We start from the raw sequence: 72,089 nt of genomic DNA on the forward strand, positions 1-72,089 counted from the left end.
GTCGAGTAGCAAATCGTCTGTTTCCTCTTTGAAGCTGTAAAGAGGTTGGCTTCCGTTTTTCGTTGCCTTGATTTGACTAGCCTTTAAATATCCCGCTCGTCTTCGGGCGTACCAAATTTCACCTGCATACCGGTGTGCTCTTGCTATGGCAATAACCTCCTTCACATTACTTTTGGCTGCTTTGTAGGCATTCCAATGAGTAAGAACCGCGTGGTACAGCTGTTCCTTCAACCGTACTGCATCCTTAACATCGTCATTCCGAAGCCACGTGTCATAGATAAACCTTCGTCGTCGTCGCCCTGACTTAGTTGTTCCAAGAACAGAGCATGCGGTGTCTTTCAGTTTAGTCCGGCTCACTTCAACTATGGTCATTTGTGGCACTGTAACTTTCGCAACAACATCCACCTCCTCCTTCAGGCGCCACTATTTGATTGTTTGGTCCATTTCCTGCGAATTTTTGGGCTCTTGGTGACTTTACCCGCAGCTTACAGGTGACTGGTCGATGTTGCATTATAACGGTTTCGTAAGGAACATCTAGAACATCTTTGAGATTCCTTCTGTCTAACAAGGATGTATCGTTTTTTTTGTACTATTTTTGTACTATTTGTTCGCGATGATTAGTTTTTGGCCGTCGTCGTTCTTCTGTCCATACCCAACTATTCCATGGGCTGTGTGGTATTCCTTTATCCATCCGACGTGTCCATCAGGTTTCCGTGCTCAGCCCAGTTTATGCAGCGTTGCACTGAAAAATTGGAATTTCCTTCTGTCCCCAACGTAGACGAGTTACATCAAGCGATTGTCACACTTCTTCGTGTTCTTTTGCACATAAGTGATAAACTCGTCCCCACTCCAACTTTTCTTCTGCACCTTACAGATGCCTACATGCCTTCTCTCAAGGGCTGTGGCTAATTCGCTACTTCGTCCAGACTTAGTAAAGTGATGCGATACAGGATGGGATAATTCGCTTGTTTAGCCGTCACAGCCCGTGCGATGGTAACCCTTGCATCCCTTTCACGCTGACTGGGCCCTGCCAACGCGCGCCCCTTCCAGGGGACGCCCTAACCTTTGTTTCCGATTCCATGAGTCTTTGCCATAATGATGTGATGGTGTTATTTTACGGGCAGCTTGTTAGGAAACATTTTAGAGCTCATGACAGCAGGTAGTTACGCCGCTCCGCAGATGGAGAACAGACGTCTTTTGCATCCGCTCCTCTGGAGGAGGAATGCTACGCTACTTTCTGCATCAACTTCCATAAAGGTAGAGTACCTCTTCTGCCAACTGTTCCGTATCGAAAGTGGTCCCTTTGATGTTAGTCAGACTTCTGGTCGGTGAAAAGGCTTCCGGAGCGCCAAATAGTTCCCTAGATTTGTTACTTGTTCCTGAAGTCAGGAGCTTTCTTCAGTTTGGTTAGATATTCTTGTGAACTGACTTGATGAATAAAAATATTTGCCCTGTATAAATATGGAAAATATATCACAGGTTGTATGTTATTCGGGTTCGTTACCAACTCTAGATGGCTATGAATAGTTATTGTTCTCAGTGGTGTATGTAGCTAAATAATAATTATTTAATATGATATTGATATCTTATTGCACTGTGTACTTAGTAATTTTGTTCGAGTTCATTCCACTGCTGATAAGTTTGAATAATATGTGTGATGTTGAAGACGGATCCAAGAAAACTGTTGGCAATACTGGCTGCAACAGCGTGTTCACTGTTCAGTATTCATAATGGCTGCCAGCTATGAGCAAGGCGTGTGTGATGCTGTGACGCTTGAGTCCCCTGTGAAATACTTTAAAGCTAACAAAAGTGGAGAAAAATAATGTAGAAAATCTAAACCAAATTGTTTTAAACGTTTGCAGTAGCCTACGAGATTAGAATCCACTGTGGAATGTGGAAGACGTGAAGAAGACCGCGCAGCTGATCGGCGTTTTTGTGTACAGTGTTTACGCCGCTCGCTTGGAATTTAAACTCCACGGAAAATCCAAGTCTCCAGCGAAAGATCGATGTGTCAGCTCAGCACTCGCCGTAAATAAAACAGGAAGGGCCTTAACACGGTATGGGAATATGATCCTTGCCGTATTCGATGATAATAATAGTAATAATAATAATAATAATAATAATAATAATGTGTACTTTATATTCGTAATCGCCCTCTACCTGCAGAAATGTTGTCATGAGAGGATCATGGGTTCCGAATCACGAGACTACAATATTTCAAACATTCCTGGAAGCATTGTATTTTGCAATCCCACTCACGGGTCGGTTTTTCAGCTTTTTAACTGTGAGAAACTGACACTGACCGTCGTTGCACGAGAGCGGAATCGTATACTTATGTTGTAAGTCTCCATTGCCTCACACAAATTGCATTATAAAATAAAAATAAACCTTGCTTCTCTTGCCTCGGTATTCGTCAGTAATCTGTAGATTTTACATGGTCAGTAAAGGAATAAATAGGTATGGGACGTAATCAAAGGACAGCTGTGTGAAAGGAAGTGATTTCGTTTGATGCTTCACTATTTGAGAATGAAGTACTGTACTTGTCAGATGGACGCACGGAGTTAATGATAACCTGATTGTGGCGGAGATGGAGAACGGAGACGAGACGGGAAGGGGGAACAGAGGACGTGCTCACATGCGGAAGGATACTTTTCCTAAGCTCGTGACTTGAATTTCAGTATAGTTCTTGGAGTATATTCATCAGTACAGAATGAAAAACTAATTGAGAACCTGATAATTCACTTGTCACAAAAATCACATAATCACGTAAAGAAGAATTGCCACAGAATATTGTACCTTTTGCTTGGTATGATATGCAACAATATGTATGACATTCAAACCACTGTCGTATTCTCTGCCCCCTGTTGCCTTGTGGTGGCAATATTAATATTTTGTGTGGTGTTCAAGTGGTCTAGTCTGTCGTATCTGGAATCAATGACCCCGTTTCATTTGTCCACGTGGTCGAGCCTCCTACTACTTTACTTGTGAGGAAGTCATGCTTTCCACCGGCCCATGTGAATTGGGAAATATCACTTCATCTTACGATGTATTTTGGCCTGCGTGATCGCCTTTTCCTACGTGCCTGCTTAAGGGAATCTCACCCTTAACCAAGAAATTTGTATTTCTGGCTATTCTTTCCTAGAATATCTCGAACTACTCTGCGGTGGGGAGACATGCACAAACTAGGATGCTGCCCAACGATGTTATCATTCCACTAAAAATAATCACTTTGTCCTTGAAGTTTTTGAAATAAAAGGAATCTCTTTCCTTCCTTTACAAAGTAGGAATATCCACTGCGGTGCAGTTCAATGTCCTGTAATCTTTAATTTTAGCTCAAGCCTTGATTTTTGTGCTACTTTTGGCTGTAGTGTTAGAGGAACTCTTGTCAAGAGCGTGACAGCCAGCATTTGGGTTCAAATATTTCATTATATCAGAAAATTATTATAAAACGCTGCTACCAAAGCCATATTCCTTGTCGCCATCATAATATCTAACACAGCAGTATCTGGAGGTGAAACTGAAAGCTGTAATCTGCACGTTATCTTTCAGCTTTTCGAGGATTTTATCTGGATTAGTGGTTTCCATGCTGCTGTTAAAGGCAGTAACTAAGACGCAGAATGATATAGTACATGGTAGTAAGTATGAACTTCCTTGTTCTTACTACCGTCCGTCTATATGTATGTCGACTGTGTTTGGTTGCACATCCAAGCTATGTGTTTAGAGGTAACTACACTCTGACGTAGTAGAACGCGGCAATGATATGGTAACAATGTACAAATACAATGCGTATGTTTTCGCGACTGTAATTAATATTTATAAATGATTTCCCATTGTTCAGTAGATCTTGCTGACAGTCGGAAAACCATGTTCTCAACTTTATTAATATCTCCAACATTGAGATTCTCTCTCGAACAACCTCAAGGTCAAGGGCTCTTTTACAAAAATTATTACTCGCCTGCCACAAACCGCAGAGTACTTTTTGAACAAGATGAAATCCCCAAAGCATACTCTGTCCTTCGTGTTCGAGAACAGACATATACGAATTTCAATAGGTAAATGTTTGGCGGATTACAGAGTTTGTGTTTCTCCTTTCAGGCTGTACCACTTATTCTCATGCATTCTGTCAATGGAATTGTCTATGAGATTACACGTTCCTAAATCGTCAGATGTTTCTTGCGCGTGATATCGTGATTCGAGACAAAAGACTCAACACATTCTCGTAAAAAGTGAGACCTTTTCGAATTTACGACTACACTCTGAATTTGACCTCATGGGATGTGATGTTCATGAGTAACAAGCTCTCTGTATGTGATATCTGTCAGTGGAATCTTCAGTAGGAGCATTTCGCCAGTGTAAGAGTTGTAGTGGAGTTGACTGTTGATCTATTGGCAACATCTTTTTAATTTTTTCACTGTAGATCGAGACCCGAGGTGAGCTACGCAGATCATCAACCTCCGGATGGTGGAGCACCTTGTTTCAGGAGCAGTCCTCGTGGCATATCCTTCAGCCAGAAGCCACACAGTTGCAATGTCTGTGGAAAATCCTTCAGCCAGAAAGTGAATCTAACAGCCCAGATGTGGACTTGCACAGGCGAGAAGCCATACTGTTGCAATGTCTGTAGCAAGTCCTTCAGCCAGGAAGACAGTCTAACAGCCCAAATGTGGACTCATACAGGCAAGAAGCCATACTCCTGCTATATCTGTTGCAAGACATTCAGCAAGAAAAGCAGTCTAACATCCCACATGCGGACTCACACAGGCGAGAAGCCAAACTGTTGTAATATCTGTAGCAAGTCCTTCAGCGAGAAAAGCAACCTGACAACCCACATCCGGACTCACACAAGAGAGACGCCATATTCTTGCTATATCTGTGGCAAGACATTCCGCCAGAAAAGCAGTGTAACAACCCACATGCGGACTCACACAGGCGAGAAGCTACTCTGGTGCAATATCTGCAGCAAGCCCTTCAGCAAGGAAAGCAGTCTAACAGAACATATGCGTACTCACACAGGCGAGAAGCCATACTGCTGCAATGTCTGTAGAAAGACCTTCAGTCGGAAGTCCAGTCTAACAGCCCACATGTGGACTCACAAAGGAGAGAAGCCATACTGCTGCAATGTCTGTAGGAAGACCTTTATTCAGAAGGGCAGTCTAACGGCCCACATGCGGACTCACACAGGCGAGAAGCCATACTGCTGCAATGTCTGTAGGAAGACCTTCAGTCGGAAGGGCAATCTAACAGCCCACATGTGGACTCACAAAGGCGAAAAGCCATACTGATGCAATGTCCGTGGCCAGTCCTTCAGCCAGAAAGCCTGTCTAACAGGTCACCTGGGGACTCATAGTTGAGACCGTTGCAGTATCTGCAGTCAAGTCTTCATTTGTAGAAGTACACTCTGGACACACATGCAGACTCACACATACGAGAATGCAACCTGTTGTAATGTTTAGGGCAAATCCTTCAGCCAGAAAGTGAATATAACAGCCCACATACGAACTCACGCAGGCGAGAAGCTACACTGCTGCAATGTCTGTGGAAAATCATTCAGCATGAAAGCGTACTTAGCAGCTCACGTGCGGACTCACACAGACTAGAAGCCACACTTGTAGAGTGTCTGTGTCAAATCTATTAAAGCGTCCTAGCAGTGCACGTGCGGACTCACACAGGCGAGAAGCCATACTAATGCAATTTTTATGGTAAATCCTTCAGCCTGAAAGGCAGTCGTACAGTTCACCAGTTCACACAGAAGAGGAAATACTTCAGCATTAAAGCGTATCTAGCAGCTCACGTGCGGAATCACGCAGGCAAAGTTCCTAATGCTGCAATGCCTGTCGCAAATTCCTTAGACAGGAAGGCAGTCGAACAGATTACTTTAAGAATCTCACAGGTGAGAAGCCACACTGTTGCAGTTTCTGTATTCAAGTTTTCACTGATAGAAATGCACTCTCGAAACACATGCGAACTCACACTGACGAGAATCCTCACAGATTCCGTGACAAATCCTTCAGCGTCAAACTCAATCTAATAGTACTCATGTGGTCTCAAACCGGCGAGAAGCCACTCTGCTGCAATATTTACGGCAAATACTTCAGCAGAAAGGCGATCTAACATTTCATATTCGAACGTTTTGAGACGAGAAGCCATGCTGCTGCAATATCTGTGGCAAATCCTTCTTGCATAAAGGAGTTTAACAGACCTCATGCGGACCTTCACAGGCGAGAAACAGCACTGCTTCAATGTCTGTGGCAAATTCTGCATCATTAAAGCCAACCTAGCATATCTCTAGTGCACTTATGCATGCAAGAAGCCATACTGCTGCAATGTTTCCGGCAAATCCTGCAGCCAGAAATACAGTCATACAGAGCAAATTTGGATTCACACAGGCGAAAAGCCACCCTGCTGCAATATCTGCGCAAATCCTTCTGGCAGAATGTCGATCTAACCATTCACATGCCAACTCACACAGGCAAGGGCCATACCTACCTAATGTCTGTGACAAACTCTACAGCCAGAATGTCAGTTTAACAGCTCACTTGCGAACGAATATGGGTTTGAAGGCAAACGCGTGCTCAGTAATGCTATAAATTGTTCAGAGTATCATGTAACTTAACCCGTTGATTTGGCGATGCGTCGAGATCCGTGGCTACAAGTCTCTTGCTCGGAGATTATAATTATCTTCAAAAATACTTGCCTGCAGAGGTTTATTTCTTTTTCAGCAGCGTATTCTGAATGAGTCTGCCCTGTGATGGGATTTTTTTCAACCATGCTCTCACAATTCCAATGTGTGATCAACGATTTTGCATCATAAAGAACGCCACATACGTCCGGGCAAGAACGACCTAAAGCCCAATAACCACGCGGTGAAGCTTGGATGAAATAATGTTGCTGTAGAAGGTATTTCTGTAATAGACCTCTCGCATCACACTTAAGAACTGTGACATTGAGTTCCTGGGTTCTTCCTTGACGACTGGCCTGTGTGTTTACTGCGAGTTACACAACATCTACTATCGCTCGCATGTGTTCCATAATACAGACGTATTTGATTATGTTCTTCCAAACTACAGAGACCAGCGTTCTATTTAATTCTTTTCCGCTAGAATATTTTAAAGGAATCACTGGTACCCACCTTCAGAGGAATGCCATTTACGGGTCAAGATAAACGAAATTGTTGAAATTTAGTGGGGAGGATAGTGATCTTTATGAAGTAAGGTTTGCCGAAGTATAATTCCCAGGTGACAGGAATTTACCTGGAACAAGTACTGCAGGCTCGAATATACAGGGTTCGAGCCAAGCCGATGCGATTGTTTAGCAGTCGCGGAAGAGATAACACGTGTTCGGTCCATTTCAAGTAGGAACCATGACAGGGACAGCTGTGACGATAATACTGATAATAGTCCAACCAGTGTACATTCATCAACCTTGACCAAAAGTGGCCTAAAGAAAATCCTGCTTAGATCCAAAATTCCATCGTGATGTAGTGGGAGAGACATTAGGGAAAATAAAACCGAGCGCAATATTTCAATTTTTTGATGAAGAGGAATGACAGAACATAACTGTACAGACAAAAGATGCCCAGCAGAAAATCACACATAAAACTCAGTTTAGTAAAAAAACGAAGGAGATATTAAGACCGGTTCCGGACAAATAACACCGAAATAAAGATTCTTATGGCCATACAGTTGTCACAGGGGATTGTACTGAAAACTAAATTAGGACATTATATTTCTCGCAAACGCTTATTGGCTACTCCTATTTTCTATGAGCTGATGACACAGAAGATATTTTTCCTCGCCAGGCTGAGTGGCTCAGACGGTTGAGACGCTGGCCACCCTTCTGGTCCGAACTTGTCACGTTCGTTCCTTGCTCAGTCGGGTGGTATTTGACGGTGGTCTAATATATCAGTCTCGTGTCGGTAGATTCACTGGCATGCAAAGGAACTCCTGCGGAACTAGATTCTGGCACCTCGGCGTCTCCGAAAACTTGTAGTGTAGCGCAATTAGTGACAATTATGAATTGCAGGTCTATAAACTGGCTGCCTCAGAAGCGCTAACGATCATAACAGAAACTTACCTGAGTATTATTTATTCCATTTTAAATCTTTTAATTAATTGAAAACCTTGTTAGTCCAGAATTTACATACATATGAAAGTTTATTTCCAGGCAGAGATTGTTAGAAAACTACGTAAAATATGTAGGTATAAGTTACTGTATAACCGAATAATAACATAATACATAATCGAAAGTCAGAGCTTTGCTATTGGGAAGAAACGAACTTGGTATCACAGTGTGAAAGCACTTTGTACCTTCTTGCCCAGAGTATTGAAAAATAGAAGGATTATTCAAAAGCTAAATACACTGTATTCAATTAAATATTTCTCTTGTGGCCCGTATATTGTTCATTTTAGTCTAAGATTGTTTAAAAGCAAGTACTTTAATAATTTCTTCTATCAGGGAATTCATTCCCGACCTGGGAGTGAGCCGGTGTGTACCGAGGTCCCCACATAAGTTACATGATTCTCTGAACATGTTGTAGCATTACTGAGTACGCGTTTGCCTTCACGACCGTCTTCGGTCGCATGTTATAGTGGTGCATTCGACCACCGGACTGAGCGAGGATAGATCCTGCCAAGATAGGATCAGCTTGTGCAAGATAACGGCTGTTATAACGTCCTACGCCGCTTCCGCTCGGTTAATGCATACCTCTATCGAACATTCAACGCGATCTTATACATAAGGTGTCTTTTAAGAGGAGCATCCATATTTTGGAAGCACCCTTAGGCCGTCCCATAAGAAGCTGTGTATAGTCGCCATCTTGTAGAATTAGATAGCCGCCATATTGCGCAATAATTTCTAGGGCGTCTCATAAGAGCAACAGCTATCTTGTGCAAGCGCCCTTAAGCCGTCTCATAAGAAGCTATCTATAGCGCCATCTTGTGGAATTAGATAGCCGCCGTCTTGCGCAAGCGTCCCTAGGGCGTCTCAAGGAGCCGTGTATAGCAGCCATCTTGCAACCACCATCTTGTGCAAGAACCCTTAAGGCGTCTCATAAGGAGACATGTATAACCGCCACCTTATGCAATTGGCGTCGGGAAGGACATCCGGCCTAAAACTGAGGTTAGGCTCTTCCTTAAGGTTAGGCTTGCAGTCTTGTGAGTGAAAAGTTTGGTTAAGCCCCTCCAATATAGCGGATATAAGATTAAGCTCGCACTCTTAAGCGTCAGGAAGGGCATCCGATCGTCAAACTGATGTTAGGCCCCTCCATGAGGTTAGGCTAGCTCTGTTACGCGCAAACAGTTAGGTTAAGCCCCTCCGAGATGGCGGATGTGAGGTTAGGCTCGCGCTCTTAGCAAGCACAATCAATTCGGCGGAGGCCTCTCCCGGGAGAGTGTGGAGGTGGAAGTGGCGGAGGCCTCTGTGGAGGTGGAGGATCCCTCTGCGGTGGCGGTGGTGCCCGAACCATCCACTTATACTACTGATGTGACAGGAGAAGCGAATGTAGGTTGTTAAACATTCCGGTAGATCCTCTTTATCCGAGATTTACTGGGAAACCTTTCATTACTGAGCTCGATAGCTGCAGTCGCTTAAGTGCGGCCCGTATCCAGTATTCGGGAGATAGTAGGTTCGAACCCCACTGTCGGCAGCCCTGAAAATGGTTTTCCGTGGTTTCCCATTTTCACACCAGGCAAATGCTGGGGTTGTACCTTAATTAAGGCCACCGCCGCTTCCTTCCCACTCCTAGCCTTTCCTGTCCCATCGTCGCCGTAAGACCTATCTGTGTCGGGGCGACGTAAAACAACTAGCAAAAAAAACCTTTCATTTCACACTTCACTTTCTCCAAGACTCAATCCACTTGCTTTTAGCTTCTTGACTGATTCTGGTATGATTTGAAAGTGTTTCTTGATAGGTGCCTGTTCCCTTTCAACTGTTTCTTTGACGAAAGTGTTCACGGTATTAACTATTCAATCTTATTTTAAGATTGCTTTAAAACAGATTAAAATATGCATAATAGAAAAGGAAAACATGCACAATAAATACGAAATTTGAAATGTACGCATGATCTCGAATATATTCCAGTATGTATATACATGCATTATTGATCTCATTAATTGGTCGCACTTCGCCTTCAAGTGCACTTCCTGATCGGTTTTGGATTTCTACATATCGGCATTTGCATACAAATAGGATGTCTACTCATCATAAACTGTAACTGTGCAAATTACACACATTAGTGAGGCCTTGGTGTGAGGCTAGTAATATGAATCTACTTTGATGTTAGTGAGCACTTGATGTGGGGCTAGTAATATGAATCTGCGATGATGTTTGTGAGGCTAGTAATATGAATCCACTTTGATGTTTGTGAGTCCTTGATGTGAGGCTAGTAAAATGAATCTACTTTGATGTTTGTGAGTCCTTGATGTGAGGCTAGTAATATGTATCTGCGATGTTGTTAGTGAGTTCTTGATGTGGGGCTTGTAATATGAATCTGCGATGATGTTAGTGAGCACTTGATGTGGGGCTAGTAATATGAATCTACTTTGATGTTTGTGAGTCCTTGATGTGAGGCTAGTAATATGAATCTACTTTGATGTTTGTGAGTCCTTGATGTGAGGCTAGTAATATGTATCTGCGATGTTGTTAGTGAGTTCTTGATGTGGGGCTAGTAGTATGAATCTGGGATGATGTTAGTGAGTCCTTGATGTGAGGCTAGTAGTACAAATCTGCGATGTTGTTAGTGAGTCGTTGATGTGCGGCTAGTAGTATGAATCTGCGATGATGTTAGTGAGTCCTTGATGTGAGGCTAGTAATATGAATCTGCGATGATGTTAGTGAGTCCTTGATGTGAGGCTAGTAATATGAATCTGGGATGATGCTAGTGGGTCCTTGATGTGAGGCTAGTAATATGAATCTGGGATGATGTTAGTGAGTCCTTGATGTGAGGCTAGTAATATGAATCTGCGATGTTGTTAGTGAGTCCTTGATGTGCGGCTAGTAGTATGAATCTGCGATGATGTTAGTGAGTCCTTGATGTGAGGCTAGTAATATGAATCTGCGATGATGTTAGTGAGTCCTTGATGTGAGGCTAGTAATATGAATCTGGGATGATGCTAGTGGGTCCTTGATGTGAGGCTAGTAATATGAATCTGGGATGATGTTAGTGAGTCTTTGATGTGAGGCTAGTAATATGAATCGGGGATGATGCTAGTGGGTCCTTGATGTGAGGCTAGTAATATGAATCTGGGATGATGTTAGGGAGTCTTTGATGTGAGGCTAGTAATATGAATCTGGGATGATGTATTGAAGCATGTTGAGGTTAGTAATGATGATAAATGAATAATTCACCATATGTAGCGCACTCTAACGAGGTTTATAGGATTGTTCACAGACACCAGTGATGATGACCAGTATGCCCTTGTAAGGTATAAGTCCAAGCACATCGTCCTGATGTTTATTATTTTAACCCCAGGGCAGGTTTTTATGTGTTCTTGAGTATTATCATTTGTCATTACTGAGAGGTAGCGTGTGGCTAGTGCGGGACATGTCCGCAGACCACTTTCTACCAGGATTCAGTCTGGCTTGGATGTTTTAACAACATTCATGCAATGTTTTATCTGTTAATAAATGCAATATGTTACACATTTTTACCATTCCTGTGATATTGAATGGTGTCCATTAGGCCATTAGCCTCTGTGTAAATAAGTTATCGTTCTTGCAATAATGGAATAAATTGATTAAAAGTAAATAAATATTTTTGTATTTCCAATGAGGGTGTAGTACTTAAACATGTCCCAGGCTTGACAAAGGAATCAGAGCTGGAAGTATGAAGCATTCAGGTGTGTTCAATGATGAGAGTAATTGTTAACTAATATTAGATGACCATATCAGCAACAAAAATAACAATATTTTTATTGTGATTAACTTGGTGCCATTAAACCAATTTTAACTTTTATTCTCTTTTATTTCTAAATTTGAGTTTTTTACCCATTCCTTCGCCCTTATTAATCTTCATCATTTCGATATAGACGTATGCCATGCTACCCAGTAAGTATCGTAAAAAATGCGCAGTATATATCTGAATTAGATTACTCGGAAAAACTCCAACGTCGTATTTTCTACGGCATTTTGCCTTAATTTCTACAACGTTGTATATTACTTTCACCAGTCCACTACTGGAAAATTGAAGTGTGAACACAAAAATGTACCGATGCGCTATTGCTGCAAAGAAAGTTACGTTCAAAATGCCGAGTCCAAATCTTGACACGGTATTCTCTATTTCATTGACAATAGGATCCGACTGTTCTTGTAAGAATATATACATTTTCAATTATTATTTTGCTACTATTATCATATCAATCTAACAATCACCACTGATCTGCAGTCGCCTATGTGGCAGATACCCTATCTGTCCTTTACGTAGTCCCTCCTTTAAGTTCTTACTACAACCCTCTAAATACCCTCATAAACATGTGCAGAGTTCTGTATCCTTTAATTAAAATCCCTACACATAGCATTCTATTATTTATTAGAATGTGGTATGACTGTCTGTTATGCTTGGCATCATGTTGTCCTTAGCTGAGTTCTTCGCTAGATTCAACTTTCCAATAAATTCCCTCAATTTCTCCTTACTCCGCAACCATGTCTAACTCCATTGCTTTCCAACCTGCACCTTCTTCTCAGTCTCTTTATGTCTCTGTTATATTATAGCGGGTCTTTACCATTCCTTGCCACATCTTAAAGTACAACCTGTGTCTGAAAAGTTCGGTGAATGGTCTCATGAAATAAAGACAACATAAGTTACACACAAAACTCCTTTACTGGCTTTCAAAGTAATCTCCGTTAGCTACAACACACTTTTTACATCGAGTATAAAGCTGCTGGAAGCTGGCAGCATACTCTTCTTTTGGAATCTCCCGGAGAACCCTTGTTACGCGTTGTTGGATACCTGCTACATTGTCGAACCGGTGGCCTTTCAGGGCTAATTTAAGAGGGGAAACAAAAAATCTGCCGACGCCAAAAGTGAAGAATACGGAGGGTGAGGAAGAAGTCACCTGGCGTTCAGCGAGAAACTGGGTCTCGCGGGGTGTGGACTGGCATTGTCGTGGAGGAGCTTCCACTGTCCACTCCGGTACAGTTCAGGCTGAACCCGTCTGATGCGTTTCAGTAGCCGTTTCAAAGCTCGCTGTGGAATTCCGCGTTGACAGGTGTACCCTGGGGTGAAAATTCATGAAGAATGCCACCATTGCTGTCGACAAAGGCGATTAGCATTGTCTTAATTTTGGATTTCGTGCGCCGACTTTTGTTGCGAGGCGGAGAAGACGCTGAACACCACGCCATTGGCTGTCTCTTGGTGGCATCACAACCCGTCTCCTGTAATGATGGTTTTCAACACCTCCGGATTTTGGTTACAAAACGTCAAGGAAATCTCCCGACGTTTCCATCCGAGTTTGCTTCTGCTCGTCTGTCAGGTTGTGCGGTGAAAACCGGGCACAAATCTTCCGCGTTTTCAAATTGTTCGTGAGCACACAATTCATTTGCTATAAGTCGTAAGGACAGTCGCCGATCATTCGCAAGCATCTGTCGCCCTCGTTCGATGTTGTCTGGACGACTCGAAGGCGCCTCATCCTCAACACCTTTCTTTCCATCTCGAAAGCGTATAAATCAGTCAGAAACGCACTTTTTATTCACTGCTTGAGCGTGGTATACTTGTACTAACATTGCGTGTGTTTCCGTTGGGATTTTGCCTGGGTCGAAGAAAAAAATTCATGTTAACGCGTTGCTCCTTTTTGCACTCCATTGTGCAATGACACGAGTCCTCACACTGACTCCGTGCGATGTGTTGCAGCCTTCATCTCCTTTTAATTGTGTTGAGTGACCGATAGGGGACACTTGGTGTCGTGTCTCGCAATGCGTATGCATGAGCGCATCGTCCGAACTAGCACGGTGTGCAAACTAGGCGACCATTCACCGAACGTTTAAGACAGGTTGTGTATAGCTGTTTTCAATTTCGTTGATAATTGCTTTGAACACTTCCCACAATCTGTTATATGTTTATTTACCGTTTTCCGCTGATCATACTTACTTTTTTTAAACTCCCTCATACCTGTCTTATCAACTATATGGTACTGCCTTTACGACTGTCCTTTCTATCACTTTTCGTTTTAACAACGAGAAGAATAACTTCGTGATTGCTGATTCCACCGTTCGACCCCATTTCTAAATGGCTAGCGTGCTGGCCTTTGGTCACAGTGGTGCCGGGTTCGATTCCCAGCAGGGTCAAGAATTTTAACCTTAATTGGTTAGTTGGCCTGGCACGGGGGCTGGGTTGTTGTGCCGTCATCATCACCATTTCACTCTTATCACGACGCGCAGGTCGCCTAAGTGCGTCAAGTCCGAAGACCTGCACCAGGCCTCTCCGGAGGCCACACGGCATTTCATGCTAATACCATCTATTACTTCAGTTTCTCTATAGACCTCACCTGGTTTTCCAGCACCACATCCAGAATAGTCCTCCCTCTAGTTGGTTCCATCATTTTCTGAATCAGCTCTCCTTCCCATAGTTACCTATTTTCCATTTCTTGGTCATGCTTCCAGTCCTCCGCATCACCTTCCCAAGTGGCACCTGCTACAATCACGTTCCTTTCCATATCGTTTCCCACTTAGCTGATTATCTTATGAAATAGTTCCGAATCAGCGTCTACGCTACCATTTCTAGGTTTATACACTCCAAGAACATCACGTTGCCTGTTACCTTTAGAGATAAGCCTTACACTTACAATTTTATGTTTGTCATCTTTAACATTTTAGTAGCTTAAAAATTCTTCTTTCACCAGAATGAATACTCTCCCTTATGCCATGCCTATACTATCTATGATAAGCACTTCAGTAATGTGAGGCATTTTCTGCGTCTATTATATCATTTCTAAGCCATGATTCAACTCCTGTTACAATGTATGGTAAGTAAATTCTATTAAACTGCTTAAGTGTATTCCTTTCTTTACAATACATCCTCAGTGCAATACTAACACTTTTACGTCATCTCTACTTGACGTCCTGATCCCTGTACCTTTATCACCGCTCTCTGGCCCTCTCCGTTTCCCTGAATGTACCTCCCATTAACGCTTCTAAACAAACTTCCTAATTTATAAGTACGATTGAGGTTCAAGGGACGTCCATCTGAGCGTAGATCCCTATCTCCTATCCAGCCATTAGCATCCACAAATATCACTTGCAACTCCCCAAGTACCCATTCCATAGTCTCATTTAAATCCCAAATTACCCTCCAGTCAGTTTCTCTCCTGCACAGTATCCCATTGACAACAATCTCTGCTTCCTTAAACTTCTTCCGTGCTGCAGTAACTAGATCCCACATGTCCCCAAATATGTTAGTACCTATTCCTGCTTGCCTTACATTATTGGTACCAACGTGCAAGATCTCCTTCTGTTTTCGTCAACATCTGCCTTAACCTGATTGAAGGGTAACACTCTACTCCGGCTCCCTTTCCTCCTCACACTTTCCCCACATGCCTGATAATTGAGTCACCAATGACCAGTTCCTCAACCCCACCCTCCTGCAACCTGCGCTTCATGATGAGGATGAAATGATGATGAAGACGTCACATACACTCAGCTCCCTTGTCAGAAAAATTATCCAATTATAGTTAAAATTCCCGAACCTGCCGGGAACAGAACGCGGGGCGCTGTAACCAAAGCCCAGCACGCTAACCATTTAGCAGTCTAGCCGGGTGCAAAACTCACTTCCTCCTCCCTTTGTTCCGTAACCTTAACCTTTTCCACCTCTCTCTTCCTATCCTCTACTCTACGTTTCTCTTTTCTACCGGTCACTTTGCTCTTCCCCCATCCGTCCTTTGTAACACCTCCCTGATGTCCATCTCCCATTTGCTGATCTACCTTCATTGACTCACACTGGTTCCTCACCGATACCTCTCCTGGGCCCACTGCCTGAGGAAAACTCTTAGCCCTCGTTTTCCTTGAACTTAAAACATGAGCCCACCTGTCTTCCCCTCCCTCTTGCCTACCTATCGAATTCTGAACATTAATTGAGAGAGACTTTTCTTCATTCCTGTCCTCTGTTACAAGTCTAATTTTCTCCCTCAAACTCGCTATCTCTTCTTCAGTTCCCGTTGCAACTGTCAAAATAGTTTTATTTTCCGTGTTCCATTCATCACACGAAACGTAAAACGGGGGTGTATTGGATTGTCGACAAGAACGGTGAGAAAATCTTCACCAGATACTTGTTAAAATAGTTACACACATTATTAAGTCTCAGTGTACTCTGTACAGAAGCATGAACCCTTGCAAATTGAAGATATTAATTTTTTTGTTACAACGGTATATTTGTGGCTGTGGTGAAGAAATATTCTCCGATATAACTGTGAAAATTCTATCACATATCATTTTCCTCTACGGACATTCCCTTCTACACATTTTCTTCCAATTTTCGTGTTGTTTAGTATTAATTCCGGTCTAGGATTCGTCGCGCTGACCACACGGCACCTCGTAATCTGCAGGCCTTCGGGCTGAGCAGCGGTCGCTTGGTAGGCCAAGGCCCTTCAAGGGCTGTAGTGCGATGGGGTTTTTGTTGGTATTAATTATTGTGACCCAAATTCGGATAAGTTCAAGAAAGTAATAGTGTTCAACTCACTGTATTAAAGGAGTGGAACCCGAGACTAACCTGCACATAAATGTAACTTTATAGCTTTTCAGTCTGTCTAGCACACATTTTAAATATAAATCTTATACTGTATCATACCTGTAAGAGTACACAAGCAATAAAATACACAATATAAAACAACAAATTACATCTTTACTTCTTAAAAGAACATCATCATCAGAAGGAGATATACAGTACTGTGCAGTATATTTCTCTCTTTCTATTCTGAGATCTTCTTTAACTTGGAGATCAAGTCGTAGAGGACGGAGAAGGAACGTCTTCCATCTAGTGATTGGGGGTTGCAATTGGTCCCCGTGAAAGAGGAATTCCTAGGAAGCGCGAGTCATAAGTTCGCATTGATTGCATCTCTCCCCTTTGTACGCACCGCCCTTCCCCACTGCCGATTGAGATCTTCGGACAGTTGTGCGGGATCTATTTGTCGTAGTTTCCGATGTGTATGGAAAGATGCCCAAACTTGATTACTTAGAGGGAAAAAAAGTCGCTCAAATATTTCCGCAGGTGAACCTGCGGAAGGATCATTACCAAGATTGATTCGTCAGAAACATTTCGAGAAGGAAAAGTCGGATCCCCGGCGGTTCTGTCCTTCTGCGTGGCTCCCTGTCGAGCCCGCTCTTGAGAACTCCAGCGGTTCTGTCCTTCTGCGTGGCTCCCTATCGCGCCTGCTCTTGAGAACTCCAGCGGTTCTATCCTTCTGCGTGGCTCCCTGTCGAGCCCGCTTTTGAGAACCCCAGCGGTTCTGTCCTTCTGCGTGGCTCCCTGTCGAGCCCGCTCTTGAGAACTCCAGCGGTTCTGTTCTTCTGCGTGGCTCCCTGTCGAGCCCGCTTTTGAGAACTCCAGCGGTTCTGTCCTTCTGCGTGGCTCCCTGTCGAGCCCGCTTTTGAGAACTCCAGCGGTTCTGTCCTTCTGCGTGGCTCCCTATCGCGCCCGCTCTTGAGAACTCCAGCGGCTCTGTCCTTCTGCGTGGCTCCCTATCGCGCCCGCTCTTGAGAACTCCAGCGGTTCTGTCCTTCTGCGTGGCTCCCTATCGCGCCCGCTCTTGAGAACTCCAGCGGTTCTGTCCTTCTGCGTGGCTCCCTGTCGAGCCCACTTTTGAGAACTCCAGCGGTTCTGTCCTTCTGCGTGGCTCCCTGTTGAGAACTCCAGCGGTTCTGTCCTTCTGCGTGGCTCCCTGTCGAGCCCGCTCTTGAGAACTCCAGTGGTTCTGTCCTTTTGCGTGGCTCCCTGTCGCGCCCGCTTTTGAGAACTCCAGCGGTTCTGTCCTTCTGCGTGGCTCCCTGTCGCGCCCGCTTTTGAGAACTCCAGCGGTTCTGTCCTTCTGCGTGGCTCCCTGTCGCGCCCGCTTTTGAGAACTCCAGCGGTTCTGTCCTTCTGCGTGGCTCCCTGTTGAGAACTCCAGCGGTTCTGTCCTTCTGCGTGGCTCCCTGTCGAGCCCGCTCTTGAGAACTCCAGCGGTTCTGTCCTTCTGCGTGGCTCCCTGTCGTGCCCGCTTTTGAGAATTCCAGCGGTTCTGTCCTTCTGCGTGGCTCCCTGTTGAGAACTCCAGCGGTTCTGTCCTTCTGCGTGGCTCCCTGTCGAGCCCGCTCTTGAGAACTCCAGCGGTTCTGTCCTTCTGCGTGGCTCCCTGTCGCGCCCTCTTTTGAGAACTCCAGCTGTTCTGTCCTTCTGCGTGGCTTCCTGTTGAGAACTCCAGCGGTTCTGTCCTTCTGCGTGGCTCCCTGTCGAGCCCACTTTTGAGAACTCCAGCGGTTCTGTCCTTCTGCGTGGCTCCCTGTCGAGCCCGCTCTTGAGAACTCCAGCGGTTCTGTCCTTCTGCGTGGCTCCCTGTCGAGCCCGCTTTGGAGAACTCCAGCGGTTCTGTCCTTCTGCGTGGCTCCCTGTCGCGCCCGCTGTTGAGAACTCCGGCGGGTCCCACACTCTGTAAGCGTGGCTCCCTGTCGCGCCCGCTGTTGAGAACTCCGGCGGGTCCCACACTCTGTAAGCGTGGCTCCCTGTCGCGCCCCCTGTTGAGAACTCCGGCGGGTCCCACACTCTGTAAGCGTGGCTCCCTGTCGCGCCCGCTGTTGAGAACTCCGGCGGGTCCCACACTCTGTAAGCGTGGCTCCCTGCCGCGCCGCCTGTTGAGAACTCCAGCGGTTCTGTCCTTCTGTGTGGCTCCCTGTCGAGCCCGCTCTTGAGAACTCCGGCGGGTCCCACACTCTGTAAGCGTGGCTCCCTGTCGCGCCCCCTGTTGAGAACTCCGGCGGGTCCCACACTCTGTAAGCGTGGCTGTGTCTCCTTTGCGACCGCTGGATTTCAGCCGCAGACTACACTTGTCTGAGATGCTGTTGATAAAACTGAACGCGACATAGCGTTCCATGGAAGGGAGTTTCGCGCGACCGCATCTCCTGACAAGAACTGGACCTGTCAACAACACAACAGAGAATGTGACGGGAGGTTTGTGTGTCTGCAGGCGCCGGTTCACCGCCCTTGCCTTGGAATGTGTATATGGCGAATGATCATTGAAACAAATCACGCACTGTGGGACTACTCGATAAATATAAGCGTTTTATTAAGTGGAGAGGCATTGGATACCTATCTCCATCGCTCATATGAGGGAACCGTCGTGGCTTTGTGACGAGAAAAACTGTACAATGATTGTTTTTCTCCACTCACCGAACAGAAAACAAACCTGAACGGTGAATCACTCGGCTCGTGGGTCAATGAAGAACGTGGACTAATGAACTGCAGGGTACATGAACACACATTCCGTTCCCGGACGAGCTGGACCAGTTGACAGCACCACTGAGAGTGTGTCCGCGCAACGTCTGTGTGCCTACAGGCGCCGGTTCAACGCCCTCTCGCTATGAAAATCCTGAAAGTGTGTGTATGAAACCAGGCGACACTACCCGATGAAGTAAAGCATCTTATTAAGCGGAGTAAAAGAAACTAACAAGGATTCCCTTAGAAGCGGCCAGCGATCAGGAATGAGCCCAGCACCGAAACCCTGAAATGAGAGGGTCAAATTATCCCGGGAATCTGCGGCGAGTTCAAGTTCGTGTTGAATGGGGCATCGCTCCGCAGAGGGTACCAGGCCCGTAGAGACCACAGCGGCTTCCGAAGGAGTGCAGCCCTAAGTGGGCTAAATGTGACAACGCGGCCGATAGCACGGAGAGTACATCGGAACATCCTTCCTGGATGAGAGATCAAGTCGGAATCGGAGCTTCGCCTTACGCCGTCAGAGTGAAAGGACAATTGAATTTGTCGTCGTGTAACGTCCATTAGGAAATTACGCTAATTAGGTAATGACAACCAACGAAGAGCAATTTAAATATCCGATATCTGATTAAGAATCCAATGGCAATTATTTCGTAACAAGTTTAAAGGGGCCGAGCGTATCGGAACATTTAATAATAATAATAATAATAATAATAATAATAATATTTTGTTCAAATTATTGTAACGCCACGGTTATTAAACAAGCCCGGGGAATATCCTTATTATATCAAGTCCTACTTTTTCTATATTCAAGTTGACAAGGGTTAATATCGACGGCGACTCTCTGCCTAATAGAGGACAGGTTGTGTTCCAAGGTCGGCCTATCGTTATACCTGTGTAAGACACTGGTACATGTTCCTATCACTTCACACGAGCTTCAGATAGATAAGTGAGTGACGTCAGTGCCGGTATCCAGCATAAAGATTTCTTATGGGTAACTTCCAAGGCTCCAAGTTCAGTTCCAGTACTGTCCATTGTACTGCTCTGTTCCCCAAAACTGACTTGCTTTTCGCTTACAACAGTTTATAAAATGGCCTACTTTTCCACAATATTGACATACAGCCCTAGCAGGTGGGCAAATCATGTGACTGCTTTTATATCGACAATTAGGTCGTGTATTTACTGTACAATTGGTGTATTTACCATACAACCTACTGTATTCCTAGTTCATTATTTTCTATACAATATTGCAACGGGTCAAGGACACTAAAGACGTACACGGTCCAAACAACCAAATACAAGAACAAGGAACAAAAGCTACGTACCTTGGGTGCAGTAAGCTACATAAATCAAATGTCAGGACCTGTCAATATGGCAGCAGTGAGGTTAGCCATGTTCACTTGCTCAAAATCCTCGCCATGGTGCGCACGTGGTCAGGACCTGTCAGGATGGCAGCTGTCACCTTGACAGCTGTTTAAATTCCGCGCCCCACGTGGTTAAGATGGTAGCAGTGGGTTTAGGGTTTCTCAAGACGGCAGCAGTGAGGTTAGCCACGTTCACTTCTTCAAAATCCGCACCATACAAGTGCACGTGGTTTATGACCTGTCGAGATGGCAGCTGTCACCTTGACAGCTGTTTAAATTCCGCGCCCCACGTGGTTAAGATGGCAGCAGTGGGTATAGGGTCTGTCATGATGACAGCAGTGCGGTTAGCGACGTTCTCTTGTCCAAAAAGGTGTTGTTAGGTTCCGTCAAGACGACAGCTGTCATCTTAGCAGCTGTTCAATATCCGCGCACACATGGTCATCATAGCAGCAGTGAGGATAGGACCTGTTGCGCACTGAGGTTAGGCACGTTCAAAATTCCGCGCCGATCAAGTGCACGTGGTTAGGACCTGTCAAGTTCGTAGCTGTCATCTTGGCAGCTGTTTAAATTCCGCGCCCCACGTAGTTAGGATGGCAACAGTGTGCTTAGGACCTGTCAATATGGCAGCAGTGGGCTTAGCCACGTTCACTTGTTCAAAAAAAATAAGGTTAGGAGCTGTCAAGATGGCAGCAGTGAATTAGCGACCTTCTCTTCTCCAAAAATAGTGGGGTTAGGGTATGTCAAGATGACAGCTATCAAAAGTACGTGCTTTTGTTTACAAACAAGCCCGCGTGATCGTGACGTCACGGTCACGTGGTCATGGCTTCATAGGGTTAATGGCTACGGGTGCTGACTCAGCAGGAAGAATGATGACGCCAGTGAGTTAGAACATACCTGCATTGCCCTACAACTACTGCATTCGTTAAGTGAACGATGGAGATATAGATGATGCCATCACATCACTGGGCCCAGCAATGGACACGAATTGAGGAGTGTCACATAAATGTAACATACAGGCTTCCGATACGCAAGTATGCGATACCGCTACCTATTGTTTGTAAGTCTGGTATCAGATGGAAGGAAGATAAGGTTCTTCTTAGAAATAAGTTTTTCAAAGGCCATCAATTATAATATCGATATGATGTAGACTTTTGAGGTTATGACGTGACAAGAAAATAAGGCATAAGCCCAATAGCCTATATCATGTTTATGAGTACAGGCCGTGAATGCAACAATTGGCAAAATCATAATATCATTCATAATATACAATGTTGCAAAGTTTGGTCTGGGAAGACTCGGGAGAAAGGAGACAAGCTGCTCGATTATGTGGTATGTTCCGAAGTGTCAATGGACTGATGGCGTGGAATGACATTAGTAAACTTCAATTTTGAGTGGTGTCTTTAAAAGTAGGAAAGATAAAGCACATAAACGACAAGAGAAAATCAGCAAATCAAGTAGGTACCTATAAAGTTAACATATATATTACATATCCTTAGTGACCATAAACCGATAGTCCCATTCTTTTCTGGGTCGCTGTGACGGGAGTGCGACTGAATTCAGTCGACTGTTTTTTTCTTTTAAAGTAGTCGACTGTTACGATAGTTTAAACTATCGACAAGTTCCATAGTTATCACTCGAAAGTGCTCATCTCTAGCTTCTAATCATTCGCAGGGTTGCCACCTTTAGTACTTTAGTGCTAGATCTAGTACTTCATGATCATTTTAGTACGTTCTTATGGGAATCTTGTAACTTTTACGGGGGTAGAGTATAAACTCTTCTACTGCAGCAAAAGAACAAGAATAAGTTTCAGAGCCATGTTGAAGTTTGCGAACAGATATTTAAGATGGTGGAATTTCGTAATCCTATTTTAAGAAATCTGTCCATGGCGAACCTGGAAAATCACTAATGAGATGGCAGTTTCATCAGTATAATCCCATTAGCTATATATTTCCCTATTGTAATTACAGAAAGTGTTAATGAAATTAGATAGGAAATAGTGGTTAGCTAAGTCCACAGAAACTTAAAAGCTTTTTAGCCTGGTGTGAAAATGGGAAACCACGGAAAACCATCTTCAGGGCTGCCGACAATGGGGTTCGAACCCACTATCTCCCGGATGAAAGCTCTCAGCTGCGCGCCACTAACCACACGGCCAACTCGCCCGGGGTGTTTGAAATTAAAAATCCTGTAGGCGACTACACCTTTCCAAATTTGACGAATTTTGTGAAGGCAGTGTTCTGTTTACTACATTCTTCTGCTGCAACAGAATGGTTTTTTTTTCTGCTGTTACTACCAATAAGACCAAATTGAGAAACAAACTCCAAACCTGTATGTTGAATTGGTTGCTTCTGACGGAGGAGAAACTAAAACATACTTTTCATATTTCAAAACAGTTTATTGCTTTGGCAATGTTTTCCAAGGATTAAGAGAAGAGCAAAATATGAAGACCAAAACCGGTAAGTTCTGTTCTCATTTAATAAATATTTTTGATAAGTATACTTTGCTTTCAGTAACTTACTTACCGTACCTTATGAATAACCCTATCCCATTGTGAATAAATTCTTTAGCACATTTTTTTCCAAAAACTATTTTTAATAGTACCTTTTTAGGGGAAAATTTAGTACGAAAATATTATATGATCATTCGTCTCCCGTTTGTGTTTGTGTAACCTACTTGCAAGATCAAACATATATTCTTGAACGGAAGTGTTCGTTAGTACGGTACTCGTTCTGTCATAAGTAAGGGAGTATTGACTGAGTGAAATGTCGTAGACACAGCCCATATGCATCAGCAAGCAAGCAAGCAAGTCTCCCGTCTCTCAGTAGGTACGCACGCCATGTATTTTCTGGCTTGTAGTCTGAGTGTAATGTTCGGTCTTGGTTGTCCCAGATGTGTTTTTACTTCTATCCATGTGCAGTAGTTAGCTGGAGATAGTGAATTATACGGGGTGTGTATGTATACGGTCGAGGAACGACGCACTGGTTGTAAATTTGTGAAGAGACCATTCTTTCTTTCGGGTTTACTTTCGAAGTGGCTGACTTGTCGTTATTTAATATGTACTGTGCATCTCGGACATATTGCGGCTGCAGGTTTATTGTGTAGATTGTTCTGTTTCATTTAAGATTTTCTACATCAGGTAATTACAGTTTCTTACGTTGTACACTCTGTCCAAAGGAGTCTCAGACTTGTACATCTCCATAACGAACTTTATACCGTACTTTACGTGATATAAAATAAGGTAAGCTTTATTGATCAGTTCGTATTTAAACATAAAAGATCAGCGGCAGATAATTCTGTTTTTCAGCCGACTGTAGGCTGTCTACATTAAATGTATCTCAGCTACCATTCTTAGTGACAATACATGCAAATTTGTTCCAACCTGGTACCGAATAGATTCTGAGTAGCCTGCTCATGCGCAGTTGTATACACTGACACCAAAAAGTATTGGCACACAAATAAATGCTTTTTGAGGTCTGAATTTGTGCTCTTCTAACTGCATTCAGAACCATTTCAAGAGCCCATGCCAGTAGTGCGCATTCAATATCAGGGACTGCATGTTGTATACATGCACATTTGATTTGATCAGTAAATGGTGTGACTACATACAGTACTTCTCATTGGAATATGCGATCTTCCATCATCCATTGTTTAATATTTTGTAACAGTTCGAAGATGGCGTTGATACAGTTCACAAATGCTATTTACTAACTCACTCAAACCATTATTAACAATCAGCTCTGGAAGCATTCTGATTCATGCATGCTCATTAAGATTATTTTGAAGGAGTTCATAGCCAGTTCGGAACTGTTTGTTGTAATGAAGTAGTTTATAGCCAGTTCAGAACCGTTTGTTGTAACAATAGTTTATAGCCAGTACGGAAGTGTTGTAACGAAGGAGTTCATAACCAGTTTGGATCTCTTTCTTGGAACAAAGTAGTTCATAGCCAGTTCGACACTGTTTGTTGTAATGGACATACAGTATACATTGTAGCATAATCAGTATTGGTTGCAACTTTTTAGACCGAGCTCGATAGCTGCAGTCGCTTAAGTGCGGCTAGTATCTAGTAATCGGGAGATAGTGGGTTCGAACCCCACTGTCCGCAGTCCTGAAGATGGTTTTCCGTGGCTTCCCATTTTCACACCAGGCAAATGCTGGGGCTGTACCTTAAATAAGGCCACAGCCGCTTCCTTCAAATTCCTAGGCCTTTCCCATCCCATCGTCGCAATAAGACATATCTGTGTCGGTGCGACGTAAAGCAAATAGCAAAAATAGCTATCGTCTATCAAATAATTTGTTTGGTCAATAAGGAATCTGGCTAAACTGCTACTGAATTCAACATATTATATGGTAGAACGTAAAGAGGCTGCTAGCCCTGGTAAGTACTGTGCGTCGAGAGAAGAACTATGGCTGTATCTGTGTAAGAAACTGGCTTATTAAAATACATAAGGCACAGGGCTTACCCACAAATGTCATTAACATCCAGGATTATTTACATAATTTGTAAGTTTCATGAATTAGACTGGGCTCACCACTTACTATCTGAAGGTTTGTAGATTGAAAACAAAACTTGAACTTACACTATCAGATCATTCCTAATAGTGACTTTCAGATTTGATATTGTATCTGAATCACCGCTGGACTCTATTGTAAAGAGAGTGAGGTTTATATTGGGTGGTGCAAAATGTACACAACCAATGGAGCTAGCGGAGGGAAAGGGCACGGGGAATGTGTCTTAACAGTGGCTTAATGCGGATCATTTGACCTGCAAGTTGAGGAAGAAATTAATAGTTTTGAATGTTTGTCTGTAGAATTTCTTTTTTCTTTTGTTACAATTGGCTTTAAATTGCACTGACACAGATAGGACTTATGGTAATGTTGGGATAGGAAAGGGCTAAGAGTGGGAAGGAAGTTGCAGCCCTGGAGACAGTTTTCTGTGTTTTCCCATTTTCACATCAAATAAATGTTGGGACTCTATTTTACTCAAGGCCACAGACACTTGCTTCCCACCCCTAGCCATAATGCCATAAATCCTATCTGTGTCAGTGTGATGTAAACAAGTCTTAAAAGAAAAACAAAAGGTACATCAAACCACTCTAGACTCTTGAGTGTAGTGGGCGATATATGTAAGTTGCATAGTCACAGGCTTTTCAGAAGTACTGTGCAAATTAATCCCATTCTGTGGGTGTGGGATGTTCTTTAATTGAAAATGTTTATCCCTAAAGTTCAGTCTCCAGGTAAAACTGGAGGTCCTATAGCTATGAGCACAATATCAACAGTCATCTAAAAATACAGACTCGACGAGAAAACAGCAATTATAATGTTTGTTGCTCATGTTTCAGTGCAAGATCTGTGGAAGCAATCTACATCCTAGAACCATCTATACCTTCACACGCTATTTAAAATGGACTTTGAAGTAAAGATCAAAGAGGAACAAATCTGCTTTGGGGAAATTTCAAATACTTCATGTGTAAGTATCATTCCAGGTAACTTTGTAGTGATTACATTTAAACTTTTAGCAGTCATGTGAGTTTGACTGGTTACATAACTCTACTTTTATCTGTTCAGGAGATGTATGAGTATCTTGCTGTCTATTCTTGAGGCACATATATGTTTGTAATACTTATCTCAAAATTGACTAAGTATATTTTTTATGATTACACAATTGCAGAATTTTATTTGGTACATCATGTCTGAAAGCTGATGAAGAAGTGGGTTTCTCTTTATCTCTCTTTGCTTTGTAGCTTTTGTCAGGAAAAATGGCAGTCTCAGAAGCTCAGATTGTGGAGGGCTTGACTTCTGTTTTCAAGTTGGCATATTAAATCCTTTTTCACCCTGATGGAGTTAAAGTGCTCAAATATATTAGCCTCTTGCGGGAATGATTTCCGTCATCTTAGTGTTTTAAAAACATTTAAAGCTAGTTTGCATGACATTGAATCAATAAGTGTTAGGCTGGTGAGCGGGTAGTCTTCCTCCACTTCGATAATTTACAATAAGAAGAGTAAATATAGCCACGAATTCAAGGACATGACGGGAGGTTTGATCGCCTCTGTCGAAATTCCAGCCCAACACCAACATAGACGGGTTCCATCTAAAATGATATAATGAATTACATGTTTAGATCTAAGGAGTCAAATAATTCAGTGGTAAACCTGTTGATTCTAGAAGGTGTTCGAAGAATCACAAGGCAAAAATGTTAACTTTGGTACTATAATAGTTAATTTTTAATAGGCCTACGGTTAAGTGGGCTACAACAGAACAAACAGTAGCAAGAAACATTTTATCACTGAATAATTTTTCTAATGAAACAATCTGGTGTTTTAAAACACATTGAAAAGTGTTACATAACATAAGAATTACCAGCTAAATTTTTCATAAATGTTTTAAAGTGGTCCATTACAACAAACATGATCAAGAAATGGTCATTATGTGTGCATTATAAATAGTGGTATATATTGATGATGTCTTATGTATAGATGAATAAAGGTTAGACCTTAAGATATGGTGAATATTGTTTTATGATGTAGAAATCACTGATGAAGTGAGTTGTGGCTCCCAAAGCATGTACCAGTGAAATAATTGTACAAAAATTCAAAACTGATAATATATTCTCAGGGCAGACCAAACCATCACCCGTAGTATATTATGTGTTGGATGTCATTCATTGTTATTGGAAATAGTGGATAGTTGTTGGCATTGGAACCTTGTATTCATTACTTTCCCCCGAAGATAATTTCATGATTGGTTACATAACACTAATTATTGTCAGTGTAAATTAACTGAGCAGTTCCTATTCTGTAAGGTATGAGCACCTTTATCCTACCTACAAGGCCCCAGTAAGATTTCCAATGAATTTGATATATCAGTACCTGAAACTTAGTTCTGATTATGGATCCTATCCATACTATGGATGTTTTTTTCATTAGGTAAAACTACTGCAGTGGCTTTTAGGTTACTGTTCATGATAAAATTACTGATTGTGACTGGTCACATCCTTTTTGCCTAAAATCATGAGGGGATCAAATCCATTAATGCTGTATTGATAATTCTATATTATCCTCTTTGGCATGAACAGATCTACATTAATGTTTATATGGGGAGCTTGCTCATTATTGATTTCTCATCTTTTCTCCTGATTGAAAAGGTTTTATAACACTGATGGTTAACACTGATAATTGGACTTTCCACTGTCACAATACTCTTAAGGCTTCCTGAAGTGTTGTTTTTGATATTAGACAGAGGGATTAATCTAGGAGAGTACTATACTTATTCCCTGTTAGTGTGAGGGATTAACAGGCCCTTACTTGCAACATGTAACATGAACCTGTATGTAATTGGAATGGGGGAAGTGTAGAGTGTTGAATATGAAGAAAGGAACGTTAAGGACGACACAAACTCCCAGTCCCCAGGTCAGGGATATAAATCAATTACAATTAAAAAAACCTGACCCAGCCAGGAATCAAACCCAGGACCGTCAGGTGACATGCAAGCAAGTTGCCCCCAAAACTGTGGGGCCAGCTTCATTAATGTTCTATGAAATCTAGCACAACTCGAGAAATGTTATAACAACCTTATTATTGTTATCTTTTTAGGAACAAATTCCTGCAGGATTTCATTAATTTAGTTTAGGAGCAAGTTTAATGGTTCAGAGTGATACGGCAGGCCATGATTTTAGTGTGATAAAAGAGTTGTAGCAAATATTAGTTCAAATACAGTGCTATCCCTAAGACCTCTTAATGGGTGAGGTGCCCTGCCATGTTTACAGACTGCCCAGCTAGCATAACCTAGATATGCACTAATGTCATACTGTAAAACTCCTTAGTTAAATGATCAATCATTATTTTCATCATAAATACATCAGAGTTTAAATATTTAGAGGTTTTGAATGATGCCACAAACCCGTATGGTAATCCACAGCAATGGAATGGTAAACCCCAGTATTGAATGGTTATGAATGAGCAGTAGAACTCTAGAAGTTCAAAATCCTCTGTTGTCTTGTTCAGGGTAAATATACTAAAATAGTTCAATTCTGCAGTTACTGTTACCCGTCTGTTAATATGAATGCCATGAGGGAATAAATTGACATTTTTTTTTCATCATATCTGTTTTTGTACATAGTATTCCTCACCTAGCCGCTCATTTCTGATACCCGGCTGACAAAATTTCTGGGGAAAACACTGCACTAGTTAGAGAAGAAGCTGGTAGAACAGGATAAATTGACATGGAACCCTGCATCATTCTAGTCCATGGACTAATGAGCCATGCATATTAGTAATGACTGTAATCTATATTTATAAACTCTAACAATTATATTGATTATTTTGGCAGCATTTTCTTTTAATTATCCATTTCAGGTGTAATAATGATACCTAAATATTTTTTAGCTTAGGAATCTTGCCTTTCTTTTTGTTGTTGAGTTCTTGTAACTGAAAAATACTGGATGTATTTGAACCCACATTTAGAATCCTCTTATCCATGGATAGTTTTTAGGTTCAATATCATTTCAACATCCATGAAGTGACTGGGGATTTATGTGAAGACTGAAACACTGATTTTACTCTCCCAAAAAATATATACATGGCCAACCTTATTTGAAATCTACCAACCTCACTGGAAATCTATTTGTAAAACTTCCTGCTCAGGTACACTATTTTGATATGAGGATTAATGAGGGAGATGTCTTTTCAGGCTGCCTTACAGTCTTAATTCCTAAAGCACATAGCCTGTGAGAAACTCTCTTTCTACCTGAGAGGAACTTCATATTTATTGTAAATCACTTGGATTTAATCAGTTTTTATATTAACATGAAATAGTAAACATACTGTCATACCACTTTGAGTCAGACTGTTCATTAGAGTGAAAGCTATTGGGACAATTGTCAGCATCCTCTTTTGCAGTTTCAGAAGTCACTGATGTGTACTACTCATCTCATGTGACAATGTTTTCAACCTCACAAATCTTCCAACTCTTTCCCACAATACACTTCTCTAGTTAATGGCCATTCGATCCAGTTCTTCCCATTAGCTGCAACCAGTACCACATCGCCTTCTCCAGTGTTTATATACCTCGTATTCTCTTTCTGGTTCAACTGTCGTAGGTACTCTTCTCAAGAGCTTGTTACAACTGTATTAGAAATCAAAATCTCCTTTAAGTTCACAGAATCCAGTTGATCTAAATCTAGTATTACCATGCAGACATCATCTTGCAAAATACTTGAAGGCGAAAGTTGGTTGACATCTTCAGGCTTCTCAGGCAAGAAGACTGCATCACACTCCCACAGTAGTGTCGTCATGGAACACAGTCTTTCTTCTGCAACATCACAGTGTCATATATTACTTGCACTCCCTATTTTTTCTCAACTCTTTTGTCAAGAGGGCAATGATGTTGGTGAAATTACACTTGAAGAATTGGAAAGGATGGTAGATAAACTGCATTATAATAAAGCAGCAGGGATAAATTAAATTAGACCTGAAATGGTGAAGTATAGTGGGAAGGAAGGGTTGAAATGGCTTCATAAAATAAGATTATCATGGAGTGTTATTAAGGTACCTTTAGATTGGATGAATGCTGTAATTGCACCTACCTATAAGCAGGCAAGGAGGAAGGATTGCACCTATTAAGAAGGTATCTTAATAATCAGTATATCTGGCAAGTTTTTCACTGCCATCTTGGAAGGGAGATTGAGATCAGTGGTTCATAGGAAGTAGGATGAAGAGCAGTGTGGTTTCAGGCCACAAAGGGCTGTCAGGATCGTATTTTCTCTCTTCACCAGAATCTTGGAATATGTTGTTTGTAGTTTACATAGATCATCTGCTAAAAAGTATAAATTAGCAGGAAGGTGAAAATTTAGTAAGCAATCTGGCGTATGCTGACAACTTTATCTTAACGTCAGATTTTTTATTAAATTCTGCAGTCTGCTGTCTTGTAACTTGAAAATAGCTGCAATGAGTATGGTATGAAAATTAGCCTTTCCAAGTCAGTAGGTAAGACATCTATATATATAAAAGCAAGTCGGGCTGGAGCAATGTATATATAAATATTTTAAAATGAAAAAAGACGTGAATTAATGAGGCACTTCCAGAAATCTCAGAAATTTGAAACTTGGTACGAGGGAAACTGATGACCCCAGGATCCCTAGAAAAATCGGAAATTCTCAAAATTCCCTGAAGGGGGCATGCTGGGGGGGCTCAAATTTTGGGCTCAGCATAAGAACACAGTCATATAGTATATCCAAAACGATAACCTATAGGTTTCGTGGGCTTAAAATTTTTCGGGAATTTCCTCATTTTTATCCCCTATCCCCCCAAATCAAGATGGCGGCACAACCTGCCAGACGAGGTAGACAATTGAAATTTGGTGAAATTATAGCTTTTGGTCCCTAACAGACGGAAAAATTCCAAGATGTTCAAATTTTTCACTTTTTACCCCCAAAGATATCGAAATATGGAGGCAATTTTAATGACTGTGCAGACATTCCTTTTGAGCTATTTTTTGGCTAAGCGGTAAGTCGTATCACAAAACGGATGGCACAATGTCTCTTCAATTCGGAGTGATCTACAACTTTGGTCCTGTGACATTTTGTCGTATCTCTCTCCCTTATACGTTAAATTTGGCCGTATTTCTGGATTGTTCGTAAATTTGGTGATTTTTACAAGTATATTTCATTGTTTGACACATTTATAAGAATGATAGGATCATCACGTTAGGTGCGCACATTGGCATGATTAAGGGACATATGTGTACCAAATTTCATAATTCTAGCTTATACATAAGTAGGCAAAACGTAATGTAAAATGTTAAAAATTCACCCAAATTTCACCCTATTCAAAATTTGAACTCAATTTACCCCCTTAATATGGGAGATACGAGGATATGGTTTAGAAACAAACATTTAGAGCGATAAATGAGGCATCTGATGACCCAAACCGTTTCTTAATATCATAAATCGTTTAGGAGATATGAATCTCGAAGTGGAAGTCTGCACTTTTCAACGTGCTCATGCTTATCCGTCATCTATATAAATAAAATCGTAACGACCGTGTGTCTGTACATTGATTATTTTGGCGAAATTTCCGTACAGTTATCCGTTTCAGGTGTAATAATGACCATCTGCATCATTTTTAGCTTTGGTGTCTGTCTGTTTGTTTGTCTGTTGTCTGTTTGTCTGTCCTTCTATAACTTGAAAACTACTAAATATATATTTCCACCAAACTTCATATTTAGAATCCACCTGTCCTTGGGTAGGTTTTAGCGCAAATATCGTTTCTAAATCCCTGAACTGAGTGGGGATTTTTACGAAACCGAAACTGTGATTTTGCACTCCCTCAATGTATACACAACCAAACTTAATGGAAATCAACCTGCCTTAATGAAAATTAATTTCTAAACCTTTTTTTCTCATGTGCATCATTTCGATAACAGGATTTAGTAAGGGAGATATCATTAACGGACCGTTTATTGGTACAAATCCCAGCGGACTTAACGCAAGAGCGGGTGCGTGTAAAGCGTACTTCTTACAACTTGAAAACTAACAAGATATTTGAACCAAACTTTATATATAGCATCCATCTGTCCGAGGGTAGGTTTCCTTGGTGTCTGTTAGTTAGTTAGTTTGTTTGTTTGTTTGTTTCTTTGTTTGTTTGTTGGTCTGTTTGTCTTTCTCTAACTTGAAAACTACTGGATATATTTCCACCAAACTTCATATTTAGAATCCACCTGTCCTTTGGGGAGGTTTTAGGGCAAATATTGTTTCTAAATCCCTGAACTAATTGGGGGTTTATACGAAACCGAAACCGTGATTTTGCACTCCCTCAAAATACACACAACCAAACTTAATGGAAATCTACCTGCCTTAATGGAAATTAATTTCTAAACCTTTTCTTCTCATGTGCATCATTTCAACCGTGATTTTGCACTCCCTCAAAATACACACAACCAAACTTAATGGAAATCTACCTGCCTTAATGGAAATTAATTTCTAAACCTTTTCTTCTCATGTGCATCATTTCAATCACTTACAGGAAAGATAGTATGATCAAACTCTACACGAAAATTGCCCCATCCAGTACCCATATGTGAGTCAAATGCTATGTCACATAATTATCCGAAAAGTAATGCAATGTAAGATATTCTTACACAAATTTCAACCTATTCAACGTTTCTGATTCAATGTGACCCATGAATAGATTAGATGCGAAAAAATATCATAGGACCAGCCATTTAGATCGCTAAATACTGCGCCTTACGGTACAATCCTTTGTCGATATGACGTACCGTTTAGCAGCAGTTAATCTGTAAATGAAGGTCTGCAATATTGTAAACATTTATATACTTTCGTATGTCCATCTGCATATATTCATTGATGTCGATTTGTAGCGATCAAGAAAGGGTGTGTCTGCTATTGTAATCAGTACTCCCTACACCTACTTTGACTGCTGGCAGTAAGAATGGGGTCCTTCTCCAACTCCTGTGTAACTGGCATTAGTAAGGAGGGCCTACCATTTTAACGAATAATTCACTTTTCGATTTGTCTTGCAGAAGGCAAGGGATCATGCAGTTTTGTTCGAAAGTCCCCTACTCTATTGTGTGTGGCTCTAGGCCAGGGTGCCCCCCATTATAAACAAATGTTCCAATCTAAAATTTGACTAGCATTAGGCATAGTGGCCTGCTATTTTCATGGAAACTCACTAATTCTGTGTGACTGGCAGTAAGCTGGCTAGCAGCAGTAAAAAGGGACTGTCATTATAATGATAACTGCACAACTCAATTTTGACTGGTGGTAGGGAAGTTGCCTGGTATTATAATAAAAACTCCTCAACTGTAACCTGTCTGAAAGTAGGAAATGGGTCTGCCATTGTAACTAAAACTCCCCAAATCGATTGTGACCGCGCAGTAGGCATTGGGGCCTGCAATTATAATGTAAACTTGCCAACTCGATTGTGAATGGCAGTAGGCAAGTGAGCCTGCCGTTATCATCACAACTCCGCAACCCTCACTTTACATTGGAAACAACGTATGTGGACCTCCCCATGCTATTTCTCGGATAAGGCTAAGAGACATGCAATTTTAAAACAATCTCATTTGCTGCACGCACAGTCTTTACGTCGATATCCGTGTACAATGTAGAATACAGTAGCGAAGCACGGGTACATTTGCTAGTCCAAGATAACTGAATGTCAGATTGGGGATATGAAGTAGGAACATGTAGAAAATTTCAAATATTTAGGATGTATACTCCCAGGCTGGTAATATAGTAAGTGAACTTGAATCAAACTAATGCAGTCTGCTCACAGTTGCAATCAACAGTATTCTGGAAGAATGAATGCAGCTCCTGGATGAAACTATCTTTACATAGGTGTGTTTTCAGACCAACTTTGCCTTACGTGAGTGAAAGCTCGGTGGACTCAGGATAACATATTCACAACTTAGAAGTAACAGACATGAAAGTAGCAAGAATGGTTGTTGGTAAAAACAGGTGGGAACAATGGCTGGAGGGTACTTGTTATGAAGAAATAAAGGCTAAGTTAGGATTGAATTCAATAGATGGAGCTGTAGTCATGAACGAATCATGAGGCAAATGGAGCAGGATAGGTTGCCTAGGCCAATGGTGGAGTCAGTCGTGGAGGGTAAGAGGAATACAGGGAGACCGAGGCGAAGATGATTAGATTCAGTTTCTAATGATTTAAAGATAAGAGATATAGAACTACTTTTAAATAGGGTATTGTTGTGATGATTAGTAAATTTATAGAGACTTGCAGACTGAACACAAAAGGAATAACAGTCTATATTGAGTATGTATGTATCTATTACTTTAACAGGACATTTCTTGATGTGCTCATTGATAACAATTGCATTAGCACAGTGTCTGCGTTTGCCACTATTGGCAGCATGGTCTGAAGTTGCCCGGAAGATTCCTGTATTCTTTATGCAGTACAAAATACTGAATGCATTCTTACACACGGTCATCAGTTTATTGCCTTATTACATGATATACAAAATTGCTATTTGATCTGAGTGTTGGTTCACTCTTAGTTCACCTCCTTGATGTGATTTTTGATCAATCAGCCCCATAAAAGAAGAGTTTTGTTATCAGAATAAGAATGAAACAATGTTTTCAAGGAATGGTCCTTCTCATCTTAATTTAGCCTTTCAGAATATTGATGATAATAATAATAATAATAATAATAATAATAATAGTAATAATAATAATGATAATAATAGTCCCAACGGCGGATAAAGCGGATGAACTATCCTCATTCAGCAGCGTCTGTTCTTCAGTGAAGCGGCTGCAAAAGGCGTCTGACTCCAGAGGAGTGGCCTATTGTTGAGCTCCAGGGCTTACAACCTTGGTTCTACTACCGGGAAGGAGTTTTCCGACCCATACTGGTTTGAACAACCAAGCATCATGGAATGTCATCACAAAAAAGGACACTACCCCAGGTATTACCTCGTTGAGGGAATCTACCACTCCTAAGAGCGCAATCAGGCCTGTGGATTCTGGGGAGCCTGAACCAAGATGCTTTGAGGACATTACTACACGTACAAAATTCAAGACGAAACAGAAATACTACTTTGGGACGCTGAATGTCAATTCACTACTGAAAGTGGGAAAACACAAAGAATTGACGATGATGATGGACAAGCACAACATAACCATCTTAGCCATCCAAGAAACAAGATACCTAGATGAAGACATAATGGACATTGAGGGGTATAGGATTTATAAAGGCAAAAGGGCTATGAAAATAGGAAAGAACATGCCTTTACTTGGCACAGCTTTTGTTGTTCATAAGAAGATTGTTAGTTCAATCGTGGACTTCTTCAGCCCCTCTGAGAGACTTTCCATTCTAACTCTCAGCTGCAGTAACAAAGGATACACACTGATCAATGTGCATGCACCGATCAATGAGGACAACAGACGTAATCCTGAGAAAGTCGAACAGTTTTGGGACCTTCTTGAAGAACAGTTGGAGAAAATACCATCTAAGAACGTCAAGATCTTATTAGGCGACTTTAATGCTCAGCTGGGAATAGAACCACAATTCAGGTCAACAATTGGAAACTATCCTGCTCACAAAATGACTAATAGAAATGGTATAAGTCTTGTCAATCTATGTCGTGCCTTCAATCTTCAGATAATGTCAACATTCTACAAACACAAGCCAAGCAAACAAAAAACTTGGCAATCACCAGGAAATGTGTGTGGAGAGAAACAGATTGATCATGTAGCAATATCCAGGAGAGTGATTAAGGAAATAATGAACGTTAAAGTGCAGAGAGGTGCCCAGTTTGATTCAGATCATTACCTCTCCAAGATCAAAATTAACTTCATTCCTCTCAATAAGGCCCTGAAACCAAGAAACAGAATTTATAAATACAACATTGGAAAGTTAAAAATCAATCAAAATGTCTTTGAACAATACCACCAGCAACTGACATTTGAATCTCATGAATGGAAGAACATCGCCTCCAAGATCCAACAAGCAGCTAATATTGCAATCCTGACAGGTAAGAAGAGAAAGCATAGGTGGTGGAATGAGGCGTGTGATGAAGTGCTGTTCCAAAGAACAAATGCCTGGAAAAAGTGGAACTCGACCCGAAGATCTGAAGATTTCAATGTGTTCCATGAAGCTCGAAAAGAAGCAGCCAGAACCTTCCGAAGGGTCAAGCGACTATATGAGAAACAGCAGTTAGAACAGATCGATCAGGATTTCCGGAAAAACAATTCCAGAGGCTTCTATCAAACATTCAAGACTAATTTGAGAGGGTACCAAGCCCCCAGCCTCTGTTTTAGAGATGAAAATGGAAAGCTAGGCTTGACCAACAAAGAAAACTGTACGATCATATCTCGGTACTTTGAAAACCTTCTTAATTGTGATGAACCAAAAGAAAGATTCCCTGTGTACGACCCGATCCACAAATTACCCAACTCAACCCCTCCTTGTAAAGAGGAGATCAAACAGATTATAAACAGCTTAAAGAATAATAAGGCAGCTGGTGAAGATTCGATAGTGGCAGAACATCTGAAGCTGGCAAATGATGAAACTCTAGATGTACTAGTCAAGCTTTTTGAAGATATCTGTAGAACTGGGGTGATACCAACTGAATGGCTGTCAGCACTAATCCACCCTTTGCACAAGAAAGGTGATAAAAAGAATGTCAACAACTATAGGGGCATCTCATTAGTATCTGTTCCCTATAAGATTTTCTCCAAAGCAGTTCAGAACCGAATTGTAGCTCACCTTGACCAACAGATTGGGGAATATCAGGCTGGCTTCAGAAAAAGCCGTTCATGCCCAGAACAGATATTTAACCTGAAGAGCATCATAAGGTACAAGAAGACAGGAGGACACAGTTACGTGGTTGTGTTTGTTGACTTTCAGAAAGCATATGACTCCATTGACCGCGAGTCATTAATGAATATTTTGGAAGAGTTTGGAGTGGACGATACGTCAAGAAATTTGATCAAACAAACTCTAACCAACACAGTGTCGAAAGTAAAATTTATGGGTGAGATCTCAGAACCGTTTACAGTCAGAACGGGTGTCAGACAGGGAGATGGACTATCGCCACTCCTCTTCAACTGTGTTTAGGAAAAAGTCATTCGAGAGTGGAGGAAGTTGTTAGACCAAGAAGAAACAAAGGAAGATCAATTCAGACTTGGTCCTAAGCACAAAGGGGTGTACGTTGACTGCCTGGCCTTTGCGGATGATCTGGCCATTTTTGCTAACAACATAGATTCAGCAGTCAACAAGATCAATAGGCTGTCAGAAGTTGCTGAAAAGGTAGGACTCCAGATTTCTATTTCAAAGACAAAATATATGACAAACATCTGTGATGGACCAGAATGGATGATCACTAATCTTGGAAAAATCGGTCGAGTCAAGAATTTCAGATATCTTGGTGAAGTCATCCAGCAGAATGGATTAGAAGAGGAAGCAATCAATGTCAGGATGAGGAAGTTAGACCAGGCATACCAAATGACAAAGAATATCTATAATAAAAAGTCTATGAGTATAGGGGCCAAGTTCTGACACTATAACACAGTTGTAAAACCTGAGGGATTATATGCATCTGAAACTTTGACCTTAAGTTGTAAAGGTCAAGCTGACCGGCTGGAAAAAAGAGAGCGCAGGATACTAAGAAAAATCCTAGGTAATAGGTGGGTTGATGGACAGCGGCGAATGAGACCAAATGAGGATTTGTACAGCAAGACAGAACCTCTCACAGCGTCAATTAAGAAGAGACGGCTATTATTTTACGGTCATCTCTTGAGGATGACTGATGATCGGATAACAAAAAGAATATGGAATTTTATTCAATCTAAGGCAACAAGGCCAAGATGGTTCCAGGAATGCGAAAAAGATCTGATGCAGATTGGTATTTCAGACCAAGAAATTCATGACAGGAGCACATTCAGAAGATTGGTGAACAACTATCAAGGTTTCCAAATGGCATCAACTTCCAGAAAACGGAAAGGACCTTTGTCTGATGAGCATAAACAGGCACTCGTCGCTGAGCTCAGAAGATACTGGCAGGAAGTCAAAGCTGGAACAAGAACAAGACCTAGACACTGAAATGAAGTTGGTTGTTACCACGCAGTCCATAGAGGCTCAACTCGATGTATTAAAAAAATGATAATAATAATAATAACAATAACAATAATAGTGGCCTGTTGCAGATTTGTTAACTGACACCTATAGAATAACAGGAATGTCTAAGCACTGAGGCAATGAACAATAAATGTGTCATATCTTCCATACTGCGGATCTCAACCATGATAATAAGAAGAGGATGTGTTTCATATAGTCGCATTACACTGCACCTATCCACATGTGTCAGTGCTTGTGCACTACAAAGGAATTATACCTTTATAGGTCTCTATTAGATCCTCATATACAATACAAGATATAAACTGCATTAGTGCAGTGTCCATGTGTCGCTATTGGCAGCATGGCCGGAAGTTATCAGTGAAATTACCCGGAAGTTTGTGTTGGTTAGGAGGATGTCATAAAGTCTTGTAAATGTGTAATTCAGTACTGCCAGTACGGATATAAAACTGATATTATGTAACACTGTGAAACATGCAAATACTGCACATATTTAATTGATTTAGAGGTATATTTTACACACTATTCAGTTAAGAGAAGATATATGATGGTTCAACCTTTCAGTACTATTAAATAAGGAATGTAATTTTTACATTCCTACTTAATTATAATTATTACCAGTTTTTTAGCATTATTCTTGGTCATAATCAGCCGATCACAAATAAGTATAAAATACTACAGTACACTACACTACACTCACTACTGATCTGCATTTAGGGCAGTCGCCCAGGTGGCAGATTCCCTATCTGTTGTTTTCCTAGACTTTTCTTAAATGATCGCAAAGAAATTGGAAAATTATTGAACATTTCCCTTGGTAACTTATTCCAATCCCTAACTCCCCTTCCTGTAAACAAATATTTGCCCCAATTTGTCGTCTTGAATTCTAACTTTATCTTCATATTGTGATCTTTCCTAGTTTTAAAGACACCACTCAAACTTATTCGTCTACTGATGTCCTCCCATGCCATCTCTCCTCTGACAGCTCGGAACATAACATTTAATCGAGCAGCTCGTCTCCTTTCTCCCAAATTTTCCCAGCCCAAACTTTGCAACATTTTTGTAATGCTACTCTTTTGTCGGAAATCACCCAGAGCAAATCGAGCTGCTTTTCTTTGGATTTTTTCCAGTTCTTGAATCAAGTAATCCTGGTGAGGGTTCCATACACTGGAACCATACTCTAGTTGGGGGTCTTACCAGAGATGTATATGACCTCTGCTTTACATCCTTTCTACAACCCCTAAATACCCGCATAACAATGTGCAGAGATCTGTACCCTTTATTAACAATCATATTTATGTGATTACCCCAGTGAAGGTTTTCTTTTAGATTAACACCTAGGTACTTACAATGATCCACAAAAGGAACTTTCACCCCATCAACGCAGTAATTAAAACTGAGAGGACTTTTCCTATTTGTGAATCTCACAACGTGATTTTAACCCTGTTTATCATCATACCATTGTCCACCGTCCATCTCACAACACTGTCGAGGTCACCCTGCAGCCGCTTACAATCTTGTAACTTATTTATTACTCTGTACAGAATAACATCATCTGCATACAGCCTTATCTCTGATTCCACTTCTTTACACATATCATTGATATATATAAGAAAACATAAAGGACCAATAAAACTGCCTTGAGGAATTCCCCTCTTAATTATTACAGGGTCAGATAAAACTTCGCCTACTCTAATTCTCTGAGTTCTATTTTTTGTTTCTTTTTTTTTTGCTAGAGGCTTTACATTGCACCGACACAGATAGGTCTTATGGCGACGATGGGGTAGGAAAGACCTAGGAGTTGGAAGGAAGCGGCCGTGGCCTTAATTAAGGTTCAGGGCTGCCGATAGTGGGATTCAAACCTACTATCTCCCGGATGCAAGCTCACAGCTGCGCGCCTCTACGCGCATGGCCAATTCACCCGGTGTTTTATTTTCTAGAAATATAGCCACTCATTCAATCACTCTTTTTTCTAGTCCAATTGCACTCATTTTTGCCAGTAGTCTTCCATGATCTACCCTATCAAATGCCTTGGATAGGTCAATCGCAATACAGTCCATTTGCCCTCCTGAATCCAGGATATCTGCTATATCTTGCTAAAATCCTACAAGCTGAGCTTCAGTCGAATAACCTTTCCTAAACACAAACTGCCTTCTGTCAAGCCAGTTATTAATTTTGCAAACATGTCTAATATAATCAGAAAGAATGCTTTCCCATAGCTTACATATAATGCATGTCAAACTGACTGGCGTGTAATTTTCAGCTTTATGTCTATCACCCTTTCCTTTATACACAGGGGCTACTATAGCAACTCTCAATTCATTAGGTATAGCTCCTTCAACCAAACAATAATCAAATAAGTATTTCAGATATGGCACTATATCCCAACCCATTGCCTTTAGTAAATCCCCAGAAATCTTATCAATTCCAGCTGCTTTTCTAGTTTTCAACTTTTATATCTTACTGTAAATGTCATTGTTATGATAGATAAATTCTAATACTTCTTTAGTGTTACTCACATCCCCTATCTGGACATTATCCTTGTAACCAACAATCTTTACATACTGTTGACTGAATACTTCTGCCTTTTGAAGATCCTTGCATACACACTCCCCTTGTTCATTAATGATTCCTGGAATGTCCTTCTTTGAACCTGTTTCTGTCTTAAAGTACCTATACATACTCTTCCATTTTTCTCTAAAATTTGTACGACCACCACTTATGCTTGCCAATGACAATGCACAGGTAAACAAAATGTGAAGGTTAAATAATTCTGTCAGTTACTGGTGCCTTGTTTATTCTTAGGTCTTTCAGAACTTCTCAAAATCTGACCTCAAAATTGGGACTCCCATTTCATCACCATCAACAGCTTGTTATTTTTCAGGAACCATATCATATACTTCTTGACCTTGATAGTGGAGTTGGATATGTTCCTGCCATATTTCTGCTTTTTCTTTTTTGCTGTAAGTTTTTTCATGTGAGCTCTTGTTGAGGGGATTTGCTTGGATACAGTGGGAAAGATGCACATACGAAATGAGCCCAATCCTTTGACTGCAGTTTCATAGGATTATCAGCAAGCTGTTGACTATATTCCTCCACATCCAATCTATCGGCACTGTTTTATCACCCATCACTACTCTTTCTTACCTAGTTTTCCCTTCTCCAAAGGCTTCCTTGATTTTCCTGCATGCAGTTTCTACTTTTCCTAGGACCATAAAGCATTGAACATCCTTGCACTTCCCCTTCATCCGTTCTTCCAAAGATGGTTTTCTGCGGTTCCCTACTTTTAAACCAGTTTAATTCTGAAACTATAATTATTCCCATATGAACCTGACTAGTAGTCTAACTTGCAGGGACAGGAAACTAATTATTTTCAAAAATTATGTTTTAATTTTATATATTGAGGATTGGTCAAAAAGTGGCATCTTTTTCAAAGCTATATACCTCACAGGTCAATGCCTAACTGTCCATTAACTGTTTCTCAGTCTTCAGTAGTCAATCATCGTGTGATATTTTTTGAAGCAGCTCTCCAGATGGAGTGGAATACCACATTTTTCACATAGCCACTTCACTTCGGACCTTATTTGATGACCATTGCAAACTTTGCATGGCCTAGAAGGATGTTTCTTCCTTTCTGTTGGAGGAGTAGGCACTGGAAAATGTCCCCATACATTTGCCCGAAGCCGCAGGTGGCTGTGTTTACTGGGTGTTCTTCCTTTTGTTGTTGTAGGCAGGAGAGCAACACTCTGCAACAATTGCTCGGCAAATGCTATGAGAAATTCTGTATAATGCAGCCACCTGCTAGTAACCTTCATGAACACAATGTATGAATTGAAGATAGCCATATGCAATAGATGCAACATTATCTTTTTATAACCCATGACAGTCGATCGTATTACAGGGAAACATGCCAGGACTTGGTCTTGACGATATACTGCATTAATTTTCCAGTTGAATCTTCCAATACCCATGGGTTTTTCACTACTTCCTCTCCTCAGACTCATTTTCTTTGAATTTTCACATCAAAGTCCAAGTCCTTATCAACAGATGAAAGTAGAAGCACATCCTTTCTGTCTTTCCATTTTATGGCGAGAATGTTATTAGCATTGATTATTTTCACCATGTTGATTAATTCTCTCAGTATTGACTTATATTTGAATTTCATTAGAACACTTTCCTGCCTTTGTCAATACTTTACTCATTTTATTATACTTAATTACCATACATATTTTGAGAGCTAACTACTTTCTTCTTCAGCAGTGCCAAAACATCAATAATCTTTGGACTTTGTACATTGGTACAAATATACTTATCAGCAGGACAATTATATATAAATCTTGAAATTGTTAAAATATTTCTTTGTGTTTCAACTTTACTTACCTACTATGTCATTTACTACAGATTTTAAATATACATTTTCAAATCATAAATAAAAAATAAATCTGTTAAATTAGTCACTACATGCTGAAATTTTAAATCTGCTCTGCTATTGGAACTTCAGTCCTTATATACGTCTAAAAAGAATAAAATGTTGGTTTTTGTCTAATTTTACATTTTCATTGTCATTTAATAAAACACTTGAAATAGAATAACTTTCGATTTGTAAATAAATAAATAAATAAAGAACACCAATTAAGTTAGTAACTATGTTGAACTTAAAATATTTTCTGCTCTCTTCTTGAGAGGAAAGGAGAAATTTCAAGAAGAGAGCTAAAAATATTAGCCCAAAAACAGCTTGTATTAGACACAAATCTCAACACACTTGAGGCTAATGTGACAAAAAAAAAACAGGCACAAAAAGGGAAACAAAGAATCATAACCATTTAAATACTGAAATGAGAAATTTCACCCTTCTGTTATAAATTTGTAAAAAATAGTAATAACAGAGCAGGAAACAAGATACTAGGAAAACGTCCGAAACACAATTGGCCGAACACGAATATAATCAATGCAATTACCATAATGATTACTGAGTCGAAAGTACCTGTTAATAAAATGCCCTCTGACATACAAGATGAGGTAAGATTCGATATTGGGAGAAAACTGAACAAAATCCATTTATCGAAAAGAAGAACATTACCTACTAGTAACATTAGAAACCAAGAACATTTTTTAGAACGGAAACTGGTAATAAACCTCAAAAAGAAAATTAAAGATAAGAACTTCATTATCACTAGGGCAGATAAAGGAAACACGACAGTAAACAGATGACACCGAAAAACCGAAGACATTTTCAAGAAGAGCTCTTTCACGGTGAGTAAAAAGATCCGACCCAACAGATACAACCTCACCCCCTGAGGGTGGGGACGCACATGTAGAATACACCCGCGGTATCCCCTGCCTGTCGTAAGGGGCGCCCTAGTCGGGGACATGGATTGCGGCTTGGTACAATGTAATGGACCTCCTGTGGATGAGAGGAGCTGAATACATTCACAGGTAATCCCTGCTTGTAGCTACTAAAAGGGTCATGTGGCCATGGTCCCCCCATTATTTTTTATTTTTTTGATGGTTTATTGTAGCTCGTTTCAAAATAAATATGTGCGTGCTGCTCAGAGATGGGCCTCTTACGTGTGGGAGCGTCATGTACGTAGCTGCCTGACAACACAGCCGAAAGATGTATTATTATTAATTATTTATTTTTCTCTATATTTAGTGCCCTGTACACGCTATGGGGCACATGCTATTGGGGTTGACTTGAGGAAGGGAGTCCTAGTTCTCATTGCCTTAGGCATCGTCCAACATCGGGCCCCGGGCGTACCGGCTATGACCAGGTGGTTATTGCCTTGGAAGCTTGGTTCGGCTACAGAGACCCCTGATCGGAGTGGGTGGCATTCGGGAAGGATGATTTCGGGCATGGCTTCGAAATGAAGTCGCCCATTCCAAATTGGTCCCCTACCGAAGTCTTTAACTTTTTCTTCCCTGAGAGGTTCATCTCCCTGGGAACATGTGCAGCGTGAAGGAATGGGATCCAGCTTCCCTAGGTTTCCGGTTGCTACCAGATCCGATGGGCATGATTTTAAGCTGGTAAAATCGATCCTCTTTAGTTGACACATGGAAGGCGTCTACGGCGAACTTGAGGATCTCAAGAAAATGCGCAACGGTAGTTTACTTTTATAGACTCGTACAGCCCTGCAAGCCGATCACTTGCTTATGTGCTACCACTTTGGCGAATTCCCCGTCAAACTTCTTCTTCTTAAGCCGTCGTCTCCAAAAGGGGGTAGACGATCCACACGGCCAGCTCCGATCTTGACGTTGCAGCCATGCCATGTGGATTTACCGGAATATCTCTCAGGATCTTTAATGCAGTGGTTTCCCGTTGCCTTCTGCATCCTAATGCCGTTGACCAAACTGGTTCCTCCGCCTTTGGGAACAATTTCCTTTCCCCAGGACAGTAGAGTGCCCTTACCTATACCCGCTCATCCACTCCCAAAGAGACTGTTGGCACTGGGTATAGGGGATCTCCTTATACCGGGAGATAATCGGTCCCTTCATTCGTTAGCCGCCTGAATATAAAATATTATTTTTATATGCAGTCGGTGCCCCCTCCCTACCGCGGGGAGGTGAATGTCAGGATTTCACCATCATTGAAACAAGGACCAAATGACATTTCTTTGTTTCTGTGGTTCTTTAGAGAGGCCCGTCAAACTCGAGGAGCATAAATCCTTGAATCTGGATCGTGGAGTCATCTTTCACCGTTACCTTATTTTCAACACTGACGACGAGTAGAAAGAAGACATGAAGAACCGTGGTGTGACACACGCTAAAGGTCAACGGTGAAGACGTTGCCACTGGTGCCTTGTCTCCTTCAATTTGTCAGTGTTACCAGAAAAAGTCAAGGTAACAACTTATCGTTGCGATGTGAGGCCGTACATCCCGCCTCCTATGCGATGCTATCAGTGCCAGAGTTTCGGACATATGGTATCTCGTTGTTCGAATCAGTCTGTGTGTGGTACTTTTGGACGAGTAGCTCACGGCGCGGAGGAGTGGACAACTCCGTACAAGTGCAATGACTACTCTCGTCTTCATTTTCCTCGGGATCGGAACCGTCCGACATATCTGAGTGAAAAGAAGATCCAGGAGATCAAGACCCTGGATGGTCTTTCCTACCAGGAATTGCGCCATAAGTTTAATTCCACAAATACGCCTGCCCGTACGCTCAACTACAGCATGATAACTCAGAGTCTCGCAGGTTCGTTTCTCACGACAACGTTACCCGTGGTGATCGCTGCGCCCAAGGCGACTGTTGCTCCTCAAACCAGGGAAATCATGCCCTCCATCTAGAGGGTACGCGTCTGCGCCAGCAGGTACTCCTGCTCCAAACCCTACGCACTCCCCTCGTTTGGGAACTTCCCGCCCTCGAAAAGCGTCGAAGTTCTGGGCGTCAACCCCGCCGTCTCTCGATGACGGGATGGACATCGCGCTGTCATCTATATCTAGAGATGTAGGTTTGGATAGTGTTCAGGTTCACGAGCATCTTGTCGCTCATAACCTAACAGTCCTTTTATAGTCCACACTATGGCACTGTTACAATGGAATTGTAACGGTTATGACAGGCATCTTGTTGAGTTGCGTCAGCTCATTGGTGAGTAAGTGGCGGGTGTAGTCTGTATTCAGGAGACAAACTTCAGACCAGGTCATCACAGGGTCCTGAGAAATTTCATATTATACTGGACAGGTCGATATAATGCTCAGCGTGTGTGGTAGCGTGGATATTTTTGTTCGTTCTGATACCTATAGCGAAGAGGTTCCTCTAAGGAAGCAGTTGCGATGCGGGTACCGCTGCCTGTCATAGCAACAATGTGTAACGTTCATTTTCCACCAGGCCGGCCTCTTAACATAAATGATGACACTGATCTTATAGATCAGCTTCCACCTTCCTTCCTCTTGTTGGGAGATCTTAACGTCCATCACCCCATGTGGTGCTCTCAGACGTCTTGCCCTCGGGGAAGAGAACTGGAAACATTAGTAACAGAGCTAGATTTATGTATTTTGAACACAGGGGAACAAACTCACTTTAGTGTACGTTACGGCACATATTCTCGCATAGACATAAGTCTGTGCAGCCGAACGTTGGTTCCGCAGTTTCGGTGGAATACACATGATGATCTCTGCGACAGTGACCACTTTCCCATCATCCTTTGTTGAAACAAAAATCTGTCGAGGCTCCTCCTCTTTGGATTCTTAAACATGCTGATTGGCCAAAGTACACATCACTAGCTGTCTTTAACGACGATACCAGGCACATCGTCGGCGAAGAAATAACTTACATCACCCAAGTTATTCTTATGCTGCTGCTTCTTTCCTTCTCAGCGACTCCTCGCTGAAAACTCGGTCCTTGGTGGAACGCCGGAATTGCAGCAGCTAACAAAGAACGCTGTCGCGCTCATAAACGTTATCGTAGGCAGCCTACTCTGGTCAGTTTGGTAACATTTAAAAATCTCTGCGCTAAGGCGCGAGTTCTTATTCGCCAAAGAAAGCTTCGTGGGAGAGATATGTGTTATCTATGACGTCACATACTCCATCATCTCAAGTGTGGACTAAACTTCGACGTATTTCGGGTATCCAAGGATCATCTTCTGTACCGGAAATTTCCACTGCAGGCAGTATCGTCACTGAACCACTCTCGATTGCTAACCATCTAGCTAGTCATTTCGCGGATGTATCTGGCTCCTCGCTCTGAAGTGGGAGGCAGAACGTCATCATCTTAGTTTTACCTCCCAAGCTCCAGAGGACTACAACCTGCCCTTTACGGAGTGGGAACTCCGCAGCACCTTATCGCTTTGGAAGGACACGTCTCCTGGACCAGACAGTATCCATTACCAGATGTTGAAACACCTTAGCGAGGATAGTCTATTATATCTTTTTCGTGTATTCAACCGAATCTGGATAGAGGGTGATTTTCCGTCTCAGTGGCGAGAGGGCATAGTCATTCCTGTCCTCAAGCCTGACAAAGATCCTCAGTATGCAGGAAGTTACAGACCGATTTTTCTTACAAATTGCCTGTGGAAGATATTTGAGAGGATAATAAATCGCCGACTTGTGTGGTGTCTGGTGGAAAAGGACTCTTGTCTGAGTACCAGTGTGGTTTTCGATACGCTCGCTCGACCACTGACCACTTCGTACGCCTGGAGAACTCTAGCATGGATGCGTTTCTCTGCAGACAACATTTGGTAGCTGTTTTCTTTGACTTAGGAAGGGCCTATGGCACCGCGTGGTGATATGATATCCTCTCAGTCCTGCATCAATGGAGATTCCGAGGTCGTTTGCCGGTATTTATTGCGAATTTTTTGTCCCTCCGTCTATTCCATGTCCGAGTAGGGAGGACATATTCGCAATTCCACGTTCAGGAAAATGGAGTCACACACGGATCGGTTCCTATTGTCACTCTGTTCGGGATTGCCTTAAACGGTGTTGTTGCTGCTGTTGGTTCAGCAGTAATACCGTCGCTATATGTGGACGATTTTGCTTTGCACTATAGCTCGCGTAATATGGCAGTCGCAGAACTACAATTACAGCAAGCAAGAGTGGAGCAGTGGACCTTCGAGCATGGCTTTCGGTTTTCTACCTCTAAGACCTATGTTGTCCACTTATGTTGCCAACGTACTCTTCACCCTCCTTCTGAACTTTATTTAGGAATGCCGCTACTCCTGTAGTTGACACTGACCGATTTCTTGGGCTCCTTTCGATAGTAAATTATCGTGGGCGCCACACATGCGGCAGCTAAAATGCAATGCACCAAGAGTTTTAATATCTTGAAGTTTCTTAGCAGCACTTATTGTGTTGTACCGGGCGAGTTGGCCGTGCGCGTAGAGGCGCGCGGCTGTGAGCTTGCATCCGGGAGATAGTAGGTTCGAATCCCACTATCGGCAGCCCTGAAAATGGTTTTCCGTGGTTTCCCATTTTCACACCAGGCAAATGCTGGGGCTGTACCTTAATTAAGGCCACGGCCGCTTCCTTCCAACTCCTAGGCCTTTCCTATCCCATCGTCGCCATAAGACCTATCTGTGTCGGTGCGACGTAAAGCCCCTAGCAAAAAAAAAAAAAAATTATTGTGTTGCTCACCGCACTCTGCTCCTATCGGGCACATATTTTATCCAGGTTAGACTACGGCAGTGCAGCATATGGCTCAGCAAGACCAAGCGTTCTTGCGAGACTTAAGAGCATCCACCACAGCCGGGTTAGCTTGGCGACGGGAGCCTTTGGAACAAGCCGCAAAGTTAATCTACTCACTGAATCTGGTGTGCCACCTTTACACCTGCTCCTTCTGTCGTATGCTGCAACTTGCGACCCAAGCTATCCTTGCGTATACAACAATGGACACTGTCGGCTGTACGCTGCTTGTCCTCGGTTGGAATACACTTGGATAGCAGTCACAGATTATTCCTTGCCTTGTCAGACAACCGCGGGTAGTACGACGTCCTGAAATAATCCTGGATCTGCACACTCTCCCGAAGGAAAACACGGACCCTTCGATTTATCGGAGGCTCTTTCTGTCCGTTGTTGGTCGGTATCCAGTTTCAGTGGTTAACACGGATGGCTCGAGAACAGACACTAAAGTGGGTTGTGCGTTCGTTGTCGACACTGATCGTTTTCTTTTAGCTTTCCCGAAAACGTGTAGTGTGTACACAGCAGAGCTCTATGCTATCTGTGAAGCTCTACGGTACGCACAGTCCGATGAGCGCCGACACTTTCTTCTGTGTACTGACTCCTTGAGCTCGCTACAGTCTATTGATACCTGTTTCCTTCTTCGAAATAAGCTGAGAGCGATAAACGGTACAACGAAGGTATGGAGGACTTCCCTTCGGACTTCTCGGACGGAAGCAGATGTATTATGTCGTCTTCGGATTGGCCACGGTATCCTGACGCACTCTTATCTATTGAAAGGAGAACTCCCTCCGGTGTGTACATGCGGCGATCATCTTACCGCGGTACACATTCTTTCAGAGTGCGTGGAGCTGCACCGTAGTCTATAACTCTCGCTTACCATCTCCCTCATCCTGCGGGATGACGAGCAGTCCGCAGACCACGTCATCCGTTTTATGACGAATAGTGGTCTTTTTTCCCGTGTGTAATATTGTCCTTGTCTTAGTGTATTTTTGTCGACTGTGCTCATATCCAGTTGACTCTATATTAGTTTGTGTTGCGTATTTTAATGTGTTATTTTAACTCATGACTTGAATTCCATGTATGTATATATCTGAATGTCCAGGCAATGTCTTATTCCATTATCACCTCTACTTTCTATTCTTTAGATTAATTAGATCCATTGATTGTTTTAATCTCATAATCACTTTTCATCACCATTTATTTTAAACTCTAGTTAGTGGATACATTTTAATATTTTACTTATCATCTGATGTCGTCCATTCGTACCATTATGGGCTGATGCCCTTAGATGTTAGGCCCCTTTAAACAACAAGCATCATCATCATCAGATACAACGTTTCCTAAAATCAACCCTAAAAATACATCATTTTTATTTACAGAACAAGAGAAGACAAAACTGATAACTATGAACCCCGAACTGCCAGTGCGAAAGCTTTACCTAAGATCTATAAGACCGGCGTCCCTATACGCCTCATCATCAATTATAGGCCGAGACCATTGTACAAATTAACAATTTACCATAGAAATTGCTACGAAGGAATTATAATTTTCTGTCCCATAAGTCTGTGAAAAATACCATTCAGTTAATTAAAAAGCTAGATAGCTTTGAAATACAGCCTTTCCACTCGTAGGATTCATACGACATAAAAATATGTTTACGAGCGTCAATAGTAAGAATTTTTTTCCTATTATCCAAAATAATTTCAATAAATATAGTAACCTCAGTAAATTCGAGATCCAAGTTTTCATGGAAATTTAGAAACTAGTAGTTAAAAATAATTTCTTCCCTTTTAATAATTGCATATATCAGCAGGATGGCTTGGCTATGGGGTCGACGGCCTCAGGGATATTAGCAGAAATGTACATTGACTATTTAGAGCATACGGCAATTAATAACAATAGTGACTTTGCGAACATAAAATTTTGGGCCAGGTTTGTAGACGACACTCTCGTTATCCTTGGCGAAAGAATTACTGCTCCAGGCTCCACCCTTAACATTTTAAACAATGTTGATCCGCAGATAAATTTCAATCTGGAATCTGAGTCAAATGGAAGCATACATTTTCTAGATCTCACGTTAAACAGATTTCCTTCTTCTATAGAATACAGTATTTACAGGAAACCGACACAGATAGCTACTACCATCAAGAAAGGTTCCTTCCATCCCAAAGCACACAAATGTGCTACCTACAGCAGTATGGTAGACCGGACATTAAGCCTACTGCTAAATAAAGAAAACTTAAGTAAAGAATAAAAGACAATTCGCTCCATAGCTGAATATAACGGGTATGATGACGCATTTATAGAGCGCATTATCAATAAACACAGACATCGCTTAAATTCAACTTTAACTATAGAGAACACTAAACCTGATCATTATTCAGCCTTTACTTTCAATGAATATATTTACAGCATTACAAATATATTGAAGAAACATAACACTACAATCGTATATCGAACTGATAATAGAAATATGGACAACATATATAATACCAGATCAATTAATAAAACTGACATTTTTTAAAATCAGGTGTCTACATATTCCTACGTGAAAACTGTGAGTCTTCGTATATCAGATAGACCGGGAGGAGCTTCAAAATCAGATACATGGAGCATGTAAATGCCATAAAACATAATAGATCTCGGCAGTCGGACGACACATTCAAGATTTCAAGCATAACTTGAGTAACTTAAAAGAGGGTTGAGGCTCTTATGAATGTAAACAAAGGCCCTATTCTCGACGTCACTGAGCAATGCATAATTCACTTGAACCAGTTATTTAACTCACATTTGAACCTGAACGAAATCTCAGATAAAACTAATATTATCTTTGATTCTTAATTAAAGTCTTTATATGTCTCAACCTTCCCAATAGACGGCCGATATTTAGCGCGATACACAGTACCCTATCACGTTACAAACCCGTACCACACTGTTCACAGGACCCGCCTTAAACCCCTCCTATACTCTCCTCCCCATCCCCCTCTCCCCACCTGATATAACCTACCTCACTATACTCCACCCGTCACTATTAGTCCGTACCTTCTCACAAACTGTAGCTTCTCAACACGGTGTCCAACGTGAGCCACATATACCGTACATTACACACACTTTAGCTTGTCCAGGCCCATTATATTTTAGTACTTACAATTCCTTTGTATTGATTTCGTTTCAGGCTGATTCAAATCCTTCTGATTGAACTGTGCAATTTTAGTTCACCTGTACTACATCACAAGAGAATACGAAAGGACAACCAATTACAATTAATCGTTTCTTACGTTATAATTTTACTAATACATGATTGTTTAATTTTAACGAACACAACAAGCCTTTCGAGACGAGTGTAATGAGATAAACTAAAGCATATTTCTACAAGTTCCTTACATGAACAAGGTGTTATCAACTAAAATTACGTTTTCGCTTTGACAACATTTGAATAAGAATTATTGTCTTAAAGGACGGACAAATTATCACCAACGATTCAAATGCAACCGGAAATACGACGTGATGTGTTGAGTATTAGCACATAAAAAGATCAACAGAAACAGTGTATCTAGTGATTGCTATCACTTTTTACAATTTTTTCAGCACGCAGTGTAAATAAGCGTTTCGATAGACTGTTGTACGTCGGTAACATGTAAAAACTTTTTAATCCTTTATTGTTAAGAAAACCATGTATGTATTTATGTATAATAACGTCAATTTTAATTATCATGTCCTTCCTCAATTTTGTGATTAATGTACTTTATGGCTGATGATGACATTTAAATATCGAAACCGTTACCATTATTAGATAAATGCTGTAAATAATATCTTATACAAGTAGTAATTTATATTGAAGAGGTTGAACCTTAAAAACATATCTCTGTTATATGCACCTACCAACCTTACCTTGTCTGCTCTGTATAGGAAAAGAGTGTTCCCAACATTGACTAGCGGCCTAACCGCAAGGTAAACACAGCCAGTTCCTGCGCCCCATATTCCCTCAGTCGTGTTTGCCCTGTTATAGTGTGCGGAGTGTAGCCTCGTGGTGATCGAATCAACATAATGGCACAACAACGCCATTTGGACCCCGTTTTGCAGGGTAGAATACTCGATCGCCTGGAAGCAGGCCAGACACAGACCGAAGTCGCCGTATCCTTGAATATTGCCATAAAGTTTCATTTCCAGGCTTTGGAGACGATTTCGAAGCATAGGAGATGCTAGTCATATGTCAGTACCAGGTCGACCAAGGGTAACTACCCCAGAGCAAGACCGATATCTGGCCTTAATCTCCTGATGAAGTCGGAATGCATCTGCAAGACAATTGTCGCTGAAGCTTTCAGCTGTCACAGGAGTTACCTTTTCCCGGTAAACTGTGTACCGGAGGCTCAGAACAGCAGGGCTATTTGCCCGACGTCCAGCGGTGTGAGTCCCGCTCACTCCAGCACAGAGACGGGCCCGTTTACTGTGGAGCCGTCAACATTGAAACTGGACCATGAATGAATGGAGGCATGTGCTCTTCACAGATGAATCCCGTTTCAGTTTTGCAGAACGATTCCTATCACACATTATTCTGGAGGGAATCTGGTAGCCGATACAACCACAGGAACAGGACCTGTATGGTGGTGGTGGCATCATGTTGATTGGCCGTACGGACCTGCACATCATCATGGGTGGTCCGAGGAACACTGTTAACACTCGGAGAGACAAGGATGAGGTACTGAGACCACATGTTCGACTCTTCAGAGGTGCGGCTGGTTCAGACTTCCACTTAATGTGCGATAATGCACCACCACGCCGCGCTGCTCTGGTCGATGGTTTTCTGGCTGAGGAAGACATTCATCGCATGGACTGGCCAGTGAAGTCTGCGGATCTGGAGACTCTAGAACATGCCCGGGATGCATTGGGGAGGCGAATTGCATCCCGTCAGCCTGCACCAAGGACCCTCCAAGACTTTCGCATTTCCCTTTCTGAGGAATGGAATCGACTACCACAAGAGCTCTTGGACCATCTGATAGATAGAATGCCATGTCGCTGCGAAGCATGTGTGGCCATTTGGGGTAACCTATCCTATTAGCAGCATATTTTGTTCAGGAAGACATTGCTAAGTTTTGTTAGGTGTCAAAGGTGTACCTTAGATATCTGAACCTTTCTGAAACATTTTGTGGTCATGTTGTGCGACATATGGTGTGGGATTCAGCCTCCATTTATTCAGCAATCCGTCTGACATTCCTATCGGGCGGTATGATCTCGTTTAGTGATTATGCTTCTCGTTTGGACACTAGTGTGGAGGTTTCACTGAACTTCAAGGAGTAATCTACATGCGACGCAATACGTATCACTTGCTAGTAACTAAAACTACTAACGTTCCTAGGTTGGTACAGAACAGTTCCGAATGTCGGTGTTCGGTCCAAATTGATGGCGTAAGGAACGGTTCCGTAAGTCGGAGCCAATGAGTTAATGCCAAGTGTGCTTCCTTCCCACTCCTAGCCTATTCCTATCCCATCATTGCCACAAGACCTATCTGTGCTGGAGTACCATGAAGCAAGTTGTAAATATAAACTTATTGGGTTGGAATTTTAATAGTAGGAAACATTCAGTTGGAACTCATACAAGAGATATGAATGTTATATGATCTACTGTCCTTCAGAGTAGTTACCAGCATTGTGTACATCTTGTTACCAGTGATGTGGACATCGTAGGATATATATTGCAGCACCTGTTATGTAGATAGTTCGAATGGAGCAGTCTAATGCCTGACCAATCTCTGAAACAGTTCTGGAGCAAAGGCCCCAAAATGGTTCCTTCATCTTTTGAATCAAGTCAAGTTCACAGCGGCTTAAATCCGTAGATTTAGTATACGGTATGGCAATTCCCTACCCCATCGACCGAAAAATCCGCCACGTTTGCACTGTACGCGGCCGTGCATTGTCGTGGAAAATGATGGGTAATGCGCATTGACGGTATGCTGTCGAGGAACATAGTGCATTAGGATAAAATCATCACAGTCATACATGAGTATAACGATAACTTTCACATGGCTGAGGTTCTCACGAACTCTCAATCTTTGTGGTTTCCCGTAATGATGCCATTTCTTCGATCAGCATTTCGGCTGTGACTCATACAGTTCACCCATGTCTCATCCAGCGTAATGATATTGCATAAGAAGGCCTCTTCTTTGTACTTACAGTACTCCAGATGGTTACGAGCAGCTTCGTATCGTAATCATTTCTGCATTTCCGCTGAATCTATTTTGATGAAATTATTCTCATGCTCAGGTGTTCCTTCTAATATGAAGCCCAGTCGTATTCGCTAACCTGGTGTCTCCGGCCACCTCACATATCATATGGCATCGTCCAGTGTCCATTAACACGGCATGAACATGCACTTCTCATTGTTTGACATTAGGATGACCTGGCTGACACACGTCTGCCACTTATTGGCGTCCCTCGTTAAAACCTTTTACCCACAGTGCCACTGTCCTGTAAGGCTACGCAGTTTCGCAGCACGCTTTTTGAAGACCTTGAGGACACACTCTTGCTGTACGATTCAAGAACATCGCGACAACACTGACTTAGCTTGCCAGCTAACCCGAGGCTGTGTTCACTATGCCAGTTTGCATGCGTGTGACGTGAGAAGGTATGCTCTGAGGTAAGGATGGTATACAAGTAACGTTTGCTGTCAGTGACATTATTAGATTCCATTGCATGGCTTCTCATCAGCAGTTTTGTCACTCTTAATGTTCCAACCATCTTATCTCCCATACTTCAGTTCGCCTTCATTTTCTAGAGCTAATTAAAAATCATTTCTGTTTTCATCCACCTGTGGCCCACTTAATCTGCATATGACCCGTCCATTGCAAGTATTGTATGAATATATATGGGGAATCGCCTGTTTCAAGCATGTTTCTTCTCATGAAGTTAATATAGATTGTTGTTTAAAACTTTGTTGTGAACAAATGGAGTTGGCTTTCCGGTATAAAATTTTACATTAAAGTCAATATATTTCTACATGTGCTTCATAGCGTATCCATAGATGCAGCTGATCCTGAAGAGACTCATCTGAGAAGAATTGAGCCTTGAGATTTTCCAGAGAAGTGTTACCCATATGCTTTGGATCCTTGATTTTTTTGCAGCATTTGCTACACAGGACAATGGAAGTTTCTTCTCTTTTGCTCGTCGTTGGTTTCAAAATATATGACATTAGTTATGATCATTCAACTAACATTAACAAGGTTTAGATTGATGAATTCATTTGAATATTGCTCTATTGATGAAATAATCAATGACATTTAACTAAATTGAAACCTTTCACCTTTGTTTGAACCGTGGAAGGTTCACTTGTGAGGAAGCGAACTGTAAGCTTTCTCTCTTTCAAAATACCCGAGAGATAACACTAATCTAACATTGCAAGTCAAGTGTAGACTACTTCACTTGAATGATAGTTTAGGAAAAATGTTTGGCTTTTCTGGTCATGTCTAGAAAATATAATAGGTGGTTTCAAACTCTCTGAACAGAGTCCTTTTAAGACCAAATCAAAACCTGTGGCTCTACAGCTCTGATGAGTATTACCCTGTCAAGCGACCTCTGCTCAGCCTGATGGCCTGGAATTTATAAGTCGGTGTGTGGTGAGCAAAAGAAATTTTCTTGGCCATTTTTCTTGGCTTTTTAGACTAAGGACTCTACCCCTCTATCAATTAACAACTTCTTTGTTCTCATACAGCCTGACTGGACCAGCAACTAGCTGTCAGAGTCTGATAATAATCTCTGACTTTTCAGAGTCAATTCTGGGGATTCTGGGAATGCGGTGTACTTGTTATCCGTAGAAAACACGGCCAGCATAGTCCTTTAAAATCTGAATGTAAATGTTGTAAGTCTATATTAATAAAGCTTTCAGATTGTCTAGAGTCAATGAAAATTCCAACAACTGATTATTTGTTATACAAACTTGAAGATGGTGGGAAATATATTGACATTTCTCAGGTGAACATCCAATGTATGTCTATCTGACAATCAGAGTCATCTGTGGGAACACAAAGAAACAAACAAGTGACCAGTCATTTAATAGCACATAATAGGATGAACATGTTGACAGGAAGTTGTAGGAAGGGAAGAAAAAATTGCACAGATTATTGTCTCCTTCAAGTTTTTCTTCTTTTGCTCCCTCTTCCAGTGCTGTCCCCTTTGTTCTATTATGAGTTCCTTTTCTTGTTCCTGTTCTTCATATAATTTTGATTTGACCCTTGTTTGCTTGTTTCTTTTTTACATTGGGAGAATAAATTGATATTTGTATTGTGCAACTATACAGTTTATTTTGTCATCTATGCCATGTCTATGTATAAACTTTTACTCTAGTTTTCTGTTTACTCTACATTTCTTACTTTGTTTTGCACTTTTGTTCCTTACAGCTTTCCAGCGACATTAAGAATGAAATAAGTGTAGATGAACACACAGTAGGTCAGTTGGTCCCTTGTTTCAAAGAAGAAAAAGGAGAAGAGGAGTAAGTACAGATTAGCTTAATTAGATTTTACACCCCTAAACCTTGACAATATGGATATTGCTATTTATATGTTGAGTAACTCCCTCTGAAGACTCTTGATGAGCACAGATCCATCGACATCATTCCTGAATTCTGTATCCTGTACTTCACTCGTGTTCCGAACTTGTTGGTTTGATCATGGCTCATGAGAAAATTCCACAAAATTAAAATAAGTCAGCCTGTAGTATCTGATGATCAGCAGGCCGCCTAGTTGGCACCACTCAGTATCTGAGCCAGTACAATTATTATTAAAATTACCATCCCAGTTCTTTTCTCCTTATTGTAATAGGTGTTCTTGGGGTGTCTGCTTGACCGTGACTTTGCTGTTGGCTATTCTTGCAACATGACCAGTCCAGAGAATCAACCTGCTATGTATTAGGCACTTCATTCACCTCTGTACATCTATATGATTCATTCAAAACCCCTATTTCCTTCATTAGAGAGACTTCGCATACACCTTCTTTCTGTGATATCGGTATATTTATGGTCACCTTCAGTGGCTTGTTAAGTTTCAAAGCCATTAAGTATGATGACTCGTATTATGGTATAATAGATTTTTATTTTGGTGTTATTAGGTACATATTTTTAAAGTTGTTTCAGGTGGAAGAATAACATCAAAAACCTGCCTAGAATCTTTCTTATATTTCAAGTCCTGATTATTTTCCTTTGAAAAACCACGTTCTGATATACTCGATTTGCTTTCCATACTCAGAATTTATTCTGACCTTTGAAAATTTGATCTTTAAATCCAGTAGCTGAAAATCCAACAATGATGCACAGTGGCTGGTGTGTTATATCCCATCATCTGTATTGTGTTTATTCTTCTTCACCTCTATCACCTTATTATAAACTGCTCCATGCTGTTTGGAGATATTTAAGTGTCTAAATGTCAAGTCTTTTTTGCTCTCCAACATTTAACATAGCCTCCTGTTGCCCTTTCACAATCTTTGTAGCAGCTGATTTCTGCACAATCACAGGCGATGTATGATACACCACTCACTCACACATTACAATATTCCAAGGACTATCAAATCAATAAAACTGAAATATGGTCATGAGTAACAGGTATGCAACCTATTTGAGGAATACATCCTGGTACAGTTAAATTACGTAAGTAAAAGAAAACAAAAGTGGAGTTGATTCAGAGCAAGGTTGGCCTGTGCATCCTGAGTGTTCAGGCCAGTGCAAAGTATATTTTGGGATAGGAATATTGGCAACATTGTCTCGTGTCTGGCTGTTTTGCATGAAAGTGAAGGAATCAAATGTTTAGTTTTGCAAGAATGCTATTATTGAATATTGAAATTTGCAGCTCGTCACATCAAAATAACCAGAAAATAGTTCAAAGCAGTGGCAAGTAGCTCGGTAGTGATAAGAGTTCAATGGTATAAATTGTACTAACATCTACAAAAGTAGTATCAAATACTGCTTGACAAACAGAGAATTGTATACAGATTTAGAAAGTAATAAGTGCTTATTAGTAGTATGTAAATGTGAGATTAATGTGAGTCCACCGTAGGGATGGGTATCCGACGTCTGGGGGTTTGCAGGATTGCAGGAGGGTGCAAAGTTGCCAAACTGCCCGTATCATTTCCCCACCTTGTGATGTGTTCAGTTGCTTTTAGTGGAGATGTGGAATTTAACCCAGGACCAAACTCAGAAGTCTCATTCAAATGCCTGTGTAACATGCGTAATTCTAAACATAATGTGAATTAGCTATACGTGACACGTACATTTTTTTACTCAGCAGTCCAGAGAACATGTGCAATGATTAATACATTTCTACTGTAGAAAATTAACTCAGCGGTGCAGGCATGGTCATGTTGGAAATGTAGTTCTCCTCAATCTAAGAATCATTTTTAACATTACATTAAGCTGCACATGACAGGACAGTTGCTGTGTTTTGATTTAGTACTCAGAGCCTGAAATATGTGAAGTGTAAACAGGCAGTTCTGGCCACTCTTGCTGCTATAGATCAACCAGTTGTGTGCGTTAGTGAATCCTGGCTCAATTTGTCAATCTATGACATAGAAATGGTAGCTCAGTCATATACAGTATTTAGAAAACCTCAGGGGTAGGATCACTTATTGCCAGAAAACCCGAATTCAACCGTGTGTGCTTTGAGCTGCTCGAAACAAAGGCAGAGTTTGTTTTGGTGGAATTCATGTGCGCTGGAAGCAGGTTCCATTTGGATTCCATGTACCAAGCTCTGAACTCCACCGGTGACATGAATGAGGATTTACTACTGTCTCTAAGCCATGTACAAAATATACAATATTGATTCAAAAGTATCTAGAAGGCTGGTGATCTTATCTTGGAAATGTTCTGGTAGCATGATCGCCCTCACCTCCTGCCTCTTCCCATTAGTCCATTAACAGCAACTTTCGTTGTAGAATTCTACATGTTCCTTGAGTAATTAATTAATGAACCAACCTGTATAATGAAAACACTTCTCCATACTAACACTCCATCCTCAGTACTGGAGACTGCAGTAATCCCCCGTTCCTCCGAACACCTAGCAGTTACAGTTACCAAAAAATACAAGAATCCACCAGTAAGTAAATGTAATAGAATAGTCTATTACTACAAAAATGCTGGCTGGGAACTGCTATCATAACTTCTAAGAAGCCATCTACCCATCGTTACCAATAAAAACTCTTCATAGATCACAAAATATTAGGCAAAATGATATGCAAAAGGAATATGCTTTACAGGAAATGGAAACAGGATACAAGCGATCTTATGGGGAACAAATGTAAATGTGTGAGGAATGCCACCAAGAAACTCATCCATGAAGCACACAAAAACTACATAAACTTGATAAGTAACAACAGCAGTGACAATACGGCAAATCAGCACGAAGTGCATGCTACCTTAACGTTAATAGTCGCATTCCCCGAGGCCATTGCCTCACCGTCCGGTGAGTAATTTTAAGGGGTCAATAATGGGTGAGGGAAAAGTACGAATATGTACCCAAACACAGCTAAGCCATTATCATCCTTTACTTCACAGAGATCGAGGTAATTAACAGCCTTCAAAATACTGCTTCCGACCTTGACAACATACCTCCAGTTATTTTTTGTGCAATGTGCAGAAGCGTTAGCTCTCTTGGAGCGGACCTTGGAACAAAATTTTGGCTACACATTGTACTAATGAGACTAGGGACATGGTGTAAGACTTAACAAGTATGCTTCACTCATAGAGGGGAAAGATTGGAAGGTGACCTTCGGGACTCCGTGGTGGACTTGGAACAAGATGGAGGCTACACATTTTGCTAATGGGACTGGCGAGATCGTGTAACGTTTAATACTGATAGGGGCTTAATTGAAGGCAACCTGAGGGAATCGGAGTTGATTGTGTACTGCTGTACAAGATAGTGAGTATACATTTTTTATGGAACTAAGGATGTGGTGTGAGGCCTAACACATTTGAATTGCTTATATGGACGTAATGCAGGTCAATATCATAGCTGAGTGACCACGGATTCACTTGTTGATTTTAACTTTTTGAGCAGGACGTTATCACTGGCCGTCTTCAGGAAAAGGACATCACATATTGCGAGCCATTCTGATCCGGAATTCTAACGGACACACCTTGCTGATGAGCATCCTGTCCCGGATTATGGCAACAATGAACCAGCGTCTGAGGGATGGTTTGCTGATCTATGTGAAGCAGCATCATGTGGAAGCCTCTTGGTCATCTTGACCACAGCGCAGACACTGTGATCACAGCCAGTTCTATGATCAATCTAATATTACTCTCTTCACAATGTATGTGCTATTTGTAGTGGTCAACAAACCTCAAGTGCTTGCAGCAGAAAGGGATCACTCAAATGCAACACTTGCAGTGAAAATCATCCTACATTCTCAGTTAAATGTAAGGGTAAATGTCAAACTTCTCCCACTCAGCCGGAAAAAGTGTTACCTATCACTCCAATTTACATCCCTGCCCCACCCTCCCCTTCCATTCTGATCCGGAATTCTAACGGACACACCTTGCTGATGAGTATCCTGTCCCGGATTATAGCAACAATGAACCAGCATCTGAGGGATGGTTTGCTGATCTATGTGAAGCGGCATAATGTGGAAGCCTCTTGGTCATCTTGACCACAGCGCAGACACTGCGATCACTGCCAGTTCTATGATCAACCAAATATTGCTCACAATGTATATGCTATTTGTAGTGGTCAACAAACCTCAAGTGCTTGCAGCAGAAAGGGATCACTCAAATGCAACACATGCAGTGAAAATCATCCAACATTCTCAGTTAAATGCAAGGGTAAATGTCAAACTTCTCCCACTCAGCCGGAAAAAGTGTTACCTATCACTCCAATCTACATCCCTGCCCCACCCTCCCTTTCCATTCTCCCCCTCCTTCCACTGAGACCATTCTGAAAATCATCACTATTTAGCTCCAGAATATTGTCCCATTCCCACATCCTGATATTCTGTTTCAGATCCAGCTAGCGGCACGATTGATCTTCCAGACTCACTTTGACGGAAATTTCTCTGGGACGTGAATGCACTGTGCATCATTCTTGATCCTATTCAGCTGTTGTAGTAAATTAATATTTATGACATTAATGTGTGTTCTTTAAAGGTCAAGTGACTGCTGCTCCAGTAGATGTCACGGAGGGTAGCAATTAGTATTCATAAATCCATCACTTCAGAACAACATTATCATTCTTTAAATGAATATCTATCTGAAAATTTAAAAATAGAAATCACTAATGGAAATCAAATAATAGCTTTAGCAGCAATTTATGTACCTCCTAGCTACTCCCCACCTCAGAAATTTGTAGAAAATACTGATCGTAAATACAGTACTTACATCACAATCACAGATTCTAAAATTACTTCATATACACAAAAACAACAAGCTATTTACGATCAACTATTACATATATATAGACAACTAGTAAATCAGGATACTAGTAAATACTAGTAAATCATGATACAACTATTACATGATAGACTTACCCTTCCCTTACTCCAACCCGCTCTACATCAAACACGAGCCCCGAATTTCTGATCCTCAGCCCTAACCTAGCAATGTATCTTGACATCACCGTGTATTTTTCTTGTTTTGAATATTCCTGATTGGTACCGTTTCCCAAAATACCGAGTGTACCTGAGCATAAAAATACTCAATAGCTTGGTCAGTGTTCGTAAATTCTACAATCTTAGACCAATCCATTTGCTCAAACATTTTATACATCTAAAAGAAATTAGCCCCTATAAAGGCAAATAACTACTTAGATTGTTGTGAAACATTGTTACGCTCTCTGTTTAATAGTAGTGTGACTACAATTGCAGGATGATAACAATCCTCCTCATCTAAGGGGCACTCACTTCTATATACTCTTAATGTGTTAACATTCGTAATAATAAGATCAAGTGTATTTCCATTTGCATTAGGAATATTATTGACCAAGTGCAACTGATAGAATGACATAAACACAGCTAAGAATCTATGTGCAGGTCCAAAATTTACAAGAATACTTTGCTCGCCAGTAATTAATGTCAAATTAAAGTCTCCAGCTATAATATCTAACGTCCTGCGTGTAGCTGCTGTCAACCGTATGTGCCACCGCTGACCAGGTGGAGGCTGGATGCAAAGGCGGTTAGTTGTGCCGCATGTGTAAAATATGTGCCAGTCCTGTTTTGTTGACTAGGACTGTGTAAAAAATTCTCGAAGTTTTGATGGGGTGGCCATCATTGCTTTACTGAATTTCTGGGGGGAAATTTCATGTGGCATTGGGCAGAAGCTTGATGATTATATTGCACATTTGGAGCAGGTTGTTGATATCCGGGTTCAGATTTCTCATCTTCACTATGCAGAATGGGACAGGAAGACCAGTGTTTGATGTTGTGCCAGTGCGTTGTACTTTGTGTGAGCAGTGCAGGTTTTTTGCTACCTCTGCTTAGCTCCTGATATATAATGGGATAAATACCAGCAAGCGGTTCGCAGCTCGTAAATCGAACTGTTCTAGAATATCACTCGATGTTGAGATGTGATGTACCGCCTGATTGAGAGTGGTTTGTGTGTTCATCCAGTCAATGCAAGTGGAATTTATTCCTCTGGAGCAATAGCAAGCTACGTGTTATGATTTGGGCTTGGAGAATCTCTGTCTTCCAGGCTCCTAGCCTGCTTCTCTTCATTCTCCTTTTCCCACAAGTAGTATATTTCTTTCCGTTGGTGCTCTCTGTTGGTTTGTATTGTAGTTGATACGTGGCAGCTCATATTTCCTTTGCCATAATACTCAATATCATAGGATATAAACTTCATGGTTTTGATGAGTATTGAATTGTGTTCACAGTAATAATTAAACTTATGTTTTAATGGTCCACCTTGCAACACTACATAGTCTATACACATTGCATAATATAGCATTGAAAGGGTGGACCATTAAAACATAAGTTTATTTAGAATAGTGATACTACTCAATAGTCGAATCCCATGATGAACATATTCTCTGTAAAAAGATTATATCATTACCAGTTCGCTAAGTGAATACGGGTGTAGTTTTTGTTTTAGGTTTTGGGGTTCAAATCTTTATCTCAGAACTCAGAGATTCATCATTTGTTTCTTAGTGGTGGTGGTGAGGAAGTCATTTATTTTAATCTGAATGGATGAAGTATAAATTTTAACAGCAATTCGTTTAGGTCTATTCGATAAAGGTATGTCCAAGAGATAAATCTGAGGTTTCCTCAATTTTGTAACACAAAAGAGTACTGAGTAGGAAGAGGTCATACACTACACTGTCCATAAAGAGGAGGTCAAGCGCTGCTACGTCTTTGAGGAGAAGGAGTTTCACACTATGGTGACATTATGTTAACCAGCTAGGTATGAAAATGTGAAACCACTTTAAAACTATCTTCGTAACTGTGGATTCGAACTTAGCATCCCTCGAGTGGATGTTTTGGCTATAGGACCTAAAGAAACATTTAGCAAACTTGCTCTATGGAAGAGGAAAGCACGCCGACTCTTGGATGAAAACAGGCTGATGCAGTATTGAGCATTGGGACTCCTAGCTAAGTTGTATGTTTTATCCTAAACTTACTTTTAATTCGACACTGCATAGTGAAGTCATTAAAGCATTGTCAATTGGATCCACTGATTGTTTTGAAATCATGCTAATCATCATTTATTTTACTTTATATTCTTGTCAATTAATACATTTTGAAGTTTTAATTATCATTTCAATTTGTTGCACCTCATACCAGTATGGTTTGGTTACCTAGCGGGTAGGCCCCTTTAAACCAGAATTATGATCATCATCGTCATTGATCTAGTCGGTGACTGTGTTCAGCCCCTCTATGTGAGTAACACCATCGGTCTGCATTGCTTGTGAGCAGCACACTAATGTGGGGAACGCCCTTGGTCTGTGTTAACTGTGATTAATACCACCATGAGACGAACGCCATGAGTACGATACTTGTGTTTAATACCACTAGAGGGGGAAGGCCATGGTTCTGATTTACCAGTAATTAATACTATTGCGAGGTTCAGTTACATAGATTTTGGACCCTTTTGGACAACAAGCTTTATATCTGAAAATAAGGCATTGCGAATTTTATCCACCTCTTGTCTATAAATCATGGTCATTTTGTCACTGTCGTTCGTTTTAGATTTTATTCCACAGTACCAACAAGAGCATTTTCTTTATTTCTCAGTGTCGAAAACTTGATAATCAGCAATTCTGAATGTAGAAATTCATAAAAACATTGAATATCGCAGCAAGTTTGAGAGTCAAAATAACCTTTGTTATCTATGTTTTTTGCTTTGCATTTATCTATACAGTGTAAGCAACACAAGTGACCTCGGTACAATGGACCCCACACCTTATTGGTGTGTGAAGAACAAACAATTCCCAATAATTATAGAAATGTTAGAAGTTCTACAATTGTGCCACCCACTCAAATATTTATTTTAACACAGCTTGTGTAGCAGTGAAGAACAGTTTAGGAGAGGTTGTACTAGTTAAAGATTTTTTGGACTGGGGGAGTCATTTATCCTTAGTGCCTTGTAGACTTATCACGAAGCTTGGCATTTGTACTGAGATTCCTTGCTGCCTATATTTGGCGTAGGCAATACACGTGTATCGCTTGAAATGATCTACATGCAATCTTGTTTTGTTCTCCAATGTGTCAGATTATACATTGAAGTTGAACTGTGCAGCTGTGAATACAACCCCAAGCCAACTTCCTGCACAGCAAATTGATTGTTCCAGTTGGTATATTGCTCATGAAGTCATTTAGGTGTTAGTATATTTTAGCAGCATTCTGCTGTTTATATCTTGCTAAGAGCTGAAGTCAAGTATAATATTTTGTCTCCTAATATCTTCCATAAGAAAGGTTATCTCATCTTGTTAGATGACCAAATTTGGTTGGGGATTGTCAGGCACCATCCCTGAGTATTGTGTTAAGAATAACGCCAAGGTTCGGTATGCCGGGCTTATAAATCTTGATTCTCTTTACACAAAATTGCAAAGGTTTTGGAAGCTTGAAGAACTCCATCAACTTTTTCTTACTCCCGAAGAAATGGCGTATAAAGGACATTTTCTTGAATAATGATCAAATGGATGTTTCTGGTGGGTTTAATGACAAACTTCCTATTCGTCTTGAAGTGTCACCTGCAGCTTAGTCTAAGCATAATACTGTTAAAATAATCGAACACATTGAAAATAAGTTTTCTAGTTCTCCAGATTTGAAACAGCTGCATGTAAGTTTCATGCCTGAATACAGTGAAACGGGACACATGGGAAACGTACCGCTTGTGACTTCTAACTCATCAAGCTTTCATATGCCCCATCATTGTGTGCTCAAATATTCTAGCATGACAACCAAGCGAAGAGTTCAGTTTGACAGGTGTAAATCTTGAAATGGGATAGCTAGGAACTCTTTGTAAATGGTTGGCCCTGAAATTCAGCCTGATTTCCTATCTATTACTTAGAGGTTCAAAATGTATCTTGTTACTCAATCAGCTGATATTCCTGAGATATACAAATTTGTGTTAATACGTCCCGACCACAGAGTCTTAAGAATATAGCATGGCACGAATCCTCTGATGAAGAGATCAAGGACTACCACTTTACTGCTGTTACAATTTCTGCCCCATTTCATGTTCTGGGATTTGTAGTTCATCTTTCTGACGAGCGCACAGAATTTCAGCCTAATTCATATTCTTTTTTTAACGTTGATGTGTTGACAGGTACTAGCTCAGTTGAAGTACCTGAGGAGCTTCAGTCAGTAATTTCTTCCCGCCTTTATAGTATACATACGTATCTCAGAAATTCGACGCCATATGGCCCAGAAGCCCTTGTCAATGTCCCTGCAGATGATAGATAAATATTGTCAACATGTAATTTCACTAAGGATGAAGCTATTAAAACATTAGTTCTTATTTGGCATCCTAAATATTTTGAGTCTCAGTTAAAACAAAGTTGAATTGTTTCGATGTGCTGTGGTTAAGCGCACACTTATCATATATGCTATTTGGCATTTGGAAATTATATGGGCTATTGTGTTAGAGCCTTTATCTGATATTGTTGAGATTTGTAGTGCTGTGGTATGTGATAAGAAGCAATATTGGAACATATAATGCATTTGCTTCTGGATATTGTATTTGATTTTGTGACGTTAATTGTAAAATGTTATAATTTTTTGTTCTCTGTCGAACATCTTGGTGGAATGATGAAGTGAGAGCAGCCTGTAAACGTAAAAAGAAGGCTTATCAGAAATGGCTCCAAACAAGGGCCGAGGCAGACAGGGATTTGTACGTAGATGAAAGAAACAGAGCGAAACAAATAGTTGTTGAATCCAAAAAGAAGTCATGGGAAGATTTTGGTAATAACCTGGAAAGGCTAGGTCAAGCAGCAGGGAAACCATTCTGGACAGTAATAAAGAATCTTAGGAAGGGAGGGAAAAAGGAAATGAACAGTGTTTTGAGTAATTCAGGTGAACTCATAACAGATCCCAGGGAATCACTGGAGAGGTGGAGGGAATATTTTGAACATCTTCTCAATGTAAAAGGAAATCATCATGGTGGTGTTGCAAACAGTCAAGGTCATGGGGAGGAGGAAAATGATGTTGGTGAAATTATGCTTGAGGAAGTGGAAAGGATAGTAAATAAACTCCATTGTCATAAGGCAGCAGGAATAGATGAAATTAGACCTGAAATGGTGAAGTATAGTGGGGAGGCAGGGATGAAATGGCTTCATAGAGTAGTAAAATTAGCGTGGAGTGTTGGTAAGGTACCTTCAGATTGGACAAAAGCAGTAATTGCACCTATCTATAAGCAAGGGAACAGGAAGGATTGCAACAACTATCGAGGTATTTCATTGATTAGTATACCAGGCAAAGTATTCACAGGCATCTTGGAAGGGAGGGTGCGATCAGTCGTTGAGAGGAAGTTGGATGAAAACCAGTGTGGTTTCAGACCACAGAGAGGCTGTCAGGATCAGATTTTCAGTATGCGCCAGGTAATTGAAAAATGCTACGAGAGGAATAGGCAATTGTGTTTATGTTTCGTAGATCTAGAGTAAGCATATGACAGGGTACCGAGGGAAAAGATGTTCGCTATACTGGGGGACTATGGAATTAAAGGTAGATTATTAAAATCAATCAAAGGCATTTATGTTGACAATTGGGCTTCAGTGAGAATTGATGGTAGAATGAGTTCTTGGTTCAGGGTACTTACAGGAGTTAGACAAGGCTGTAATCTTTCACCTTTGCTGTTCGTAGTTTACATGGATCATATGCTGAAAGGTATAAAATGGCAGGGAGGGATTCAGTTAGGTGGAAATGTAGTAAGCAGCCTGGCCTATGCTGACGACTTGGTCTTAATGGCAGACTGTGCCGAAAGCCTGCAGTCTAACATCTTGGAACTTGAAAATAGGTGCAATGAGTATGGTATGAAAATTAGCCTCTCGAAGACTAAATTGATGTCGGTAGGTAAGAAATCCAACAGCATTGAATGTCAGATTGGTGATACAAAGCTAGAACAGGTCGATAATTTCAAGTATTTAGGTTGTGTGTTTTCCCAGGATGGTAATATAGTAAATGAGATTGAATCAAGGTGTAGTAAAGCTAATGCAGTGAGCTCGCAGTTGCGATCAACAGTATTCTGTAAGAAGGAAGTCAGCTCCCAGACGAAACTATCTTTACATCGGTCTGTTTTCAGACCAACTTTGCTTTATGGGAGCGAAAGCTGGGTGGACTCAGGATATCTTATTCATAAGTTAGAAGTAACAGACATGAAAGTAGCAAGAATGATTGCTGGTACAAATAGGTGGGAACAATGGAAGGAGGGAACTCGGAATGAGGAGATAAAGGCTAATTTAGGAATGAACTCGATGGATGAAGCTGTACGCATAAACCGGCTTCGGTGGTGGGGTCATGTGAGGCGAATGGAGGAGGATAGGTTACCTAGGAGAATAATGGACTCTGTTATGGAGGGTAAGAGAAGTAAAGGGAGACCAAGACGACGATGGTTAGACTCTGTTTCTAACGATTTAAAGATAAGAGGTATAGAACTAAATGAGGCCACAACACTAGTTGCAAATCGAGGATTGTGGCGACGTTTAGTAAATTCTCAGAGGCTTGCAGACTGAACGCTGAAAGGCATAACAGTCTATAATGATAATGTATGTATGTATGTATGTCTTCTAGCTGTGCGAACATCACATTAATGACCAGGGGTCCAGTGAGTACATGTAACAGTAGTTGTATCATATGGAATGAAGGAGGTGAGGTTATGTGCACTTTGCCCTCATGTAATGATTGCACCCTACACATGTTGTCCGACTCTGATCAAAGCCCAATGCATCCTTTTAGACAAAAGGCACTTTGTTGTAATAAATGTGGTTCTGAGTTTTCTCGGATGTCGCTTCTCCGGCGTCACCTGCGTCAACATGCTGGTGAGCGCCGACAGTCCTGTAAACAGTGTGGTACGAAGTTTTCTTCTAATTCCGATCTACAGCGTCACCTGCTTACACATACTGGATTGGGATCACATTCTTGTAAACAATGTGGTAAAAAGTTTTCCTCAAATTCAAATCTTCGGCGTCACATGCTTGCACATTCTGGTGAGCGTCCATATTCGTGTGGTCAATGTGGCTATAAGTTTACTGAAAAATTTAGTCTTCGGCGTCATCTGCTTACACATTCTGGTGAGCGTCCATATTCCTGTGGTCAATGTGGCTATAAGTTTACTGAAAAGTCTAGTCTTCGGCGTCATCTGCTTAGACATTCTGGTGATCGTCCACATTCCTGTAATAAATGTAGTTCTAAGTTTACTACACAGTCAGAACTTAACAGACACCAGGTTACACATGCTAGTGACCGTCCATATCATTGTAATCAGTGTGGTAAAACGTTTTCCGAAAAGTTATATCTTCGGAAACCCCTGGTTATACATTCTGGTGTACGTCCATATTCCTGTGATCAGTGTGGTTCTAAGTTTACTCGAAAAGCTAGTCTTCGCCGTCACATGCCTACACATTCTGCTCAGCGTCCACATTCCTGTGATAAATGTAGTTCTGTGCTTACTACACAGTAAGTCTTAGCAGACACCAGGTTACACATGCTAGTGATCGTCCATTTCCATGTAATCAGTGTTGTAAAACGTTTTCCGAAAGTTATATCTTCAGAAACACCTGGTTAGACATACTGGTGTCCGGCCTTATTCTTGTGTTCAGTGTGGCTCTAAATACACTCAAGAGTCAAGTCTTCGGCGTCATTTGCTTACACATTCTGGAGAACGTCCACTTTCCTGTGATATATGTAGCTCTAAGTTTACTACAGAGTCAAGTCTTCGGAGACACCTGGTCACACATACTAGTGAGCGTCCATGTTCTTGTAATCAGTGTGGTAAAACGTTTTCGGAAAAGTTATATCTTCGGAAACACCTGGTTAGACATACTGGTTTACGTCCATATTCCTGTAATCGGTGTGATTCTAAGGGGGCTGTCACACAGGCTCGATCGAACGACTGCGATTGACCGACTAAGAAAACAAACCTACAGAGGGCAGTGGCACCAGTCACACAGCATCGATCGTCAGCGATCAACTACGAGCGATGACGATCGACTGGTTTGTAAAAACAAACGTGTCCGTTTTTCAGTCGCAGTCGTTCGATAATGGCGGACGCAACATAGTCATCTGTTGATGAAATCGAAACATTAATTTGCTTAGTGTATGAAAACAAAGTGGTGTATAATCCTAGACTCCCTGGATATAGTAATAGGGAGACCGTGAATTTTGTATGGCATTCTATAGTGTGGAGAATTGGGACAAAAACTGGTAAGTAATTATTAGATTTATTACGATTATCTTATGAATAGTGTTATCTTAGATTATTTATTGATAAAATATATTATACGGTATAGATTGGTAAAAAGAGTTACACTAGGAGAAGTAGTAATTATCATTCTTGTAACTTAATTGAAGAAATGTTTGGAAAACATAAGCAGTGCTTTCCTAACCTCCATCTCGTACCTAATGAAATGAATCCCATTGTTTGCTTTAATGACAAATAAGTGTAGGCCTATGCCATAAGTAGGCCTACTACATGTATATTTTCTTTGTCACAATATTCTGATTCATTGTTTCAGGAAAAAGTTATGAAAAAACATGGCAAATTCTGAGGGCTGGATATCGAACTTGGAGAGATAACATCCTCCCTCTCCTCCCAGGTTCTGCTGTACAGAAAACATAAAATGGGTCTACTTCAATGCCCTCAACTTTCTGGAACTCTTCATTGCTGGAAGAAGGTACAATTCTGTAATATTTATTTTTAAAAGTAGGCCTACATTACAGACCAGTGTTCTAGTTGTGAAAGAGTGGGGGGAAGATTCAGTCTGTAGGCCATAAGTTCCACCCATCTGTTCATTAATTTATCAGATACAACTGAAAGTAATATAATATAATCTAACCTAACAATCATCTTACTAAAATAATTATTGAAAGTAACAATTTCTTAAACAGAAGGCTTGTGTCCAGACTAAAATGTAGCTCCAATTTAGAAGAATTGCATTAATATGTTGTTCATTTTTTGCAGTTCTATAACAAACACATCTATGGAAGTGGCACCTGGTGTATGAGAGCCTTTTCACCAAGCTGAAATATAGGAGGAGGAAGCAGAAATAATTTGTGTTGGAGGGGTTTAACTCCTGCAGTTCAGAAATTACTGAAGGACTTCAACTTCCAGTCCAGTGGCTTCTGTTTCTACAAACAGCTTTGCCAGCAGTTAAAAGTAAAAGAAACAGAAATGTGAAAGTGACAGTGATGTGTTAAGTGAATATTTAGAAAAGATACTGAAAACTGAAAAGAAAATATAATCAATGTTATTTTAGTGTCTTCATGATGACATGGAAAGAATGAGTGTACTAGGTTGAAGGGTTTTCAAAGTTAAAATTCAGAAACTGTTGTATACAGTGTTAGACCAAGAATGAATCTAATAAAATTTATGTTCTTGAGAAATGTTCCACTTTTTAAATTAAATCATTTTTGTTATACTTATCTATCAATTTTTTATTGGAATCCTCAGTGAGTTATGTGTATTACTACCTGATGGGAAAGAACCTTAACTCCAATTTTTATTAATTATTAGCATTATTACAACATCTTAATTTGTATATTTTATGCGGTAGAACATGTATGGTTTACAAGGAAAGGAGTATTTTGATTTACATGTAGTAGATCCTTTCTGTGTGTATGTAGTAAGCAGTTGTACAGCACAGGTGGTCTGAAACCAGACCAGCATATTGATAGTTCTGTCCAAGAGCTGACTTCCTTCTTACGGTATACTGTTGATCACAACTGCAAACTCATTGCACTAGGTTTGTACAGCACAGGTGGTCTGAAACCAGACCAGTGTAAAGACATTAGTAGTTTTGTCCAGGAGCTGACTGCCTTCTTACAGAATACTGTTGATCACAACTGCAAGCTCATTGCATTGGGTTTACTGCATCTGTGTTCAATACTGCCATCCTGCGAGAATACACATCCTAAATACCTATTTGAAATCATCTACCTGTTCCAGTTTTGTATTCTCAACCTGACATTTAGTTATATTTTATCTCCTCATTCCAAGTACTCTCCTGCCATTGTACCT

General features: G+C 41.1%; 1 long non-coding RNA gene across 1 annotated transcript; it reads left to right on the plus strand.

Moving 5' to 3' along the window:
• The first annotated feature begins 23,810 nt into the window (after positions 1 to 23,810).
• LOC137502425 (uncharacterized) lies at positions 23,811 to 56,900 on the plus strand. Its single transcript, XR_011018786.1, has 3 exons — positions 23,811 to 23,983; positions 26,085 to 26,212; positions 56,845 to 56,900. It is a non-coding gene; the product is annotated as an uncharacterized lncRNA (long non-coding RNA).
• Positions 56,901 to 72,089: the final 15,189 nt, after the last annotated feature.

This window comes from Anabrus simplex, chromosome 10 (genome assembly GCF_040414725.1).
Source record: "Anabrus simplex isolate iqAnaSimp1 chromosome 10, ASM4041472v1, whole genome shotgun sequence".
NCBI classification, from domain to species: domain Eukaryota; kingdom Metazoa; phylum Arthropoda; class Insecta; order Orthoptera; family Tettigoniidae; genus Anabrus; species Anabrus simplex.